This window comes from Chenopodium album, chromosome 18, assembly GCF_948465745.1.
Source record: "Chenopodium album chromosome 18, dcCheAlbu1.1, whole genome shotgun sequence".
NCBI classification, from domain to species: domain Eukaryota; kingdom Viridiplantae; phylum Streptophyta; class Magnoliopsida; order Caryophyllales; family Amaranthaceae; genus Chenopodium; species Chenopodium album.
The window spans coordinates 590637-661857 of record NC_137851.1 but is presented as its reverse complement, the minus strand read 5'-3'; the positions used below and the strand labels follow the sequence as shown (position 1 = coordinate 661857).

Sequence of the window (71221 nt, the reverse complement as noted above, 5' to 3'; positions counted from 1 at the left end):
AGATATCCATTTTTAAAGATAGAAAGAAAACCAAGGATAATGGCAACAATTAGAAAATTTTCATTCAGCCTCGTCTGAAACCTTCGCCTTCGGGTAACTGGGTTTCAGATTGCTGACAAACTTGTCTTTTTAAAGAACTTTGGTCTTTCAGCTGAAGTTAAACTTCAGTAAGACTTGTTCTCCAAAGACATGAATCTGTGGACAAGTATGGGATATTGCCTTAACTGAGCCTTGTATCCCAGAAAGCCATGATCTGAAACATTGCCTTCAGTTGGCCTTGTGTTTCAGATATCCATTTTTAAAGATAGACAGAAACCCAACTCAGTAATCCAAAGACCTGAGTCTTCAGATTACTGAGGGGGGCAAGAAGCACTATCAGTGCAAGTTTATCTTCAGCAGAATTCTTCGAGCTGAAAGCTTTGTACTTAGAAAATTTTTGCGGATTTTCGAAGAAGATTGAAATTTTTTCTAAGTTAGAAACATCAAAGCATTCAAAGAGAAAAAGACAAAGCAATGGAAGAAATGCATCAGATTTAAAAGATAAAGGCTCAGAAAATGAGCTACAGAATTCAGAATTGTCTAAGGCATAATGAAATATCGGCAGCCGCCCACAAGCGGAAAATACAGCTGCCGAAGTACAATACAAAAACAAATGAAGCAGTTTGTACATCAAGGCAAGCTGAAGCAAAAAACAAGGCAAAAAATTTCAGAAGCGGCAAGTCTAAAGTTGAGCGCATGATGAACCGCAAGATTCTGAAGACGACTGCCCGAGTTCCTATGCTTCAGCCCGAGGATCAGACTGATCAGCAATGCTGGCTTCAGCTCCAGCAGCAGATGAAGCAGGCCGTGCACCCTGCTGAGCTTCCCTTTCTAGTTGTTCAGCTTCGAGTTCCCTCCTCTCTTCCTCTTCCTCAGCTTCTTCAGCTGCAAGAATCTCAGCTTCGGCTTGAGTAGGGAACTTCATATGGGGATCTTCTGGATCCAGGACCCACTCAGCACATTGGGACCAGTCCAGATTCGGCTCAGCATGGAGACAAAGTCTTCGGCATACTCTGAACCCGTTCTTGAATCCCATCTCATACTCTTCTTGAGTATAAATGCGGGTCTTGAGCAGGGCTTCAGCATCTGCTAGCTTCTTCTGTACCTCCTCCAAGCTTTTCTTGGATTGATTTAGCTCTTCAGTGAGCTTGGAAGAGGCACCCTTCTGCTTGTTCAGCTCTTGCTGAACCTCTGAAGCTTCAGTCTTCAGTTGATTCAGCTCGTCACTTTTGACCCTTAGCTGATCCTCAGCCTCTCGAAGCTTGGCTCTCTCAGCTTCGGCAGCAGCAGCAGCCTCTGAGAGTTGGACGTTTTGGGCTTGGAGCTGTTCTTCAGCAGCCATCCTACTGGCTTCTGAAGCTTCCAATTTCTGTTGCACCTCAGCCTGTGCAGTAGCTCCATCCCTGATTCGGCTTTCAATGACAGCCTTGAATTTGGTAACGTCCACTCCCATGTGGTCTCGGAGAAAGTTCTCCCCTTCTATTAGCGGGGGGAAAACCTCCTACTCCATAGCAGCGCAAAAGGTCTGGAGGGCTTCAGCAGCTTTCTTTTCGTATTCCTCTCCCTCCTTTTGTTTTTCTTCAGCTGAGCAAGCTTCAACTCTTCAAGAGCCACCTTCTTGGCGTGCTCAGCATCGTCCACCCTATCTTGTAGGGTGTCTATCAGCTCTACGGTGAGAGTCTGATTGTGCACAAACTGAAAGCAGAGGCACAACTCAGTTTAAAAAAAAAAAAAAAAAAAAAAAAAAAAAAAAAAAAAAACAACACAATAACTTTGAGCTGAAGAGCTGAATAGAAAAATAGAAGCAAGTGTAAGGATTTACCTGCATCATCAGCAGTTGATTCGTCCTTACAGGGTCTGGGACAGATTTGCTGGATTCACCCATCCCAGCAGTGGCCTTCAGCGACCAGACCCTTGCCCTGTCTACTTCGGACATTCCAGCAAAATTGCCGAAGTAGGCTTCTGCACCTTCTCGGTTCTGGCCCCATATGATGTCCCAGATATGATCTGGAATTGGAATTCGGGAGGCCGAGAACCCCATCTCTCCAGAGTGCAGCGTCTGGAATGAGGGGAAGGAAGACTCAGGAACTTCCTGAACCCTTTGAGGTTCAGCTTCTTCTTCTTCAGCAGTCTTCTCTTCCTTCTCAGCAGAGTCGATGATAATGACCTCTGCTTCCTCTTCGGGGTTGAGGACGAAAGCCTCAACCTCCCTAGCAATATCAGCTGAGAAACCCTCAGCAGCGGGCTTCTCAGCACTTTCAGCATTGTGCCCTTCGGCACTATCTACAATCCCCTCAGCTGGGACCCCTCCCTTGGGATCGGGAGTCTTTTGGTCCACCTCCATCTCAGGAGGTGGAGAAGGGGTCTTCGGCGGAGATTGTGGTGGTGGTGGGGGAACCCTCGGCAATTCGCCGCCTTCCTCGGGCTCCCTTATGCTGATGCCGACTGACCTCGGCCCCGTTTGGAAGTCGTGAGGGCCGATGATGGCCATCCGTCTCCTCCTTTTCCGAAGGGGCTGTTCGTCCATATCCGACTCTTCGGAGTCTTCCCGGATTTGATCTTCGGGACGAACAGGAGCTTTTCCTTCTCTCTGTTTTTTGCTCCCTTCAGACTGCAAAAAACAGGGGGGCAAGAAGAGTGTGAGTAAAAAAAAAAAAGAAGAAAAGAAATTTCAAAGCTAAAAAGTTAAGTGTAACTCACCGAGGTCTCCAGCAAAGCCTCGTCTTCTTCTTCAGCAGCTCTGGAGGACCCTTCTCCTCCTTCCAAAGCTTCAACAGCTCGTGCAACCTCTTCGGCAGTACGAGCAGCTTCAAGTTCTTCGTCCAGGAGCTGACTCCAAGGATCTCTCTTCTTCCACCAAGGCTTCTGCCGCAGATAGTGGTCTGAAGACTCAATTTGGGAGTGAGTATAGCTCAGATGGACAGCGCGATCTTTGGACGGAGTAATAGAGGGGGCTCGGTCCAAGATGGTCCTTGCTTGGTCAACGCCGAGGCGATTGTAGTCAACCTTGGCAGTGACCTCGTTCAGCACTGAACAAAGAAAATGAGCACGAGTTAGTTCAGCAACATCAAAGTGGCGAATAAAGTTTAAGTACGAAAGCGAAAAAATAAAAATAAAGGGCTTCAGCCTCAGCCAAAATAGCTTACCATCTCTGAACTTTCGGCTGAGGCCGACAGCAGCAAGCATGTGCTCCTGAAAGATGTAGTGGTTATCAGGGAGCCAAGTTGCTGGAATGGTCTTCAGACGACCTCTCCCAGCTGGGTTCTCAGCCTTCCCAAAAATTTTGGCCTACTCAAGGTTACAATCACCTCGGCCATCGTTCTCTAAGGGACCCAGGCTGAGCATTTCTGGGTCAGGGTTGGAGAGGTATCTCGGCGCGCTGAAGACGTGAGGATGGTCAGGATCTGTGGGTGCCCTAACCCAAATCCATTGGCCTCTCCACTCTTTGTCCGAAGAGTCATTCGGCCACATTGTCAGATGTCCTGGCCGAGACTCGATCCTAAACCACCCAGGACCGTGGTCCCCATGTCCACTCTGGATGTTCGGCACCAGCTTGTGGATCTTCTTAAAACAGTGCAAGTTGGGGTTATATCTCATGAACTTGCAGACCCAGAGGTATGTCATCACCCTTCGGATGCTGACAGGAGTTAGCTGACACAAGGAGACCTTGTAATGTATCAGCAAGTCTCGGACGAATAAGTCCAATGGGAACCTCAGCCCATACTGAAGCTGTCTAGTGTACACCCCCACATACCCCGGGGGTGGGCGATGAATCCTGTCCGATGCGACGGGCATTCGGCACCAATACCCATCAGCTTCCATAATGCCGTAATGCAACTCAATTTGCTTAGCAAACCGACACGTTTCGGCGCGCTTTACCCACCAAGAGTAAGGGGTATTCTTTATCATGGCCGAGGCAACCTCGGGGTCCTCCCACTCCTGATACCCAGGGAGAACAGGCCAGAGACTGGCGGGAACTCCTTCGTCCCGACCAGAAACACTGGGCCCCTCCGATCCTTCGGGAGGTGCCGATGATATTGGGACCGCCCTAATCCCCTCAGCAAGGTCAGGTCCCATTCTCTCTCCATTCCATGTTCCCGTCCCGTTCCTAGGGTCGGGAAGCTGCCTTGCCCTTCTTAGAGCACGGGCCCTACCTCTAACTCATCTCACCATTGTTGATTTTTTAAAGAAAAAAGTCGAAAAAGAGGGGGAAAGAGTTCAAATCGAAGAAAATCAAACTAAGTTCGAGATAAATTACCTTGTTCCGAAGCCGAATCTTCCGATCTACAAGATGGTAGTGACGGATTTCGGTTTCCAGGTTCAATGCTCGGGGAATTGGCGAAGTTTTGATGCGGATTTTTGAGTTCTCTCGAGAATTTTGGGCTCGTGTTTGTGAAGAAGTGAAGAGAGATAGTGCGCCTCTTTAGTTTTATTTCCAGAAATGGAATTTGAGGGGCCGCGCTTTTAATTTCTTCTTAAATACCTCACTAAGTAACCGTTAAACACACGTCCCAATGATTAACTACCTATTATCCGTCCAACTTCCACAAATTATCCATCCATCAGCCATTATCTCATTAATGGCGGTTTAAATTTAAATCTTTTGGATTAATTAAATCATTTACTTCCCTCCTTTTTCTGATTAATTAAACCCGACCTGTCATTCTTCCAAATCGGGTCTGGGGGGCAAGTTGTTTGGGTCCAATTTATTCCAATTGGGCCTAGTCATTAAATGATCCAATTAAAAGCCCAAGGTCAAGGTTCAACTCTCCAAATAATGCTAAAGTCAAGATCAGTCCACAAGGCAAGTCAATTGGGCCAAAGCCCACTTCTCCTATATACGCCAAGGTATAAAAGCCATCAATATTACATTTGTACAGGGATTCACATTCACACAAAGCCTCAAGCAATTAGTTCTCTTGCATAGCTTTCTCTCTCTACACATTGTACTAACTTTAGCATCGGAGGGGCCTTCCTCGGCAACACCCCCGAGGCTAGTTTACGTGTGCTTGCTGTGCAGGAAATCCTCGGTCCATCATCACTTGGACCGAGCCCAGTCTTCACCACCTTATTGGACCTTCGGCAAGGTCCCATTGTTTTTACCCGAAACACATGGTATTAATATCAAATTAAACAAGTGAGCCTAATGAAGCAAGTCCACAAGTTGAAGAGTACTCAATCTCCCACCACTAGTCCATTCAAATAACAAGAATCAAATCCCTCATTAAAAGGTCATGATATTTGTGTAATGTTTCCTTCGTTTACTCTTCCTTAACGCGTAATCTTCGTTTATTTTTTGGTAAAGTTAGCATATTCTCCGTATTCCTCCATCTTCCTCTTTCACGCAAAGGTATTCTCCGCACTTGTGTTCAATTTGTCCATCCTCTTTTTCTTTTTACCCCATCCCTTCTAGAACCATTCTTAGTAAACCTCTTCACCGTCAATTTTAAAAGTGTTTTTCCATTATTATATACCAGTTCAAAAAATGTCTTTTAACCATTTTTAATTATTTTTCAAATAATTTATGCCACTTTTCATTAGTCATCAAGCCTTGACCTTTAGGCTTTAAATTTACTAGTCCGTAGTCCAAAAGTCAAAAGTAAAAAAAATGCACTGAAGCCTGGTTTAAGTTAAAACAGGAACAATATTTAGAAACCGAGATTGACACTTGAGGGGTTGAGGGCTAGAGGATCCAATTTTCATCTGAAAGTCTGCCACATGTAACCAAAAAGGGTAAATTATGAAATTAATGTAAGCAGTAAAAATGGGGTCAAATAATACTGTTAAAAAATAAAAATAAAAAAAGAAAGTACCTGAAAATGGAGGCAACGTATAAAAATGACGGCGAGACCAAATCAACGACGAACAAACTGAACGGAATATACGTCGACAAACGGAATTTGCCTCCTATTTTTAACGGCGAACGTAACGGATACGTCCAACCTCAACGACTGCACACAAAACACACGCACACTCAATACGCGCCGATCAACAAAAACACAAACGAAAAGATCGATTCAAATTCAATCACCAAAAAAAAAAAAAAAAACCTCAAAATTGATCAGAACATAGAAATTCTACTTGTATTAAATCTAATTAATGCTTAAAATCGATTAATTAGATTTAAAATATCTATAGATTTTTTTTTTTTTAGGTCCACGGATTATGTACAAGCTACAATGTCCAAATTGTTCATCCAATAATCAAACATTCAAACCAAAAATCTCCAGATTTAGTCCAGAATCCGTCATCTTCCTCCATGATCACCATTAGATCTTTGCAAATTTGAGCAGAAACTCGGCAAAAATGGCGGAAAAAATCAATTTCAGATTTCAACCAACCTTTGAAACCAAATCAACGAACATCATAATCACCATTACCAGATTTCGACATGAAACGAAGACGACTAGGACGACGCTGGAAATCGAATCTCCTTTTCTGTTGATGAGACGACGGACGAATCAGAGCCGTTAAAGCACGTTTCACCCAATCACCTTCAACGGTACCGATTCTCACAAGCGAGTTTGTCATCGCAGATCGCCGAAGATTCAGTCTACTTGGCGAGCACGAAACTGAGTGAGAATCGTTTCGAGCAGCGTTTCGATGCATAGAACACCGGAACGAACCAGGATGATTTGTAGGAGAGCACATACAAGTCCTCTTTATACTCGCAGGTTTCGAAACGACTTGATCGCGTACCGAAACGCGCGAGTTCGGAGAGTGAGAGCGGTGGCTGAGTGAGATACGAAACGGCGCAGTACTCGTCGAAGAGAGATTAACTCTCGTCGGAGACGACGACCGGTGGAACAACGACGATGACAGAGGTGAGGAAGACGACGATGACGCAAAATTCGACGGTAGAGATGAAAAGGAAAACGGATCGGACGGTTGAGATGATGGCAAAGATGAATTTGAGGAATTATGAGAAAATCTACGAGGAGGTGAAAGTGAACGTTGAAAGGAAGGGAAAGTTACAGGGAGAACCGGAGCATTAGAGCGTGATTTTGAAGAAGCCGCCATTGATGAGAAGCTTGAAGAACAAGAGGAGAGAAAAAAAAATGGAGGGAAGGGTATTTTGGGAATTTTAGGGCCCCGAGGTGGGGAGATGGTTTGGCAAACTGCGTAATAAGAGATGAAAGGGTTGGTTATATAGAAAATTGGGGTAAGGGTATGATTAGGAAATTTGAGGGTTTAATAGGGGTAGATTAGTAATTAGGAGGTGGACAAAGAAGGAAGTGCGGGTGAGACAGTGGGGATCTAACGGCTAGGATTGAAGTGGGTATAAATGTGAAGAGTACGGGATTTATGGCGTTTTTTCAACGGGTTCTCGTGGCCTGCTATATTGGTCGACACGTCTCTTATTTTTTTATTTTAGGGATCTTGTTTACAAAATACACTATTCTATGCTACGTATTTCAGTGTATTGTACTCGTACTCTGTATTTCTGTATTTGTATAGTTGTATTCTTGTGTTGCTGCTCTGTTGAGAATTTATGATATGATCGACCGAATGACCGATCACTAGCATTGTTTAATGCTATTTATGATAGTTGAAGTTTATGATCGATTTATATGTTCTATCAGGATTATCACGCCTCTTGATATGAGAGTTTAAAGTGTGGATGTGACATGAGCCCCTTTCATAGTTGGAAATATTTCACGTGAAAGTAGGAATGTATGAAATTTGAACCGCTTTGTGTCATGCTGACTCTTGATACCATATTAAATGACTAACTGAACCAAAACTTAATATGATTGTTGAAACGCGGGATAGATTTATATACTTTATTAGATTGCATGGTAAGTATATTGCAATAGGGGAAGTACTTCATAATAAAGAGTGCAAAGTTCTTTTTTCAACAATTCTATCTTTATAGATCGATATTGGAAATCTTGTTTTACTTTTTTCATTTTGAGTATCTTTAAGTGTTTACCTAAATTGATAGAGTTAACACATAGTATAAATCATCGATGTGGAAAATTTTGAAGAAGGTGCGTAATGAATATGATGAGGATTCATTTTTGATAGTTTTGGAACATATTTTGCTAATTTTGATTGTTAGATTAAAGTTATTAGTCTTAATAACACAATTGCAAAAATCTACATGTCAAAATTTACGATATGGACCCGTCAACAATTCCATCGGGATAACTTCATAGTGGTAGAGTTTGTAGATGGAGTTCTTAATTTTTTGGATCAAACTTAACTAGTTTAAACTAGAAACTTCTTAAATTTTTGGTTTGGGATGCTAAGGAACTTTTGATTAAGAAGCAAGAAGTAGCTAGTTGTTCTTCACGAAATCATTAAACTTTAAATAGGAATAAAAAGCGTCGGTTATACATGACTATCACATATCAGTTAATGACAAAGTGTAGATCGAAGAGTGGATTGACAGATGAGTTTCACCATTTCATACCTATAACGTGATGATGGATGTGAACATGTCTATTGGCTTATATTATGTCTATGAATGTGACTTGAGCCAATGCACTTTAAGGGGAAGTTGAACATATGCTACGCACAAGACTTTCCTTCAATTTGAGTTGCCCAACGTTTCAAGTCACCTTGTTACATTTGAAATTGTAAGGGATTAGTATTTTCACATTTAGTTTAATTAGTGATTCAATTCCTATTGGTAAAGTCGGGTAATTAAGTTATCATATGCTTTATATATAATTTAGTCATCCAAAATTATATATACTATGCATAAACTTAAAGTAAATTTAAAATATGTGAAGTAGTGTTTACTATTATGCGATTTGGAATGACAAATTGACGACACACGTAATTATTTAGAGTAATTAAAGGGTGTAAACTGTTTTTTATATTCAAAATATGTTTAATAAGTTCTGGCAAAAATTAAATGACATATTTCAATTTGTACTCAGCACCCCAACTTTCACATACAAAAATAGTAAGAACCTATGTATATACACATCTTCTTAAACCATTGCACATCAAATTTTAACTAATGCAAATACGAAAAGTAAAGTCCGTAATGAATTAGTAAAAATCAATTTTAATTTGTAATAAGACTATACGAGTATTTTTTATTTTTTATTTTTTTTTTTTTAGGGAAGATTATACGAGTATAAATAAAGGTCAATACGTTATTAAAAGCCATTGAAGAATTAATAATTAACTAATTAAGGGCTATAATGTAATACCCGGTGATTTGTTGAGTAGTAAACCGAGAACAATTCATTAATGTCAAAGTAAGGACATGCACAAATACAGCTGTGGAAATGTTAACTTGAGGTGTTCAAACAATCAAACTCATGCTCCATGTTGACACGACCAATATAATTGACTTTTCTTACAAGATCTAACTAGTATTAAATCAATTTAAAATTTGGACAGCTTAAATATCTAAGTAGTTAGGACTATAAATTTTGAACTTGTCAGAAATCTGAGGAAGAAATTTATGTTGAACTTGTCTAAACCGTGATCAATGGCTCATGTCGTTTTATTGAAGTGATTTTTTTATTTTTTTTCCTTTTCCGTTGGTAATATACAAAGCTAGAAAAATATACCAATGACAATAATGTAAACGAAATTTTCAATTTTTTATTTATTTATTTATTTAATATAATTATATAGTTATCTTTTTATGGTGAGCAAACACTTTTATCAAATTGAATACATTGACATACAAGTTTAATTTACTTAAACTTCTTTCTTGAAGTATGAAGTGAAAAAAAGTTTAATTTACCAATAAAATTCTAGATTGCGGAAAGATAGGAAAAATAAAAACAAAAAAAAGTCATCCTAAAAAAAAATTCTTAATGGAATCCTTGGAATGTAAAATTCAATGGTCATTGCCAGATTTGCCTCAATTCCTTTACACACTTAATCTATGCAATATTCTTTTAACCTAGGAACAATTATACGCCAGATAAGTAAAGGACTACATAGCTATGACCTTCATGAGATTATTTGTTTTGTTCAATTGCTAACGATTTATGTAGCATTTAGAAGTAAAATATTTCAATCTTCTGATTAATAATTATAATTCACATATTGGGTCATTATATAACTTTCCTCTCAACTTCCTTTTAAATTCCACATAACATGAGTAAAAATACCATGCATGACTTATTTTGTTTGCATTAAAAGACACATATTATATACGGAGTATGTATTGTTCAACGGTTAAGTTTATAATAATTAACTGTATGTCTAAGCAAAGAAAGATCATATTATGGGACTGACACGTATATAGGTATATTTTACTGATTTTAAGTACATATACAACAGTTGGATGGTGTGTCTGTGCTTTGTTAAATTCCTCAATTCATCTAAACTTATACACAAAATTTTTATTTTTTTAAAAAAATTTCATCAAATCAAATTTAGATCGGATCAATAGAATAAGTGATTCAAATCCCAAGAAATTCTTTTTTAAATTGCATATGCACATGTCCATCTGTTAACTCCTTGGCAAAAACAGTCCATAATTTAAGGACTTTTTTTTTTGACACAAAGAAGTGACTAATTAATCTCATTAATTATTTCCTGACATTAGAGATCAATCATTTGGGTACATTTTGAGTAAATATCATATCCAAATGCCTCCTCTTACACGATTATGTAGTTTAAGACTTTATGTTTGTCCTCCTATTGAGGAACAGTACACATGCTGATAGAGTGATAGTAGAAGATATTTCTAATTTTTGCACGTAAACGCGATTATTATTATTATTATGCACTTCTTGTTTTATATAGAGTGATAACTAGTATCGTGTCAACATTAGGTTTCATAACACAATTATTACTGATAGAGTATAAAACTGAATATGGACTTTAAACATCAACTTAAATTTTTGGTTAAGTTAATCCTCTAACAAGCTTTTGATTATTGATGCTTGTAGGGTAAACCAAATCTACGCAAAACATAGTAATCTAAATGATGACAAAGCTAAAATTCTAAAGTTCATTAATAGCAATAGTATCAGAATTACAGAAAGAATTAGAAATCAATTTACACGTTAAGATTTCTTGTAATTACCTTCACTTAAGCGCCTTTTGGTATACAACCTGTGCTTACGTTCTCTACCATAAATCACCCAGAAAATGAGGGACAACATCACTGCAAAAGAGACCAAAACCAATCCTGCATACACCCATCTGCTATAGCGTCGAAGACCAGGGCAATGATCGGTGTATATGCTTGTGAAGGTTTCCCTGACAAAAGAGCAGTCCTGTAATGCAACAAGGTCAGGACCATAGTTGTGCAAGCCATAGCTCACATTCACCGCGGAAATCATTTGGTTATACATGGCTGGTGTTAAACGGCCTGTAGTTGTGCATATCCCAGTTGGATCAACCTGACACACATAGTTACCCAAAGCCTGCAAGAGGAAAAAATAGCCAGTGTTGTTAGCAGGGGACTGCAGGTCAATCTGAAAGTGCACTGCACTACTGACCCAAGAAACTTTCCTAGCTCGTCGAAATTTTCAAGTGTGATGTGCAAGCTTATTTCAAGAAATTCATCTCTACCAAGCTTGAGGTAATTAATTTGAGGCTAATATTTACTTTAGATGGGTGCATATAGAACCAAAATTTGATAGATTATATAAGTTGGCATAAAAGTGTTAAAACATGAATGTGGAAGGCACAAATAGTTGGAAAAAGGGTTGGTTGGTCTGTTACCTGAGTAGCATTGTTCAAATCAACTTCACCACGAGAACATAGACGGTCCATTAAATCATGTGTGAACGGGTTGCAAAGAAATGGCAACAGAGGACCAGACTGATTGTAGTAAAAAGGTTTAAATTGCACACCAAAATTGATGTTGGAGACATTGGATATGACTGAGTTAACCATGTCCACAAGCTGAGATGTAACCTCCTTGCTTCGCTTTAAGGTTTCTTGTGAAGTAGCAGGGTCGACACAAGGAAGTACTTCATCCAATGCTGTATGAGCCGTAGGGTTCAAAGACCACTGATGCATTGCCAAACATGTATCCGTGGCCACACTGGTGAGAAACAAAAAAGTAAATACAACGAATTTGGTAAGCAAGACAGATATAATAAGGTCAAACAGTATATGTAACTATATTAGAGGATACTTGCAAGCTTATGAGATGTAATAATATAAGCACTTAGAATTTTTTGAAATAACATTCGATTTACAACCAAATACTTACTTGTGGAACAGAAGGAATACGCCACACAAGATAAGAGTCCCAGTCAATATAATCCATCCAAAAACCACAAGCCTGCAGGATTTCCAGTACTCATCTTAAGTGTCATATGAATGTAAATGTGATAGTTGCAGGAGCCAAATTTAGTTAATAATTGTAAATAATGGCAATGTTTTTCAAGGTCTGCTAGTCACTTACGTGTAGACAAGAACTTGCATACCGAACATTGAGAACACTGAAACAAGAGAAGGGCACAAAACAATCAGCATGTTAAGTTGACAAGAGACAAAGAAGAAAATTTGACACCATAAAGCTAACAGCCAAAGTGATTTACAGAATCCGAGAAATGCTAGGAAAAGCATGATGGCAGCAACTATGATGAGGGCAAGCCTCCTGCAGAAACACAAACATTATCAATTCTAGCTGTAAAGTGTAAACTTGGTGGTTATTTAGTTGGTGTAGATTTTAGAACTTACACAGAATCTAATACTTCTCGTATGTCATCAGCAGTGTTAGTCGACTGGTGATCCAGGAAGCTAGAAGCAGCAGTGATTTTCATGTCTATGTCGTCAATGTCAGTTTGCACATTAGAAGGCAAGAATACATTTTGAATTCCTATCTGCTTTGCCGAAGAAAGATAACTGGACACATTGTTGAGCTTCCATTCGGTTATATCAGCTTGACTCACAAGATATTCCAAAGTTGACACAGTACTATGATGAAACTTTGCTTGTCCATTATATAAAACAAGACATCCAACACTGAAACAAAAAATTATTGACAGATTTAGAAGGTGTAGTTGTTAAACTTAGATGTTCTAGTGGTACTGTTACAAAGAAAGGTGAGAGCATACACTGCAGCAAGTGTGAAGAGTATAAGAAGTACGAGTGAAAGAATGTAAGCTATACGTGAATAGCCAATGCGCTGCTCCCTCCGACAACAGTGACAGATAGAAATAATTAACAAACACAGCCCGAAGACAAAGAACCAGACTAAGGAGATGATGAACAACGGAGCAGCAGAGTAACCAACAGACTGAAATACAACAAAATAAGGAGAATGCTGTGAGGTTCGAGCTTCAAAATAAGTTATAATGAGAAACAAAGATGCAATATAATTAGCAGTCAAATTTTGGTGATATATTAAGCTATGTTTCAAGTCTCTGAAAGCCATGCTGCAGATATTTTAGCTTTGCCTTTGCCTATCTCATATTCTCATGAGTTTGATCACAGCTCTAAAATCGACTTTACATTGAATTAAATTAGTTTTTCATGACATTGGTCGATTTGACACTCTTGGAAATAGCAAACTCATCCCAATTCAATCTCATCTACTTTCTCATTAGCTTGTTATGTACTAATGTACAAGCTACAAAATTACCTAAGAATGCAAATATAAGGAAATAAGTGTAGTCAGTTTGTAAAATAAGGTTGGTTTGTCAAAAAAAATATCATCATTTAGTGCACTCTTGCAAAATAATTGCAAAGGACACAAAAGGTGATGCTAAAAAGAGTAGCCTTATTGTTTAGTACAATGCTAAACTCATGCACGTACTCTATCTGAAATTAGCTATCACATTACTAGTTCAAATTTCACCCGTTCACCATCAACGTTACAACTTACAACCAGCAATTCATTTGCGCTATAGGGCCCGGGCCTTTGGAGGGTACTTTAACGAATCAAACATGACATGAACTTGGTGACAAAGTTCTTCAAATGATCAGTGTACTAATTTTAGGATCTGTTCAAAACTCTCCAATTTCCCTAAAGTATGCCACAAATTTTGTGACAGGTTGTATTCAACCAGTAGTTTCAGTCAAATTTCTGGCCCCACCATTAATCCTTTTCCCCTCTTTTCCTCTCCCTAATCAATGTATTGTATTATGTATTATCTTCACTAAATAAAATATGATTAATGAAGATGGTGTGATTAAATTAATGTTTAGCTGGAAATTATGAAGATATTTTTAGGAGTTATGCACAATACCTAAAGTATGCAGCATTGGGGCCAAATCCATAAAGATAGAGACCCATTTCGATCAAAAAGTTCAAAGTAATAAGTGCATTTCTAATTTACAATCATAATTTGGCCACTAGGAATAGCAATGTACACATTTTGAGACCATGTTAGCAGCTTAGGTACTATTGTAGACGTGTAGCACTACCTCAAAAACCTTGCAATATTTATGAAGTCATCACCCCTAGTTTTATTCTCACCTTGTAAAAGGGCCCATTAGGCATTGCATGCATTTGTTGCTCAAGTCCTTAGATTTCTCGGATATGGAGTTATTGTTTAACAGTTAGACAACTAATAAAAGATAAAAAAGTAAAATTTGACAATTTAATCATGGCTTTACCTTGCGTCCTCTATCCTTAAGGATATATTGGTTCATTAAGGGCATACTGGTATTTTGCCTAATGTAGTAATGTTACATACCCAAAACTTAGTACTCAATTGGTACATCTTTGCCTAATGGTACATTGTTGAATGCCTAACTCTTTATGCAAAGAAACCTTTTCTACTACGAAGTAAATATTATTCACGAGTTAATCAACTTGTCGTTCATTTCCATATCACAATCATTAATCAGTAAAGAAACCCTGTTTAACATACTTTCACACGTAGTTTCGAGTATGCAACTAGCTAATTTAGTCACCTAATATAAAACTCAAAGGACAAAAATATCCTTGATTTCTCTTTATTTTACCTTCATGCTAACCAATTTATCATTCCTAAATCCTAATTCATACGTTTAATTGTTTCTTTTACCCTCCAATAAAAATCCAAAATAAACACATGAATAATAAAATGGATAAAAACAAGAAAAAGAAGATAAGAAGTAAGAACTTACAGCCCAGTAATGACGGTCAGAAATATTCCAACCACCAGTGTAATACTTAAAACCATCTAAAGGATCCTTTCTATGAGTTCTTCTTGGTGCCAATGTCATCAACGAACTCTCTCCTCCGTAACCACCATACCCTTCTCCCACTACTCCTCCACCAATATTCGGCCCCTCCGAAATTCCCCTTTCACCCCCATTATTTGTATTATTTCCTTCACTTTCCCACCCTGAAAATTCAAACAACAAAATTTTATTGTAAAGGGGTAAAATGGTAAAAGCAATAACTAATTACAAGTCTTGTATTAGACGGTCTGACCAAACTTGTATTAGAAACACGAAGAGAAAGACATTATTGTACGTGGTTGGATTGTGAGACTGTCTAATACAAGAATTTATGAGATGATACCTGGAGAAGGAGGAAGTGAAGCAGGAGTAGCAACTACAACTACAAGTGCTAAAGTGAACAAGTACAAGTATAGTAATGTAGGTAGGAGATGAATTGAAGGGCCTACTTTACTACTATTACTACTTCTACTTGTGCAGTGGTTTAGCATTATGAATATTTTTCGAGCAGAGAAATGGTGAGAGGAGAAACAATGGGGATTGGAGGAAAAGGATTGTAGAGTAGAGAAGTGTGAAGTGTGAAGTGTGAAGTGTGAAGTGTGGAGTGATAGTGACTAGATAGTGTCAAGGTTAGGACTAGAGGGTGAGGAACTGAGGATTGAGGAAACATCTACCCCACCACCAAGAAAGAATTTTTGGTTTTACTCAAATGCCCTTTTTCGATTTTATTTGTGCTATCAAAGTGGTTTCGAGGGTGTGCTCTCCTCAATTTATCACGTATTTTACGTAAAAAAAAAAAAAAAAATAAAGTTAGATAAGTATAAACAAAATTTGTTTTGTAAGTTTAATTGTTTAAATAAGTAAAAGCAAACTAAGTTCACGTTTTCTTAAATAAATTGAAAATTATCTAATAATTTGTTGATGATTGTTAACCGATAAAATATGATGAAATTAGAATTGTTTAACCGCCTTCTTAAACTATTAACTATATAATATATATGTGTTTGAAGCTTACAAGTTGGGGGCACTAGTTATTTACAAGAATGTTTTGCTGATTAATACAATAATATTCATATAAATATACACTTGTAAAGCTATTCTTCATAATTGATTTTGGGAAAGTGATAATAACTTTCGTTTATACTAACCCTTTAGTCCCTTTTACATTCGATTATGTAAAAACAAAATAACTAAACTAATGGGTTTATTCACAATTGGTTATATTCTTGATACATGCATTCCATTCAATAAAATAACACTTTGAATCTTGATATATGCATTTCATTCAATAAATTAACACCTTGATAAATGCATTATTCACAATCCAATTAATTATAAACAAGGGCATTTCTTTCATTTGTAGCCAAAAAAATTGAAAACTGGACCTCAGAAGAATTGTGGGGTGGGCATGGATACACCTACCCACTGGATAGTTTACCCGGTTGATGTGGAACTGACGTGGCAATGATGTGGCAATGAAGTGTAATTTTTTTTATAAAAAAACTGTTTATTTGACCCACTTTTAACACCATAAAATCATTAATGCAATTTAATTTTCCAATAAGCATAATACAGAGAACTAGACAACATATTTAATGCATTCCAATTTTCTATATCTAAATCATTAAAACTGAAATTTTAATGTACTGTACAACCCAAAATATTTTTTTTTTTTATTTTGTTTTAAAAAAAAGACCATTTGCATTCTTCATGAGTACAACAAGAAGGTGCTAACTATTCTTCTTTATTGACAAAGTCTTGCATATTTTTCCTTATCAAAAAAGTATACTCCATAATTATCCAAGCTTTAATCAAAACAGTATTCTGTAATTTGGCTTCAAGTGATGATGTCCTTTCGATAACAATAGTAAAGGAGTTTATCACAGGTTAGTAAACTATTTTTTATGTCATAATCTATCAATTTGCTGTGGTATGAAATAATCTTCTTGAAAGCAGATATAGTTTATATTTAATCATATACCTATGTGATAACTTAAATTATTAAGAACGATTTTTTTATAGTCAATATTTTAATTATAATCAAAATAATACTAGTTTAAAAAATCGGATATTTGATAGTTATTCTATAACATTTTATTTATGATATTTGAAAACATTGTAAACGATTTTTTTTTAACACGATATATTCATGTGAAACGATTTTTTTTAATCAAACAATAAAAAAAAAATTACAAAATTGGATTTTTTATAAAAAAACATATAGCTATATTATTGAACAAGATAATTGGAAACAAATTCTTAAAATATCTACATGATAAAAGCAAATAATAGGAGATAAGTCTTATCATGAAAACTAACTATTATAAGAATAACTTTCAATTCCCTTGTCTCATACGTCAAACCCCCTGCTTAGACTTTTAGGTTGTTTTATTTTGTTTTCTTTTATTTGTGGATGTATTCCTCATTTGCCAAAAAAAAAAAAAAAAAAGAATAATAACGTGTAACTTAGAATTTTTTACCAAAAAGAAAAGCCTTTGACTGTTGAAATATTATTCAAGTAAACAGAATCATTATTTTAAAAAAAATATAAGAAAAAAAAATTATCAATTTCTCCCTTTAATTAATAATGATTGACTTATTATAATATATTGTATGCAAAAATTTGAAAATGGATGAGAGTCGTATTGCTAAAGTAGTACCATCAACAATAGATCTTAATATGGAGTATCAAGTTGAAGACAGTGAATACGATAGTTCCGATATGGACTTTGATATTAATTCGGAACCGGATATTATTTGTGACGAAGTGAATGAAAATGTTGATGTGTTGAGAGATGATGATGATACAAATGGAACTAATGAAAGTCATCCTATCCTAGAAAAGCTTGCTCCTCCAAATGTAGGGATGATTTTTGCATCTTATGAAGATGTCATTGGGTATTATCATGAATTTGGAAAACAAAATGGGTTCCAAATGAAAATCAGAAGTAGAGAAAATGTCAAAGGTACTGAATGTGGTAATAAGTATGATTGCACAAGGTTGAGGCTAGTATGTAAGAAAGAAGGAAAGTTTGTTCCTAGGGGGAAGGATCCATCAAAGCCTACACGAAGTGAAGTTACTGGTTGTAAAGCTAAAATTACAGCTACATTTGACAAAAGTAGCGGGGAATGGAAACTCACTACGGTAGTGTTAGAGCATAACCATCCCATAGACCCTTCAAATTCTAAATTTATGCGAAATTATAGATTCATTAGTCCACATAACAAGGATATTATACTAACTAATGAAAAGGCAGGAGTACCTATTGGAAGAAATTTTGCTACATTTGCAGTACGATATGGAGGATTTGGTGCAGTTCCCTTCTCTGAGAAAGATTGTAGAAATTTGGTTTCTAAGCATAGACGTTTGTGTCTTGAAGAAGGAGACTTTTCTGCTATGGAGAAGCATTTCATGGATATGTCTACCAAAGACAAAAAATTTTTCTACAAGTATGACACGAGCGATGGTACACTTAAAAATGTATTTTGGGCGGATGGGAGATGTAGAGCTGCATATCGTGATTTTGGAGATGTGGTATCATTTGATACGACATACTTAAGAAATAGGTATAGGATGCCTTTTTGTCCTTTTATAGGAGTGAATCATCATGGTCAATCGATATTGCTTGGGTGTGCTCTAATTTCGGGTGAGGACACGAAAAATTATATTTGGTTGTTTAAGACCTGGCTAGCTTGTATGTCGGGAAAAGCTCCAAATGGTATTGTCACAGATCAATGCATGGCTATAGGTAAACTTCCTACCACTTTATAAATAACTTGCATAACTTTTTCATTTATATATTTGCATGCATGGATTAATAATGTGTACAGTAAATAAGTTGTTGTGCATATATATTTGCATCCATGGATTAATAATTTGTACAGTAAATAGTTTGTTTATTTTGATAAGCTTTTATTTGGTTTTGTTGTGTGTAGTAAATGATTAAGTTTTAATATATATATCTCCTTTTTCTGTATTTGCATGGTGATAGGCATAATATTATACTAATTAATCTTGCTTTATTTTATAATAAATTATATACGTGGTGTTTGTTGGTAATTAGTAGCTAGAGTTTGTCTGCATTAGTGATAGTATCTACCTTGATGTTGTTTTAAAATAATTAAATGTTATATTTACCTCAGGGAGTGCTATTAGGGAGGTATTTCCAAACACAAAACATAGATGGCGCATTTGGCATATTATGAGAAATGCAAAAAAACACTTGAATTTTCATGAAGATAGAGATATAATCCGTAGAGAGTTGCGTCGGGCTCTCCATGATTCTCTTCATGTTGAAGAGTTTGAGAAAAAATGGAAGGATGTTATTGAAAAGCATAAGTTACAACAAATTAATTGGTTTCACGAGATGTTTAATCTAAGACATCGGTGGGTTCCCATATATTTCAAAAATGACTTTTGGGTTGGAATGTCTAGTACACAACGTAGTGAGAGCATGAATTTTTTTTTCAAAGCATTTGTGAACCTTAATACTACCTTGAAAGAATTTGTTGAGCAATATTTTCTTGCATTAGGAAAACGAGCCAATGAGGAGGAAAATGAAACATTTCGTTCAATGAATAAGCCAACCCTATGCTTCACCGAATTTGTGAGCGAGAGTGTATTTCAACGTCTTTATACCTCAAAAAAATTTGAAGAGTTTCAAGAACAAGTGCGTATGGTTACATATACAAGTGCAACTAAATCCCATGATAATGGAAGTGTTTGTGTTTATGATGTAGTGACCAAGAAGGCTAAATGGCCATGCATACAAAAATTTAAAGTGACCTTTGACCGTGATTCATATGATGTGAAGTGTGATTGTAGAAACTTTGAATTTAGAGGGATCATATGTTGTCATATGGTTCGTGTATATCATGAGGAGGATATCTTATGTGTTCTTGAAAAGTATATCTTAAATCGATGGAGAAAAGACTTGGTTAGGGACTACACAAAAATTGTAGTGCCATATTTTTCACCGGACAAAAATCCACATGCAAAGAGATATTTAGCATTGCATAAGGAATTTGAGGAAATTGCCTCTATGGCAACAATTGATGATAAATCATACTCTTTTCTTTTGGAGAATTTGGTTAAATTGAGGCCACAAGTGAAAGCATTGGTTGAAGAATCTCAAGAACTACCCCGGATTGTGAGTACACTTGGTAAAGTTTATGGAAGACATCCCTCACTTGGAGGTGAAGTTGATGGAGATAATCAAAGGGAAAATGTAGATAATCAACAAAATGTAAAAGATCCAGAAGATCGTAGAGGAAAAGGAAAAAAACAAGTCATAGAAAAGGGTATGACTATGACAAACAAACTACGAAATACAAGAAGAATGCAAGTCAACAAACAAATGAACAGGTATATATTAATAACATCTTTTTCAATCTAATGTTCCATATTGGTTTTTCATATGAGTATATTTAACTTAACCATTGACCTTCCTTATCATATGTGTATACTTTTATTTTGTAATACATCGTCTTTCTATTTTAATAGGAACGATATCAATTAAGTGGGATGCCCTTTTCAATGATGTCAAACTATATGGCTAGCTCTTCACAAGTAAGTTGATTTTTAGTGAATTTTTAAGCCACTGTTTCAATATTATACTAAATGAAACTAAAATGCATTTTGGTTATCTAAACAGGATTATAATCGATATGGACATACTATGAATTACAATCCTTCTCCTCATACTATGAATTACAATCCTTCTCCTCATGTGGCTCCAGTACGTTACATTTTCTCAATTTTATTATTTATTTATTCCTTTATAAAAGGCAAGGATTATACTACATGATGTGTATAATAATTAGTTGAAGCAAAAGGTTTAATTTTTCCTTGCAGGTTGTAAGACCCAATATTGGTACATATGCAAATTTTATGACTACTAACCCTCCAATGCATACAATGCCAGTAAGTTACGGAGTATTTTGTTGAGAGATTATCATTCCTTATTTTGTTGCTATTTTAGATTCCAAAGAGTTTAACTTTTTTTTTTGTTGTTGTTGTTGTTGTATTTCATAAGTTTGCTGGACACACAACAACGAGACCAAGTGAGTGACTAAAAAAAATCTAGCTTTTCATAAATTAATTACGTTTAATTATAGATCTATATGTATTCATGTATGTTTATATTTTCTTTGACAAACATTTACAGGTTACAGCTATTTTGACCCACGAGTTGGAGAAAAAAGGTTCCAATTCAACTGACGGATAAAGTCGAGCAAACTGGACAATGGATTATTTTAAGAATGACTAGTTACGTATTTATATCATTTGAGTATTTGATTAAAAAAAAGTACAATTTTACTATTGGTTTTTTTGGATAATGTACAATTTTACTATGTCATTCATCTTACAATCCTTTGTGGTGAACGTTTTATCATATCTTTTTTATTTGTTATGCTTTCTTATTTTAATTAGCGGTTAAGCATATCCTTTTTTAATGAACAGATCACTTAACCACAATATTATGTATCTAAATATTCCTATAATTATGGCTGATATAATGCTATAACCGTAGAATATCAATTATGCAATCTTTTTATATGTTAATCATTGTAGATATTTATGCATACTTATCTAAATTAGCGGTTAAAAATTGTATTTAGTTTTAAAAAACCTTTAAAGAATATTTTATATACACTAGTATATTCCTAGAATTATGGCTAACATGATGCATTGATGCTAGCACTATAACCGTACGTAGTTTGACAGGTACATTTTTTTTTTGAAGGGTGTACATCTATAATAGAATTTTGTTGTGGATTTTTATTTTTTTGTTTTTTTTAAAGAGATGTATGTACATCTTTGTAAGGTAGACAATTATGCATACTTAAATAACATAAAGAAGATTAAGATATGTATATCTTTGTAGTTTTTCTTCATATAAAATAATAAAATAGTCACGATTTTAAAATGTCAAAAATTTTAATTTAACAACTCCTCGAGATATAAAATCAAGTTTGAAACGATTGAACAAAAAAATTGTAATTTAACTTATAAATTTTAATCTTTAAACAACCCACTCAACATGGAATTTAAATTCAACTCACGATTTAAAAAATACCTTATTTAGAGAGCACATTTTACAATTCTATTGCAATTCACTAATTTGCATATACCTTGTATTTTGTTTTATCTTGTTTCTATTAATTTTTTTTAATACAACTTCATGGAATAAACTGACGACAATAGCATTCTTGACCTACCTCATGACAATGAAAAAAAAACAACAGAAGAATGAAAACATAAATAGAAATAAAAACCATGTTAATTAAATAAAAACATAATTCTCCATTAATCTCAAAACAGATGACCATAGATAGTATAAGACTTAGTACGACATGACATTGAAATAACACATATAAATAAAAACATAAATAGAAATAAAAACATAACTGAAATAAAATCTTAAATAAGAACATAATTCTCCATGGCCATCTTAAACAAACTAAAAACCAAATCAGTCTAGATAGACAATCTCATGAATTTTGGTGGGCTGTGTAACTTCCCCGGTGGCCGTTGTAGTCTTTCCTCCCGGCGACACTATCACTCCAGTAACAAATTCTCCAATTTGTTTAGTTTTTTTGGCAGAGGGAGGGGTCTTTGAAAAAAGCTTCTTTCTCAATTTGGTAGGGGTTTTAGAATCATTTTTGACACCACACTTAGGAGTAAAACAATCCTTTTCCACAAAAATTTCAAGTAGCATACCTAGTGGTTCATCCTCCATGGATAACATATCTTCTAGAAATTGAGAACCCATGACCTTTGTGATGCGCTTGAAAAGATTTTTAACCTCATTTGTTTGTTGGGTAAGGCTAGCAGTGGATCCATCGTACAAAGACTTCAAAGCAATTGGTGAAAGTGAAACAGATTTTGAATTCTCCATATCTCACCAAAGCTTTTTGAGTAAAAGACTGATTTTGTATAGCAAGTTTGTATGGGTATGAAACTTATTGGAAGGTAGCTAATGTAATTTATAGGAAATTATCAAAGACTAGATTCAAAGTAAGAGTGGAATATGAAGTGTTTCCTCTTGTTTCAATATTTGATTTCATCTGGGAATTGTACAGAGGTGGATACCAAAAAGTTTTTTCATGTGTTCCAAAAAACTCCATTATTGCTTAGAAACGTTGGGAAGGGGTCAACCGTCTGTTTGTTTTTTTTTTTCATTTATTTATAATTTTTTTTTGAGATAAATTTTGAATAAATGGGGTATAACCGTTTTACTATAAAAAAAAATTCTGTAGTGTAATTTTGGTTTTCTTTTCTATACGGTTTGACATAATTCAATGAAGGAAGAATGGATTTTTTGTTTTTTATTTTTTTTTTAAAAAAAAGGATTTTTTTGAAATACAAGGTTTTCCTATTTTAACTACATACACCCTTTATAAAAAATTAAACAAAATACTAAATAATAACATGTACATATCGTTAAAAAAATAACATATCAAATGGGAAACAAAAATTTTATCAGTGCGTTTAAATTTGTTCAAAATGGAAAATGAAACCAATAAAAATGGGGGAAAAAAATATTACGCACATGAAATGGGAAAAAAAAAATTCACATTTCATATTAAGGTAAAGTGATTATTTTTTAATTGCTTTAAAAAAAAGTGATTTTTTTAAATAAATGAAAGAAAATGCTTTTACATTTTGTTCTAACTTTTTTTTTTACACATAGATTTGTTCTAACTGAAAAATGAAGAAAATAGAAATGAGAAAAAAATAAAATTTAGCATATGAACTGGGAATGTAATAGTTTATCAATACATGTTAAGTTAAAGTGATTATAACATAAATAATGAAACAAACTGCGTTTAAATTTGTTCAAACCAAAGATGAAATTAGTAGTATACCGATGAAATTCATGTATATAAAGCTGGGAAAATACATAAAGGTTAGTTTAAAATACAAAAAAATATATTTTAATACATAAAGGTTAGTTTAAAATACAAAAAAATTTTGTCAAAAAAAAAAGTAAAATGTAACATTAGAATATATAATCTAGATAACAATACGAGATATATTATGCGTTTAGGTTTGAAATCGTTCGGTTTTTATTTAGACCAATTCCAATCTTACCTGAATAATAATTGGATTTGGAAAAGTCGAGTCTAATCGGATCCTAATTTGAAAACAATTCATCTGACTTACTTCGAATTATAATCCGATTTGGATCTACTCATCAAAATTGCTAATTGTATCTGTATTTGGTTTAGATTTGTATCATACTTTTGGATTTCGGTCTTTAATTACCAAGTCAATCATATAATTGCATCCCATGACATCATTTAGATTGACATCTAACCAGGCACATGTTAAGTTCTTTGACCTAGGTTTGATTAGGATTAAATTATTCAAGCTCAAGTCAAACTTAACTGAAGCTTCAATTTGGCAATTCGAGTTTTGCATGATCTAAAATTTTGATGCTATTGAAAGTCGGATCATATATAGGTGTCATGGATTCATAAGAACCTTCGATAGAAACATTCAATTGTAACAATATTCAAATTCAAATTCTAACAAACATGATAAATTTGGATCATATGCAGCTAAACTAAACTGTTTGGAGATGAACTAAACTGAATATAGCTGAAATGAATAGTTTATGAGAAAAGGAAATTAAAATACAAGTTAAATTGAACTATACTGAACTGAACTGATTGGAGCTGAACTGAAATTAAGCTGAAGTGAACATGCCCTAAGTTCAAAAAAGTTGGAATGAAATCAATTCAGTTCAAATAAGTTCAGTTAAGTTTAGATAAATCCAGATTAGTGAAATTAAAGAACACACCCTAAATCTTGGTTAAGTTAATTGCTTGTTATATTGTCGTATTCCCTCTATTAAACTTCATCATCACGTCCCCTTCTAATTCAATTTTGTTAAATTGTACTCCCTCTGTTAAACCTAAATGCTGGTATATTTAATGTATCTAACGAAATTATGGGTCTATTCACAGTTACTTAATTTCAGTTCAGTTCAGTTAAGTTCAGCTCCAATCAATTTAGTTTAGTTCAGCTCCAATCAATCAGTTTAGTTCAGTTCAGTTCAGTTCCTAATTTCCTTCTCTCATAAAATATTTATTTTAGCTCAGTTCAGCAGTTCAGCTCTAATCAGTTCAAGTTCAACTCCAATCTGTTCAGTTCAGTTAATGTGAACATGCCCTATGTTTTAATAATTATGCATGAAACAACTTTACGTATGATGAAATATAAACAATTTTTCATATTGATAACATAAGCAATCATGACATAAAGTTTTCTTTGCTACGAAGGTTCACCCTTTTTTCCTTAAATAAGGTACGGAGTAGTAGCATACTAGTATACACCGTTTTTTTTATAATCGTCCGTTATTGGATGTTATACCTTATTTATAATGCTTGGTTATTTCGCGTAATATGCATTCGTACAATCATACTCTTATGAGTATCAAGTACTTAGTAAATTTTTAACATTTTTTTACTATTACATTTCATAACAAATTTTATTGAAAATTTCATAAGATATAATTTTAAGAATATATTATACGTTGTACTCGTATCCTCTATTTTAAAAACTCCGGAGATACTCGCTATTCAAATCTTTTGAAGATGTGAAGAACCCGAAGCACCGTTCCTTAGCAAATGTATCTTCATAAGAATTAATATTAACACATGTATCTTGATAAGAATTAATATAACAAATGTTCCTCCCAAAAGCACCCGAAGGACAACTGATACAACTTCATTCTTGAATATACTTCAATTATGTATCAACTGATAATAGAAATTAATATTGTCATAAGAAACAAAGTTGATTGTATAAGAAATACCTCTCTAAGTCATGGTCATATAAAATAGAGTTGTCTCCACTAGTACGATAAAGGGCTAGGCCAAGTCTACCAATTAATCTTTCTCAAAAAAAAAAAAAAAAAAAATTATGAATGAAAATTAATGGTGCCAAGGGATTCTCAGTTATTCACCATGCAACTTGTTGAGTTAATATCAGTCATTGGAAGAGAAGTAACAACAAAAGCCACAAATACTAAAATATTCTCCTCTTTCCTCCAACAAAGCATTAATTGTGTTTTAATTCTTTTTAATGACATGTACATGCCACATATTACAAGCAATGCCACATTGTTTGCCAACTCACATGGATAGACTACCTAGTGGGTGAATTAAGTTTTCTCCTTGTGGGGTCCAAAAAGTTGAAAATCCAATAAGACAAGCTTTTTATAGGCTCAACCTTCAAGAAAATCATGATTTTGTGTCTTTGTTTGTTGACTCCAAACAAAATCCTTTTACATTTAGCAAACAACACAACAAGATTCAGGCCATTAGCCTAAAAATTAACTGGGCTTAAAATCTAAAAGCCCAAACAAATAACTGGGCTTTACATCCAAGAGCCCAAACAAATATCTGGGCTTTAAGTCCAAGAGCCCAAACAATAAACCCAAAACAGAACTAAGGATATTTCGGTAATTAAAAACAATTAGGGCTACTTCAGTCGGCTTACTATATAACTAAAATTTCTTTCATTTCCACTGCTTTCAAGCTGTATTAGTATTAGGGTTTCTGTGAGTGTGCCGTAAAGATTTTCTCTCTCCTCGGAAAGCTTCTGCAAAACCCTAACAATGGCGGAACAGGTTTTTCTCTCTCCTCTTTCTATTTCTTCATGATGCTGTGTTAAAATCAATCGAATGTTAATTTTTTATATTGTTTGTTTTGTTAGACGGAGAAGGCTTTTTTGAAGCAGCCGAAGGTGTTCCTTTCGTAAGTGATCGTCGATTTTTCTGTAATTTTCTGTTGAATTTGAGCTGCGATTTGTTTGAATTTGATTTTATTGAGGTTGAATTTGATTGAAAAATGGTGATTTGTGGAAATCTGTAGGTCGAACAAGTCTGGTAAAGGAAAGAGACCTGGAAAGGGAGGTAACAGGTTCTGGAAGAGCATTGGTTTGGGATTCAAGACTCCTCGTGATGCCATTGAAGGTTTAATCTCTGATTTTTTGATGAATTTTGGTTGTTCAAATCATCTATATTGTTGGCGTATTTTGAAGGCATTATATATTAATTGAAGTTGAAATAAGCTAGTTATGTGTATTTGTATAGTTCTGTTGATTAATGCTTTTAAATGTATGAATTGATGAACAATTATTCTCTTATTAGATTACTAGAATATAACTGTTGATGTAATGTGTGCTTTAGTTTGCTGTATATTGGTTTATTGTAATGCTGAATTAAATTTCGAGTAGATCGAATCCATCTCTGGCGGTTTTATAGTCGTAGTATCAATAGTTTGAACCTTGAAGTTTGGTATCATATGTTTTTGACACAATGTGGTTTGTTCAAATCTTTTGATATATTTTGAAGTTTGCAATTTTCGATGATACTATGTGCTATGGTATTTGAATAAGGTGTTGATTGATTGAATATGTGCTATGGTATCTGTTTTTTATTTGAAAGTGTTGCAAGGATTTCAGTTTCAAATAGGAATACCTAACATTTGTAAAATTCTGATTCTGATTTCTGTTTATAGTTATTTGTATTGCTTGATTGATCATTGTCCAGATATTTTGTGAGTCTAAATAGCAGACTATGCCTTGACCATGTCCTGCTGATTTGATGTCTCCGTCTTGAAGTGAACGTTCAGCTGAATAATTGTATAATGAGGACGTTAAATGCTTAAGTCAATAACGAACTATATTTAAGGCCAATGCTCATTCTTTTTTTCCTTAACATGCTGTTTCTAAATGTAAAATTGTAAAATGAGGACGTTAAATGTCCCAAGTCTATAACGAACTATATTTAATTCTTTTTTTTTCCTATAACATGCTGTTTCTAAAGGCATAACTCTTTGTAGAGTCAAGTATCGACTCCTTACTATATTATGGAATACAGGGTTCATTGCAGCTCACATTCTTTACCTTTGTTTAGGAACATACATCGACAAGAAATGCCCATTTACAGGCAACATTTCTATCAGAGGTCGTATCCTTGCTGGTACTTGCCATAGTGCCAAGATGCAGAGAACCATAATTGTTCGTCGCAACTATCTTCATTATATCAAGAAGTACCAAAGGTTGGTCATAGTTAGCTTCTTTATCTTTGAATATTCTTTTTCAAATTTTCACTGATTAAGCTTTATATATCCCTAGATATGAGAAGAGGCATTCCAACATCCCTGCCCATGTTTCGCCTTGTTTTCGTGTGAGGGAAGGTGACCATGTGATCATTGGCCAGTGCAGGTCTGTTCATCCTTTTTCTCTGAACATTGTCAATTTTTGCTGTGTGTGAATTATAAGATGTGTTGTTTTAATTTGATTACATTGAGTTGTATTGAATGTATCTCTTCTATTGTTGTACCTTGCAGGCCTATCTCAAAGACAGTGAGATTTAATGTCTTGAAGGTCATCCCCGCTGGTGCAGCTACTGGTGGCAAGAAGGCTTTCGCTGGACTGTAAACCAAATTTTGATCACATTCTACTCTTTAGAAGTTGAGAAAGCAGTCAGAAGAAACCTTGTTCATGTATTATCTTATGCTCGTAGAAGTGTTTCTATGATTGATTTTAGAGTATGTTTTTATCAACTCAGTTCCTTAAATCTGATTTTGTCAGCTAATTTGTTTTCACATGGTTTATAAATTATTGGCACCCTTTTTTGCTTGGGCTTTCTCATCGTACTTAAATTTCAATTGATTCCATGCTAAAAATTCTGGCCGATAGATCTTTAGCTGGTATAAGGATAAAGGATAAGGCAGGGGCGGAACCAGGATATAAACAAGGCGGGGACCAAAGAAGAACAAATACTAATAATACCGAAATCATATTATAATTACAACCAATATTCTCAAAAAGTTTCCACACTTAAACTTCTAAGAAATTATAGCAAAATTAAAGGAATATACTTAACAATAGGCAGCATACTTAGCAAGTTTAGGTTGATATGGCCCAAAATCAATGTATGCTCTCCTAATTAAATCCTTTTCATCAGAATCATAAGTTTCAATTTGTTTACGCAAATCAGGATCACGCATTAAAAAATCAACTCCAACACCCTCTTCACTAGGTGGTTGTTCATTAGCAGTGCAATCAACATTAGGTTCAACAATTGGCTCATCTTTATCACTAACCTCAATTGGTTCAGCATTGTCTGAATCTTCAACAATTCTCTCTCTTTTTTTGGGAGCAAAATAAGATGTAATAGTCCTCTTTGTTACCATTCTTCAAATCTAAATGAAAGAAAATTACAATAATTCAGTAAATAAGCAAAATCAAATTTCTTGCAATTTTTAATAAAAATTAAAACCTAGAATTTCAACTCTTAAAATTAACATAACCTCAATATATATGATTATAATTGTGCAATTAACATTAAATTCAACATCAGAAATAAGGGGAAAAAAAAAGTTCACAATCAATTTACCTGAAATAGCTTGAATAATGTTGAAATTGAACAATTGAAGAGAAGAGGAAGAGTGGCCGCAAGTAGATGAACTGATGAAGGCCTAATTGAAACTTTTGGGTTTTTTTGTTTTACATTAGAAAAGCGATTTCTGTTTTCCACCCTTTGTTTTGTTTTTTTTTTTTTTTTTTAATTATTATTATGTTTAGCTTATACAAGAAGCTACTTGTAGTTGGATATCTCGTATAATGAGATTAGGAAAGGTAGTAGTCAACTTTCTTTATTTTTATTATTTTATTTTATTAATTTTATTAATTGGACAACAAAAGGCCGCACTACATTTCATATACAAGTAGTAGTACACGGTGTCTTTTAGGAAACTTTAGTTTAATCAATTTTTTTTTTAAATTGTTGAGGGAGATCACACATACATATCCTACTATAATATACTGTACTTTCTAATGTGTAGCATTATAGTTGAGGGGGATCACACATACATATCCTACTATAATATACTGTACTTTCTAATGTGTAGCATTATAGTTGAGGGGGACCAAGGCCCCCTTTGGCCCCCATGATGTTCCGCCACTTAATAAGGTGTATGAATATTCTGTTCGTGTCTGGTAGCTGTTGGTTGACGTAACATTCCCACCTTAACCAATTTGGGTGCATTTACATTTTGAGGCATTCTCTCTATATATATCTTTGGGTTGTAATGTTTTGAATTTGTGATTCGAATAAGCAGTGGTAAATATATGGTTAATATCTTAATTTTATTCATCCTTTGACTCCTATCAAATCAAAAATATGTTAAAAACAGGATCTGAAACCACATTTCTTGTTAAATGTAAACTAATTCTATTCAAATACGGAATGCCATTTTTTTTAGTTCCTTCAGTTTTATATTTCAATTTAGATGCAAATGCATATTGCACATTAGTTAGCGACAAAAACTCAATTAAAATTATTGTCATACAAATGAATGATACAATAAGGCTCTGAAGTCTAAACCGCTCAACAACAAAACGTATAGTCACAAACTTTACGAGTAGCAGATAAATCTAGAATAGCGTAAATACATGGTAATTTGGAATAAAATCGTCTCAATCATATGTATTACCAGTGTCCTTGAGTGAGCCCAACCATGCTGGTGGAATCATCCCAGTTTGTTCCTGAACTGTCTTGAACAATGGTGGCAAAGTTCGATAGATATTTGCGACCTCTGCCATTGCTGTACCACCGGCTGTCTTATCATTCGATCCCTCACCACCATTTGTCCACACACTAATCTTAGGTTGCAAGCCCTTGATACCCTCAGCATTAATTTTAGCAATGTCTTGAAACATGCCATTGTTAATCATCATATAGTCCCTTAGAGCTGCGTAATTACCCCCAAGTGCCTCTAATAAGGTACGTAAATAGGTGCCTTGTGCAGTTGTGCTTGGGCAAGTGCTAGTATTCCTTCTGCTTCCTTTTGCTTTGCATAAAGGTCGGCATCAGCTGCTTGTTGACGAGAGTAAAATGCTGCTTGAGCAAGTGCCTTTTGTGCTTCTGCCTCCTTTTCTTTCTTGAATAGAGTTGCCTCCGCTGCCTTTTGTTGTTGGTATAGCTCCCAATTCGCTTCTTGTACCTTTTTTAATTCACAATTTGACAATAGTTTTAGTTTGTGTTAGTGGACTAAAGGGGTCAATATTCTATCCAGCCTCCAATTTAAGTTGCAATTCTAACCACTATTTACTAGTACAAAGTAGTATATAGTTATATAAGCTATGTCAAAATTTCTTTTGGAGCGGTATGCAAGTGTAATATTCTGTATATTCGTCAATGTACTCGAAAGTTATTTGTATTGTATCACTATATCAATATGTATTTGTGCAATACGAGTAGTAATATGTTCTTGTGCAATGTTAGGCATATACTGAGTTACATACTGATGAATTATTAGCTAATGAGATTACATAGCTACACAATAACACAAACATCCGAATATCAATTATTTTGTAATCTTGAATAAGCTAGGTTATCGTCATACTTTAACACAAACATCCCGAATATCAATCATTTTGTAATCTTGAATAAGCTAGGTTATCGTCATACATTAAAAGTTCATGAATACTCTTTTTTTTTGTCATATTATAACTAAGATAATTTGTACTTGTATAATTCAGTAATTGTAAAGGTGTGATACTAACCTTAGTTTCATACTCAACACTAGCTTTACTCAAAAACTCAGCCTTCAATTTTTCAGTTTGAGTCAAAGCGTTCATCCTCTCAACTTCTCTTTGCAACTCAGCTTCTCTAAGTTTGACTGCTTTATCAGCTTCCACCTCAGCAACCTGTGTTTCTTTAGTCCAACTAGCCTGCTTTGTTGCCAACTCAGCATTCGCTTCTGCCACCTCAGCCAACCTTTCATTCTCATATATTTGGACCTCCGCCTTCACCTTTATCTCCTCCTTCTGTGCTCCTCCGTTCCTTTGCACTGATATTATCCTCGTTTCTGCATCAATCTTTGACGCGTACTGCAACGTTTCTCCATCCCTCAACTTCGATCCTATCTCACCCTTCTTTCTTGCTTCTGCAACATCGATCTTGGCCTAGTGTACATGTTAAAATATGCATTAAAAGTTAGTACTTAATGATGTTACAAGTGTTAAATATGAAAGCGTCTATTTGTAAAATCATATTGTATACGAAGTAATACAATGATCGGCTTATAAAAAGAAAAGGGAAAAAAAAAAACATATCGAAACCTGATTGGCAGCCTCCATTTGGGTCTTTTGGCCCAAATAAGAAAAGTACTCATGGCCAGGAATATCCACCAATTGCTTGATATTTGCATTATAAATGAGCAATCCAAACTGATTAAGTTCAAGCTGCACCTTTTCAAAGACCTCCTGCTTAAACTTCTTAGCCCCAGTAAAAACCTCCTCCATGGTCATGGAGGCAGCAAGTACTCGTGTCTCACCCTCGATCACACCTTGGACAAGCTCCTCCACATGGTGGGAGTGTTTGTCATGAGGAGCAATGAGTTTGGCATACTTCATGAGGGAATCATCATCGTCGGCTCTAGGCCCTATGGTAAACACTGCTGGCAGGATGAATGGCAGCTTCTCTGAGCTCATGGCTTGCACCTCGAAGATGTAGTTGACCGGTGAAATGTCGAATTTGGTGCATGATTGCCCTGGTAGAATTCATGCCTTCTTGGCTAGCTTTATATCCGAAATTCCTGCCCCGGTTACTACTAAATATTCTGATGCACTCGCTATATAGTACAACATTTTGCCTTTCTTTTACACAATAATTAAATACTTGATATATAATGGCAAAAAAATTCAAATGCTGATCAAGGTGCAACAATTTGGACTAACTTGTGATTAATTATATGGTACATGAATCAAGATCAAACTTTTGTACAATCCTAAGAACGCAGAATGATTTATGATTGGTAATAAGAATTATTTTTTTGATAAGAGATGTATATAACAAGGAATCTTTCATAAATTGTAATTTGCAAGTGGAGATATGAAACAATTTTACATCTATTGTAGACCTTTTTTTTTTGGAATCAAAACATCAATTGTAGATTTTGACTGAATAAATGAAATTATTTGATTATTGAATAATAATAATAATAATAATAATAATAATAGTTGTCGACTTTGACTGAATAAAATTATTTATAAGTAATCGTACGGCAATTACATTGTTTGTGCATTTATTTGATCATTTCGTTTGAAGACGAAAGTCTAAAGGTAACTTCTATGTAAGCACTAAGCAGCTACTTGCCTACTTGTATACTAGTATAATATACTTAGGGCTTGTTCACATTTACTTAATTTCAGTTCAGTTCAGTTCAGTTCAGTTCCAATCAGTTCAGTTCAGTTCAGTTCAGTTCAGTTCCAATCAGTTCAGTTCAGTTCAGTTCAGTTCAGCTCTTAATTTCCCTCTCACATAAAATATTCATTTCAGCTCAATTCAGTTTAGTTCAGTTCAGTTCAGTTCAGTTCCAATCAGTTCAGTTCAGTTCAGTTCAGTTCCAATCAGTTCAGTTCAGTTCAGTTCAGCTCAATTCAGTAAATATGAACATGCCCTTAGTCAGCAATATAAAATATAAAATCTTCATTGCAACTCATTTCTAATTATTGTTGAACGTTAGATATTGTTTCGAATTTCATTATTTAACTTCTTTAAAATCTTCATGTATAACAAGTTATAATATACTACCTCCGTTTCTTTTTAGCTCACACGTATTCCTTTTTAGGAAGTTTTTTTTTAGTTGACACGTTTCCTTTTGGGGTAAATTTTCTACCTTGCATTTACAAGCTACCCCACTTGCTTTTTCATTCTCTCTCACCCTCTCTCCTCTCCTTAATATATGTGCCTAAATCAAACGCATCAAGTAAATAGAAACGGAGGAAGTATATGGATACTAGGTTAGGTTTCGTGCCATGCACGGTATATTTAATTTTCATTATTAAATTAGCATTATATTTGTTAAAAAAATTCTAAAACTATTGTGAACAAATTTGACTGATTATCTTAACGGTCGGTTATTAGCGACCGTTTTTTAAATCATTCTCTAATATTTCATTTTATCGACTAATTTGATGTCCGTCAGTAATATTGATCGCTGTAGTGGTCTTTGATTGTATGGGTAATTTTAAATTTTCAAAGACAAATTGATGTGTCCTTTTTATTTCTTACTATTAATCAAAGAAATATTTATAAATTATATATAAGCTTTTTTTTTCCTAATTAAGTAATTATTCTTGCCAAGTATACGAAATGAAGATTATATTCTTAAAAAAAAATTCTCAAAGATTGCGTTTTTTTTATATTTAATTATATGTTGCCAAAACACAGACTTATAGTAGTTGTATATCCATCTATAGAATGTAAAATATCTTTACTTATTTTATACGGTTACCTATGACAATTATTCTGGTATATAATAATTTCCAAAAATATAAAAGTTTCATATAAGGATTAAAAATAAAAAAAAATAAAAAATAAAAAAAATAAAAAACACACACAAAGGACATACTAGAAATTAACACTTGTCATTACTGGTGTGTCTTTTAGTACGTTATTGATGATTGATAATCAAAATTTTACAAATAGTAAAAGTTTTGGGTATTTCAATAAAGAACAAAGTCTTCCCTATAAGTACATTATGTGCAAGAGCTTAGAATTTGAGGTCATCAAAATATGTACCTTGACATACTAGTATACTACATCTTTTATACTTTTAACTTTTAATATTATTCATGGCAAGAATGATCATTAGAAAAGCGTGATAGAGGCAATGAAAAACTAATCTAATGCCAATGAGGTTTTGGAGTAACGAAAAAAAATAAAGTTGTTACACATTAGGATTCGTTAATTACTTAATTTTTATTTTTATTGACTTTAATTTCTACTATCATGTTAGGATGTTTTTATGCTTAGAATATAAGATTTTTTAATGTGTTTGAAATTGTTATCGGCCTACATGTTCTGCAAAAGCATGTCAAATGACATACGAGTAAGAAAGTTTGTGATTCAGTTCATTGTACAAGTGTTATTGACTCTGGAGACACAGAACACGTTCACGATAACAGTAGGTATTACAAATACTTAAAAGTTTGGTATAGAAATCATGCTTAGAATATTATTTTAATTCCTAGTATCATGTTTAGAATAAAGCTTTGATCTTTGCTTTGAGAATTTTATTATGGTGATTGTTGTGTCAAAAAATACATAAAGTTTTACGTAATTTGTTAATTTACAAATAATTTATATATGACTTGTAAATATGTCTTTTTCCTCTTATATGTTGCTTAATTATTCATGATTTATTGTTATTGTTTGATCACGCAATATGCATCAGCAATCATTCTACAGAATTAGAAAACTCTTGTTTTTTAACCTTGTGATTTTTTTGTCTTGTGGCCTTTTCGATTCTTGCCTCTCGCCAAAATGACGGATTCAACTTCCGCTTCATTGCATTTCACACATTTGTTTTTGTTAGCATTTGATGAAGAGCAGTCCCTAAAAATCAAAAAAATCAAATCAGAGAGAAATCTGCATTAAGTACTTGAAATTCAAATTACACTAAGACTACAAAGCACACAAATGTCAAAAGAAACTGACAGACAATAACAACAAATTATCAAAACAATCAATTTCATGACAAAAAAACCTGATGTTCAGCCGCATACAAATAATCAAGAAATTAAACGAGAGAGAAATCTGCATTAATTAACAAACAAACAAAGGCAACTTACAAATTTGTAACAATCAATACAAAAGCAAGAAGTAAGACGACTCTTAGGAAGAGATTGCTAGTTGTAGAAGATGAAGATGACCGCTCAGGGTAGAAAATTGCAGGGAAATTTGGCCACCATGTTTCGGTTACAGCAACCGGAATATTCTGTAATACCCCATATTTTTAAACCCGTTTTATGAACTATTAATTATGTTTTGATTTGAATACGTCATAGTTTATTAATAATACATACTAGATGTAAGCCCGTGCGATGCACAGATTTTTATCAAATATTTTTCTATATTTCTATTGATTTGTTAAATTTTTCCTTTTCTATATCTTATAAATAGCTACCTTTAATTTAAAAATTATAATAAAAAATCATATCTTTTTAAGATAAATTTTATCATTCTTTTTTAATCTAATCTCAATTTAAAAAAAAAAAAAACATTATCTATAAGGATTATGTTTTTCTAATTGTGACTTAATGTACTTTAGATATTAATGATAACAATTATCATAGATAATATAAAAGGACTATTTTTTTTAAATTGTGATTTTCTTTTAAATCATAATAATTTTATTATGATTATTTTCTCAATTTAAATTTTTATTCAATATATTTTTAAATTGTCGGTAGGATAACATGTTTTAATAATATTTTATTAACTTATGATACAATATATTCATAAGATTAATTAATGATTTGAATTCTCAACTACTATAATTTAATTTCATAAATCTCATTCTTCAATCAATTTTGGAAGAAAGTGTTGAACAAAGTTGACTATAATTGAGGCATAAACGTAATCACCCAGTAATTAAAAATAAGAAATAAAGTTAATTTAATATATCCATAAAATTAATTAATTAAAAACTAAAGAGGCTTATAAAAAAAAATTTAATAAATGTAAACAAATTATAAAAATAACTCCTCATTAAATAGCACCATATCCAAACTTTATAAACTATCTAATCTGCGGAATTTTAGTATGACAAACAGGCAAGAAATTCGTACTTTGATTTTCCAATCATTTTTGCTTAGATCTGCATGTAAAAACAAAATTCAGTAAACAAAACATAAGCATATAATCGTTAAGTATCCGCAAAAAATAAAATTTAAATAATGACGATTACAAACATAAATTTAAAAGGATTTTTAAAATTAAAATAAGAATTACCTAGCCATTGATTACCTAAAACGACACAGAATTACTTATACAAAATTCTCTTGTGGTTTTGTATTGATATGAAATTTTGTTGGTGTCATATGATGCGTCAATTTATAATGGTAGGTATGACAAATTTTAATTTAATTATGATTAATGAACAATTTTTAGTTCTTATCATAAATTATATCAAAATTTATCTTTAATGGTAATTTATCATTTAAATTTAATATTATTATTTATGATATAATATATATATATATATATATATATATATATATATATATATATATATATATATATATATATATATTATAAATTATCATATAAGCTATTTTTCCTAAATTATCATGTTTTAAATTTATAATTACACGATAAAAATCTTTCCCATATAATCATACTTTTTTTTTAATTTTTGTAAATTATCATATATTGTTTTTTTTTTTTTTTTTAAGTTGTCATATACTTTTTCTTTTTTGTAAATTATCATATACGGAGTACATTTTTTTTTTTTTGTAAATTTTGATTTTGTAAATTTTGATATTCAAATTTGAATATCTAAAGTTAATCTTTACTTCTTAAAAAAAGATATTTTTTTTTAGTTTTTTTTTTAATAATTTAGATCCTAAAGTGATTCGTTGTTTTTATCTACGTGTCAAAATTATTAAATCTCATTTTTTTTTATAAATTATCATATAAGTTATTTTTTCTAAATCATCATGTATTAAATTTTTAATTACACGATAAAAATCTTTCCCATATAATCATACATTTTTTTTTTGTAAATTATCATATACGTTTTTTTTTCTGTAAATTATTATATGCATTTTTTTTTTTTTTGTAAATTTTGATATTCAAATTTGAATATCTAAAGATAATCTTTACTTCTTAAAAAAAGATAATTTTTAGTTTTTTAAATAATTTAGATCCTAAAAAGCACTATTCGTTGTTTTCATCTATATGTCAAAATTATTAAATCTCATTCGCTACTTTTGCTTAGATGGCGTATGAAATTTTTAATTCTAAAATAAAATACAAATCTGATTTTTAATTGGTCGAAATAATACCTATACTGATGTGGCGTGCCAAATGTTCCCGAAAAATGCCTACTTTATTTATATATATTAGATTATTATGTTTTAAAGTGACTCAAAAGAATTTTATTTAGTTTTATTTACGAAAATCATTTGGTTAGAATTATGTTTTATAAAAGATTTTGATATGCAAGCCGGGAATTTAGTAGCTGAAAATAAGATTTTTCTACTTTGAATATTTCTTTGCTCCAAGTCAAAGGACACAAGTGCATCTCTTACTCCTAAAGTATGACCAAAGTCACAAACTTCCTTTACAAGGTTGAATACTTGACCTCCAAGTTATTGACATCATACATGATGTCAATAGCACGACCTCATAAATTTCCTCTGTAAGCTTGAATACTTGACCCCCAAGTTCTCAAACTCTATAAATAGAACCAAATTTCAGTCATTTTAATTAAAAAGTCTCTTGCTCTTAAAGCTCCATCCTTCTTTTCTTCTTTCTTCCTCCCATTTTCGTACTACTTCATCCCGTATATGTTCCAGACCATTTTTTAACCACTTCTGATCATTTTTAGCCTTTTCTGTTTGAGACAAAGTTGTTCCTCTCGAAAAATCCTTGAGGTTAGGATCAAGAATCACTCAATTCGGAGTTATATACTATGAGATATGGCTTCTGCAAGATCTGACTCCTTCTTTTCAACGTGAACCTTCCCGTGAGATTTGCTACTTCATATTGTTTTGCGGTTAGTCTTTTAAAATTAATATCTATTTTCAATTTATGATTTTTATAAGGTTTCATATTTGATGCTTATTTAAAATACTCCATATAATGTTTATTTAGGAGATAGTTCGTGGTTGTAAATCTGGGTGGAATAGTTGAGATCAAGGTACGTACTCGTGGCTAGATCTTTAAATATGTGATTTTATACAAATGTGTTTTGTGTTTTGAATGATGAAATATGTTTGAATGTTGAACAAGGATTTATGAATGTTTATGAAATAAATATTGTGAAATGTTTTACTATTTGATCTTTGGAAATAATTTTAATGTTCTAAAAAGTTGTTTATACACATACTTGAATTCAAAATTCATTTTAAGGAACAAATGTTGTTGAAATTCCATACATGGGAATTGAAAGGTTGATTTATCAAAGATATATATTAGCTTTTTATGACTCCCACTATGCGGAGATAAAATTGAAGACTATGGGCTATGTATGATCTAGTCTCTCCCCTTGATAGCACTATGTAAGGAGTTACTAGCTTGGGGGGTGTGCACACTTAGGTGGAAAAATGATTTACGAAAACATTGATCTTTCATTTCTATTGGAATCTATTTTGGGAAAGTCGCTGGTTTTGGAAATGTTGATAATATTTGGAATGTTTCTAAACGCTTCTAAATGTGAAATTTCTATTTATAGAAGGTTTGAATAATTGTTATTTATAAATGTTAAATCTTACGAAAGCATGTTTAATTAAATAACTTGATTTTACGTATCTAGCATTGGTATGTACTTAGCGTTTTTGCTAATACGTATTTCTCTTTTGTTTTGGCTTGGCCCTACTTATCATTGTGATAAGTAGATAGGTGATGATGACTCGACGTGATCTAAATGTGGCATTGGGGATGAAGGGCGATAATCATGTAGTTTAGGTTTCATGGTTGACGTTTTGTATGAAGAGTTCTCATATGGTTCAATTTTGAAAGCTATTATTACTATTATTATCAATATATAAAAGTTAAGTATGCATTTTCTCCGTTGTAAGTCTCTGTTTTGAAAAGCCTTACGTAATCACGTGGCGGTAATGCTCCTAAATTACCCTCTTAATCAGGTTTTGTAATAATTATTATTGAAGAGTAATTTGGGGGTGTTACATATTCCCATGACCGGCGACTGCCATTGCTGAAAGAACCGCATCCACCATGGTATCAGAAACAATCTGGTACCTTACTCCGGTGGTCTGACCATCCAAAAAACTGTACGGGACGTCTTAAAACATAGCATACCCAAGAACAATCTCATGGTTCAAGCGGTAATGATTATACGGGTAAATACTCATCGAGAAAGAGGAGTTCGTCTCTTCCAAGGAATTAAGAAGCGGACGGATAATGGCTAGCGGTTCGCCGAACTCAACAGAAGAAGAGGGGAAAGCAGAGGTGATAAGAGGGATGAGAAAGAAAGTGTTTGAAACAGAGATTTGATGAATACCCAGCTCGTGAAGAGCATTGTGAATGTTGTCAATGGCAGGGAGAAGAGCGTCGGCGAGGTCGTCGGAAGAGGAGTAGACGTCGGAGCTGACGAAAATGGCCGTAATATTGGCCCGACGGTAGTAAGGGAGTACGTGGGTTTGAACCCAGACGGCGGCGTTAGACCGATTACCGGCGAGATAGTGGAAGAGGGTGTTGGGGATGGAGAGGAAGAGTGAAACAGAGGAGTATGAGAAGGCTCGAATGAGGCTTGGGTCTGGGTCGATGAGTCGAACGAAGCCAATTCTATGGTGGTTGATGGCGGCGGCAATGTGTACAGGGGTGGCGGAAGATGGGTGGTGTTGGATTGTTACGCCAATAGTTGGGGTTGAGGTGTTGAGAGAGAAGGAAGTGATGGTGGTTAGGAGGAAGAGGAGAGAGAATTTCAGGGGGGGAACGCCATTGTTGTGAGCTTGAGCAGAGAATATTGCAGAATTGTGAAAATGGTGTTTGAGAGAGAGAAGGAAAGTTCTAGAGGAGTAAGAAAATGGGTGATTGTGGGTTTATATAATGGAGTTGCAGAGGGAGAGAGAAGAGTTTGTTACAGAGGAGGGAAGAGTGAGGAGAGAGAAAGGAAGGAAAGTGTGTTTGAGTTTTGGCGGTTATTTGAGTTTGTTTTAACGAGAGGGTTTTGATTGGTTACGGTGAGGGTGTATGGTATTACGGAATAAATGAGTTGTATGATTTCGAGTTTTATTTTTTGGGTTCGTTTGGATTTTTTTTTTTAATGCCGTACGTTTGGCTTTATTATTATGGTTGAGAAACTGGGAGGGGAAAGCCATTATTGTGAGCTTGAGAAGAAATAAGGAATATTGTAACTGAAAATGGGTATTTGTGGGTTTATAAACTCTCAAGTGTGGAGAGGGAGGGAGGTAGAGGTGTTTATTACAGGGGGGCATGGAAAAGAGAGTGAGGAGAGAGAAAGGAAAGAAAAAGACAAAATCAATATTTAAGTTTGGTGGGGTAATGAAAAGGTAAAATAGGGTGTATGGTAGCATACAATGAGCATGCTTTTCCAATTTTCTTTTTCCTTTTTTTTTTCTTTTTTTTTTTGCTGGTTATTTTTTTTAAGGATTTTTTATTTTCAAACTTTTTTTTGTTATTTTTTTTCAAACTTATATTTTCAAACCTAAAGGGAGTATCTAAACCTTCTAAAATGAAAAACACAAAATTTAAGCAAAACGAATAGCTATTTTGTCAAAATTTAAGCAAAATGATATTGGGATATTATGAGATATTAGGAGATAATAGTGAATATATTTTGTTATACAATAATATTGTAGGGAATATTTGGGTATATCTTGACCTTGCCCTCCAAGTATACCTAGATTATATATATTGTATGTGGCCGTTCATATTGAAATACAGAAATATATTCTTGAGATTAATTTAACATGGTATTAAGAGCTTAGGTTTGTTCCAAAAAAATTTTTTCTCCCTTTTTTGGCGGCGAATCAATCACCCATCATTTACATAATTTCGTGTAATCGTGAAGAGTGTGAGAGTTCACATTAATTTTTATTTAAAAAAAAAATCGAAAAGTGTTTAGCGTCAATTGTGAGGGTTTGCTTTTACAACAATTGGGAGTTGGGAGCGTGATTTTTGTGAGTTTTTGGAGGGTTCACAAAATTAATCCAATTTTTATTCCTTTGTTGTGAGGAATTGTGAGGAACTTTTCTTGACAGTGAGTTTCTTTATTTTGCGAGACAGAGTGTGAGATTTTAGCACTCAAATATATTCAGCGATTTCCATTGCTAAGTGATGGCCGGTGATAAATATTTGGCTCAGACCACTCATGCTGATGTGGGTGGTCTTGCGGGGGTGACGTCAGTCCAAGTTCAGCAACTGTTGGACTATTTGAATTCCATTCAACCCAAGCTCCATGATAAGCACGATTTGGGTTGGATAATAGATACGGAAGCTTCAAATCATGTAACATGTGATTTGTCTCTTTTGATTAATGTGACCAATGTGAGTCATTGTCCGGTGGGATTACCGGATGGTAATAATGCGAATGCATCAAAAATTGGATCGGTGATATTGCAAGGGGGTTTAAAAATTGACAATGTTCTTTATGTACCCCAATTAAATTGCAATTTAATATCGGTAACTCAATTGAGTGATGAATCAAATTGTGTAATGGAATTTACTGATAAACTTTGTGTTATACAGGACCTAACAACGAGGAAGGTGATCGGAGCGGGTGAATGAGTGGATGGACTATATTATTTCCGAGGTGTTTCGGGTGTGAAGGCTTTGAAGATAGATAGTGATCGTTCGACAGAGTTGTGGCATCAACAATTGGGGCACCCCTCGGGAAAAGTTCTGCAATTTCTTCCTCATGTGAGTACTTCTAATAGGAGTCTTAAACATAAATCATGTGATATTTGTCCTCGGGCAAAACAACATAGAAGTAGTTTTCCCAATAGCAAGAATAAAGCTGGTCGTATTTTTGAACTTATTCATGTTGATTTATGGGGGCCTTACAAGACTGCATCGACTTGTGGTTCTTATTATTTCTTTACTATAGTAGATGATTTTTCACGAGGAGTTTGGACGTATTTATTGCGTAATAAAACTGGGTTGAATTGATGTTCCTTAACTTTGTTGCTTTGGTGAAAAGACACTTTGAGCATGAGATTAAAATTGTCCGTAGTGATAATGGCACGGAATTTAATTCCTTGCGTGACTATTTCTTTGCTAATGGGATTATATTTGAGAATTCTTGTGTGGGGACGCCTCAACAAAATGGGCGTGTTGAGCGTAAACATCAACATATACTTAATGTGGCACGTGCTTTGAGATTTCAAGCAAATTTACCTCTTCGATTTTGGGGGGAATGTGTGCAAGCGGCTTGCCATTTGATAAACCGTACTCCATCTAGATTACTTGAGTTTAAGACTCCATATGAGATTTTGTTTGGTAAACAACCTTCGTATGATTATATTAAGGTGTTTGGGTGCCTGTGTTATGCTCATAACCAACGAAGTAAAGGTGACAAGTTTGCTAGTAGGAGCCGGAAGTGCGTTTTTTTGGGTTATCCTTTTGGAAAGAAAGGATGAAGAGTTTTTTACATAGAGACTTAGGAGCATTTTGTGTCACGTGATGTGCAATTTGTTGAGAATGAATTTCCTTTTCATACTCTAGATGTTGATAATCTACGGAGTACCACACATGTGCAAACTTCGGAGGTTGTGGAGAGTGATGATGAATGGGGCCGTGAATTGATTAATGTGAGTGAAGGAGAGCCCCGGGTAGTTGAGACCGCAGGCAGCCCGCGGTGTGAAGAGCCGAACGGCAACCACCCTATGGATGGGTTTGCCAACGACCATCCAGCGGGCGATGGTGCTGCTACCTGTGATACGGCCAGCCCTTTTGGTCGGAGTGCTGGAAATCCAGCGACCGATGGGTCCCCAGTCAGCAGCGACGAACAGACAGCAGTACATGGGGCTGTTCAGGCCACCTCAAATGAGGTTGAGGTGTTTGAAAATGCAGAAAATAGCGAGGCTATGGGTAAAGGCAAGCGTCAAAAATTTCCTTCCGTCAAATTTCGTGATTATGTGACTCATACTATCCGAAATAATAGTCCATCGACACAGCGTTCACTCGTGACATCCTCATCTTCCTCAGGTTATCGTTTATTCTACCACACATTGTATTGATACTCACCGATTTTCTGCAAAACATAGAAAATATATTGCAGCGATCACAGGAGGAAATGAGCCGAAGAGTTTTAAAGAAGCCATGAAGCATGAGGGTTGAAGAAAAGCTATGGCCGAGGAGATAGCAGCTCTTGAAGCACAAGGGACTTGGGTCCTTGAAAAATTACCACCAGGGAAGAAGGCACTAGGAAGTAAGTGGGTATACAAGGAGAAATATGATGAGCATGGTAATCTGCAACGATTAAAAGCTAGATTGGTAATTTTTGGCAATCATCAGGTTGAAGGCTTGGACTATAATGAGACTTTGACACCTGGGCAAAGATGGTGACAGTGCGAACATTTCTTGCCGTAGCTGCAGTGAAAAATTGGGAAGTGCATCAGATGGACGTCCACAATGCATTTCTACATGGTGACTTGGAGGAAGAGGTATACATGAAAATTCCCTCTGGTTTTGATAAAAACAACTCTGAAAAAGTTTGCAGGATGAAGAAATCTCTATATAGTCTCAAACAGGCTCCCCGATGTTGGTTTGCAAAGCTAGCCACAGCTTTGAAATCTTATGGCTTTAAACAATCATATTATGATTATTCTCTATTACTCTGACAAAGGAAAAGATGCAGCTCAATGTGTTAGTATATGTCGATGATTTAATTATTGCAGGGAATGATAAATCTGCTATGATTAATTTTAAGTCATACTTGGAAAATTACTTTAAGATGAAAGATCTTGGAGTGTTGAAATACTTTTTGGGGCTAGAGGTAGCCCGGAATACACAGGGAATATTTATTTGTCAGAGGAAATATGCGATTGACATTATTACTGAGGCCGGTTTACTAGATGTTAAACCTGCAAGGTTCCCTATGGAACAAAATCACAAGTTAGCTTTGGCTCAAGGAGAGTTTTTTCATGATGTGGAGAAATATTGTCGTCTCATAGGCCGATTGATTTATTTGTCTGTTACGAGACCGGATTTAGCATATTCTGTTCATATTTTATCACAGTTTATGCAAAATCCAGGATTGATCATTGGGAAGGAGCTCTGCGAGTTGTTAGATATTTGAAGAAGAGTCCGGGACATGGAATTTTATTGAGATCTGATAGTGCTTTACAGTTGGAAGGTTGGTGTGATTCAGATTAGGCAGGTTGTCCCCTTTCCAGACGATCCTTGAGTGGTTGGTTTGTGCTTCTTGGTTTGTCCCCAGTGTCATGGAAAACCAAGAAGCAACCTATTGTTGCTCTTTCTTCATCGGAAGCAGAATATCGTTGTATGAATGCAACGACTTGTGAATTAAAGTGGTTGAAACGACTTCTTGGCGACTTAGGTGTTAAACATGAGAATAGGATGCACCTTTATTGTGATAGTCAGTCAGCGTTATATATTGCGCAGAATCCAGTATTTCATGAACGAACAAAACATATTGAATCAGATTGCCATTTTGTTCGGGATGCAATTACAAACGGGACGATTATACCTTCGTATGTTCCTACGACGATACAGTTGGCTGACATTTTTACAAAGGCTTTGGGAAAAGCTAAGTTCGAGTTTCTTCTTCGCAAGTTGGGCATTTGTGACCCGTATGCTCCAACTTGAGGGGGGTATTGGGATATTATGAGATATTAGGAGATAATAGTGAATATATTTTGTTATACGATAATATTGTAGAGAATATTTGGGTATATCTTGACCTTGCCCTCCAAGTATACCTAGGTTATATATATTGTATGTGGCCGTTCATATTGAATGAGAAATACATAAATATATTCTTGAGATTAATTTAACAAATGAATACCACAATCGTGTATACTACGTAGCATTTTTCATTCATAAATGGTTGTAATTTCTTACTTTGTTACATGTTTCCAACACCACATTACGTTAACCATTTAAAACATAATCAATGCAATAACATTTACTCGTGCTAACATTTTTGTCAAAAACTCGGTTCTCCCATATAGCACGCGTAAAGAACCATTAAACTTATTGTATAGTAAATTTGCTTATAAGTTGAACACAAAAAATAAAAAGAGCATGTTAGGATGTGGAGGAAATAAAGAGTAAGCAAAATTTTTTGTGAACATTCTAATTATTAGGGTCTTGGAAAACCATGTGTGAGAAAGATATAATTAAAGGTGAGACAACAAAGAATGCAATGGACATATGAGGAGATTATAATGATGGTAATATAACAAGCTAATCTAAATTTGTTTAGAAGTTGAATATTACGGAGTAAAAAATAAATCGCGTTACAATGGGGAAGAAATTAGTGAGCAAAAATTATTGTGAAAATTTTAATTATTAAGGTCTTGGAACCATGAGTATGAGAGAATAATTAAAGTTTAAACCTGTAAAGAATCTAACATACTTGTTCATCTTATCAAAAAAATAAAATAAAAATTGGACATGTGAGGAGATTATAATAATGCTAGTATAACAAGCTAATCTAAATTTGTTTATAAGTGTACGATGTGGAGGAAATTAGTAAGCAAAAATTATTGTGAATATTATAAGACTCATGTCTAACCCCTCCCCCCCCCCCCCCCCCCCCTAAGAACTCGGGTCTAACCTAATATAGCATCATAACCCAAATTTTGACCATGCAATCATAATAATCTCAAATTTTGTAAGGTTAGGCTTTGATAGACGGATAACCTAGATCATGAAGTTCTAGCATCCTTCAAGATCTTCATATGCGTATGCGGGGATAAGCCAAAACTAATTGTCCATTCCAAACACCTAGTGAGGACTAGACATTAACTCAAATTTTACAAAAGCCTAGAATTCCTTATATAGTAGTAGAAGATTCATTTTGTTTAACAATATTCCTAATATGGTATCAGAAGGTATCATTCTGTTTTATATGAAGCATTAACTAACATGAAACCTATATTGAAGGAGTACATATTTTACACATATATTTACTAATTATAATTAATTATTATATTCATATTATTATCAATTCATATTTTAATAAATAATCCAGTAAAAAAAAGTCCTTTTATTTGAAGACATTTCTCTTCAATTCAAAAGAACGGGCCTAACAATTACAAATGCAATTGTATCTATTTTTACTGATGACATAGGGCTATATTTTTGACTCAATTCATATAATGGGGGGCACGATATGAGGAATTTTAATAGGAAAGACATGGAGTTTGAGACGTTTTATGATGAAGATGATGCACATTCTAATGTATGCACACTCATATATTTTATACTAATGTTAGCTACGCAAAGGGATGGATTAATCAAAGAGCACCAACCGTTTTGACATGCACTCAGTGGCGGATCTTGAAACTTTTTTTATCAGGGGCCAAAAAATTTTAACATGATAAATCATGCATGACAATATTAATAATAGAGTTAGTATTATATAAACTTGGATCATGATACTCCATACTAATAATGATTGAGTTATTTTGCCTAAACCTTATCTTATTTTGCTTAAATAATCTTCTATTATTTTACTAAAATAATATGTTATTTACTTATTTAGTTTAACAAAAAAAATAGCATACAAATATAAAATAACATGTTTTTATTTAAGAATAACATATATATAAATTGAAATATTAAGAAATTCATATCAGATAACATAGATTTTATAAACCTAGAGTACATTGTGCATGGTACTCCAGGAGTAAGATAGAAATCGCTCAATAGTAAATAGCACAATTAATTTATGTTTTTTTTACTACCTCCGTTTTATATTTTTTGCAACTTTGGAGTATTATTTGAGAGATATAAAATATTTCAAAGTTGCAAAAAAAATATGAAATAGATGTAATATCTTTTTTATATGGTGCGTTAAAATATGAATTATAGAGTTTGATACAAGTGAATAAATTAATTAAGAAAAAAAAATCATATTATAAATAACAAAAGAATAGACGTATTGCTAATTTGGGCTTAAATGGCAATGTAGCATATTTGAGCTTTAAGTTATACACCTCAATTTATTTACAAAAACCTTTCAGGGGCCAAGCCCTTATGAGCCTTCACAAAGGTCCGCCCCTGCACGCACTTATTGTCTAATAAAAGTTGGCCATAGCCAAAAATTCACAAGTTACGTTATTATGCTTGTGCCCATGAGTTTTATATGTTATGGAGTTCTCATTTAAAATAGTATCTACTAATATTTCCAAAACAAAATTGATGATAAAAAAAAATATATATATATATTTAGTAACATATAATAGTATCCTGACCTATCAAATGAGTCAAAAAAGGACCATATTTAATTGGCAAAAAAGCTAATGAGTGCCCCCGGAGCGTTAGATAAGATAATTATAAGTGAAAATATTAGAGTAAAATTAACATTAATTACACCGAATTACGCGTGATTTTGTCATGCATTCCTAACTTAATACCATTCAACCAATATAATTATTCCTTATCTAACGCCCCGGGACGCTCGTTAGTAAGATCCTATTTAATTTAGCAACACTAATAAAAAAAATGAGTAAATAATAATAGTGCGTTGGAATAATATATAGGATGTAGAAAAAGAAGAAGAAAAATAAATAAATAAATAAATAAACACCTCGAATTCCTCTTCCTTCTGTTCACTCCCATGTTCCTTTTTTCTCTCTCCTCTGTCTTTCCTTACTCTCACTCTAGCTGAGAAGCATAGTTGATGACAAGAACAATTGCAATATCCAGAAAAAAAAAGGTATTGTTCTTCTTTATTATTCTTTTTCTCCTGCTTTTGTTTATTATTCACTAAGCTTCAATTTATACTCAGCTTTTTAATTTGTTTATTGAATAATTAGTTTTGAGAGTTATAAAATGCCAGAAAGTTCAATTTATTAGTTTAATTTTATAACCTATAGTCTGTAAATGTTTGTTTTGATTGTAAATGTTCTAATTTTTATGTGTTTCTCTGCATTTTCAGGATGCTCTCAGTTTAATTTGTATTCTGGAATTTGATGGTGGAAATTGAATAATTGATCAGTAATTTTGGGGTGGTTTTTTTTTTTTTTTTTTTTTTTTTTGGGGGGGGTGGTGGTGGTGGTGGTGGTGGCGGCGTGTGGAAGTTGGTGGCGGTGACGGCGGCGAAGGCGGTGGTGGCTTGAGTTATGGAAAATGTTTGGCAGATGAAATGTGGTATGCAATCACCAAGTTTGGGTTTGGGTTCGGGTTCGAGTTTGAGGGTTGCTTCTTCCTCGGAGCAAATTCAGCTCCAGCAGGAAGCTAGGAATCAGGTAACTGTAAATTGTAATTAAGATATGTGATTTGCAATTTGTGAATTTTTTGGTCTTGCATGTTCTTTATAAGTTGGAAGTATATCATGAATGACATTGAGCTGATAATTGGCAAGAACATTTTTGTGTTTTTGCATTGATTAATATATTTTATGTACATTGTAATGTGTTTGATTAAGCGTACATTATCGATGTTGGTCGGCCGAATTCTCAGTCATTAAATGTATGTTTGATATACAGTGAACTTATGAACATGTATAAATACATCGATATGTATAAGAGATGGCATGTGTAGAGGGAGTGCTGTTGTATTGAGTTGTTCTTTGGCCATGACATGGTTGACATTCTTGTCTTTGTCGACCTTTTTTGAGCCCCAGTGATTCCGAAATCTAGGACACCTATAGAAGAGCATAACATAAAATGGACTGATCAAAATGTATAGTGTATGGATTGTTTAAGGTTGATGGGGAAACAACTATTCAAAATCCACATGCAGCTAAAATTTGTTGATATAATTGAGCATAGAAACCAATTCCGGAAAGAAGACTTGCAATAAGCAATGACCACTATTTCATTCTATGTAGGACTATGTATGTCAAATAATGATAAAAGTAATGCTACTCAAACCAAAACCTTTTGTCACCCTCAATGTAGTGTGGCATCATGGTTACATTTATGTTCTTTTCTTTGGATCAAAGCGAGGCACATGGTAAATGTTGGGGTTCAAAGCTTCAAATGTTGTGTCCATCTTATGTTGGAGCATAGGACCTGACATGTAAATCTTATGCGTATTTTAATAATGTGAATCTTATCTAGAAATATGGTGCTCACTTATGTTGTCTTTCCATTTTTCTACTGGTTCATGTTGCATGCAATCTTTGCATGTTTAACACAACTGTAGCTGCTGAAATCCAACAACTATGATGATTTGAATTACCTGGTCTGCAGTTGAATACAAACATGAGCCACTGTATTCTTCCCCATGATATGCGAGAACAAGGACCACTGTCTTCTCAAATGAAACAGGCACCCACTTCCAATATATTGAATTTTGGTTCATGCAAGCCAACCCAGCTTGAAACCGGAAGTTCATTTTGCTCTCTGTTATCAGCCCCATCTTCTCTCTTGCAATATGATTTACAGCGACAGTTGAATGTGCATTCTTCCAGTGGAGGGTGCATTCTAGATACTCCCGCTCAGGGAAATATTGGTACAATGAAAAATTGGCAATTGTTGCAGAATAGCGCAAACTACAATGCAAGAGCTGTAGTAGATATACGCCCTGTTTTTCCCTTGAGGTCTATTATGAATGCAAATGACGGTAGTAGTCATGGCCTAAGTGACGACCTTAGTGCCCCGAGGGCATCCATCACTCATCCTGGCTCTCAGACTGAAAATGGGATTAATATTTTGCAAAAATGGGTAACTTGTGCTCCTTTAAGAAGCAGTAATTTTCCAGATGCATCTTTGCAAGCTTCAACTTCTGTCCATAAGAAACAGAATTCAGTTGTGAGTGGGTATCCTCGTGTCTTCTGCATGGGTGCATGTGAGTTTATTTCTTCCTTTCACAATCCTCATATTAACCAGTGTTTTGGTTGAAAATCTGATTTGCCTGCATGATTGGTTGAAAAGGTGGAGATCTACTTCTCGGCAATACAGGTCTTTTTGGAGTTTTATGCTCATGCCATGGTATGCGAATGTCAGTGTCTAAATTTTGCGAGGTAATTGTAATCAAAAGTTGATATCTGTGTAGCTTCCTTGTGGCTTTCTGCTGTCTTGTCTACGTTATATCTATTTGCAGACTTCTGAAAGCACATTCTGCTTCATTCTAATGCAGCATTCAGGTTTATCTGATGTTAATCCTGGGTATGCTGTTCGCATGGATAGCGGTGATAGCATTGCTCAATGGCGTAAAATGTACCTTCAGAAGTTCGGGGTATGATGTAAATTAAATTCATTTAAAAATGTATTCTTGTAGCTGACTTCTATAATCTGTAGAGTATTTGTTTAGTTTTTTCTTTGCACGCACTATTTTTTTGCCACTTATCATCAACATAATTATGCCCCATATGCCTTCTTTTCTTTGCACCCAGTTATATAATGAGTCTGTGCCAACGTGCCGTTCATGCTTATCTGTATAGCAAATTATGAAATTACTGTCACTAGAAAATTCAGCATTTTATGATTATTTTAATTAGACACAATTCTGTCACCCTTCTGGCATTGTCCATTTTCCATATGTTATTTTGGTTTAATGGTAATAGGAATATCATGGTGTTGGAATTGCACCACTGTAAGTTTCCTCTGCAAAATACATCAATTGATGCAAGAAACTTACTCTCATGATGCCCCACGGCTAAACTCATCATGAACTCTAATGGGTTTGTTTACTGTTCTCTTGGCCCCATCATTCTTACTTTTCCTGCAGTAAATTGATGTCTACCTTCTAACTTGTATCCAATCAATCTAACATAATAATATCTGCTACCTATGACTATATCTGTCTGCACACTTGAGTTCTTGCAGGTCATTGGATTTGGCTGTTTATATATTTTATTTCAAAATTCCTAGAACCTTGGTATTCTAATACTTTGCTAGGAGTTGGACATGACCTGACTTTTACAGCATTATTTACTGTAGTATAGTTGGCTATGCTATCACATAGGCTGTCGCACATTTTTGCTTGCTTGTTTTGCATTAACTCTTTAATTCTCATTGACATGTATTTTAATCATGGAGATGAGGGGTGATATTTTTATAATGATTTAGATTAGGGCTCCAGGGGATCATAGAGGATGGGACTGGCCGGAAGGATTGTTAGCAACTTCTGGCTTGACAAATAGCAGCATGGCTGTTGCTGACAAGAGGAAGGTTTTTGACATGTCTAGTCTGTTTAATCCATCTGCAGAGTCTTCTATGCAGCCTCGGAATAATGTGTCCCCTAGTAGACCTCGAGCAATCCAGGATTTTCCTAATCAAATAATTAAAAATGCCCAAATAGCTTGCACTTCAAGAAATTTAAGTCCGACATTGCTGAGTGATAAAGATGGACCAGGGGATGGTTGTCTCTCAAGGTCCTTCCACTTTACCTCTTGTGAGAATTCGTCTAGTTCTGCTTTACTGAACTTGCAGAGCATTGGCTCCAAAGCCAACAATAATTCAAAGGATGAAGTTGTTTGGCAGAGAGGTCCTATTTCTTCCAGTGTTGAGTTGAAGCTTGGGCAGCCATCTCAGCTGAGTTGGGGTTCAGGAACTGTTTCTCTACCAGCTATGAGACATCACACTAGTGGAGTCCAGATAACTACTGCCCAGGATATGCTGAATCAAAACTGTGCGTTAAGAGAACTCTCCAAGTCTATTATCTATGCAAATTATCTACTATTTTTTTTTTAATTATTATTTACATGTTGTAATGCCTTTTCATGCAGTGACAAATGCAAAGGTCTCGGAGCACATTTTTCACCATTCCCCTGATTCCTGCAGAGAAAAAAAAACATTTGTGTCAGGTCCTCTGAATAATGCTCTAACTTCATTCCTGGCAGGCCCTCTTAATAGTGCACTGATTTCTACAAATGGTGCTGCTCATGCGGAACATTTAAAAGATGGGCTGCATAATAATTGTACAAATTCAGTGAAAGCCCCCTCTTTTAATTCTACAGCTCGACGGAATTTGTATCCTAAGGAAATCAATAGAAGGATTAAAGACAGCCATCCTCTCAGTCCTTGGACAGTTCATTGCCAACCTCACATAGACAGGTCTGTACTGATAGACTTTTCATGTAATGGAGATCCACCAATCAGGCCTTTAGACATCAGTAAAACAGCTTTACCAAATAAGATGAGCAAAGCCATGGATGCTACATGTGGGAATGAAGGATCCAATGTTGGGAGTGGATCAAGCTCTGGTTTTGCTAGAAATGGGGAACCTTGTAATCCTAATAGTACTGTATTGCCTGCTGCGAAGTTTAGCATATATGGGATGGCGAATATGTCGTCAGATGTCTCTGGAGCTTCAAACTATGTAAGGAATGCGTGTAACCTGGCAAGCAATCTTGACCGAGATCAATTCTCCAATAAATTGAAAAATCCATCTTTGAATTCTAGAGCAAGTTCAACCTTGCAGGCAACTTCTACTGATTTCACTCCACTGTCCGCAGCGGCTACAGGTCATAGTTCTTCTTCTTTTAGTAAAGATGTTGAAGCTGTAAAATCACATACAAGAATTGAGAGCTTGAAGCTTCATGCTTTGGGGAATATAGACAAATCATCTAAGGAAAGGCCACCGGATGCTTCCCTTGCACTTGATCAGCAACCAAAGATCCATTCCAACCACATCCTACAAATTGAGAACTGTGGCATTCCTGATTTAAGAGGACAGGGTTTATTTTTTGATCAAGGGTCGTATGAAGCACAAAGACATGGGCGTCAATCTTCTGTTGGACATATTACCTCACCATCCCTCCTGCCTGATGTCGGTCATAAGAAAGGTGAGAATATTAGAAAAGGGACTGTGCAACATGCAAGGCATATCTTTTATTTTATCCAATAAGAACATAAAATAGATTGTTGTGTATATATTTAGGGCACTTCAAGTAGTGTTTTGTCTTTACAGGTACAAATTTGGGTGCTAATTCTGAAGAGATGACAATATTTTCTAAGTTAACTGGCAAGTATAATGAAAATGCTAGTAATCAACAGCCAACACAACAGTCTGAACTGAGGTTAGCTTTTATTTCATGCAAGTAGTAGTTATAATATATTGAGTAGTTAACTAGATTTTTTTTCTGCGCAGAGCCTCTGCTGATGTTATTGGCTGGTTCTTGTTAAAGACCTTCTAACTGTACAAAGCTTTAAACTTTAAAAGAGCTTCAGTGAAACTATTTAAACAATACTTGCAAACCCTTAAGTGAATTCTGGAAGTTACTGCAATAAGATTTTAAATGAATCCTGAAAGACAAAAGCAGCTACCAGCTAACAACAGTGGAAGTGTCAAACCAGTCTTTAGTTTAGCATCTGTGAGATAATTTTTTGTGGGGACACTTGGAAATATGTGTGCTGCCCCTGTTCGGTTTCAATGTTAAGTAATCTGAACCCTTCTTGAATGGCCTAGCCATATGTGTCCTAGAGTTCATTAAATTTTAATCTTGAGTTTTGATACTTCCTTGATTGATGCATTTTCTTTGGCAGTGTTGGAAGACAAGAAAACATGGAATGTGATTGTAACGTGGTGCAAGGATGTACTCGAGAATCATCTTCTCATATATCATCCAGGTGCTATTACAATGTTCAGAAAGCATGTTCAAAGAGAAAGCAGGAATCCAAAGGTAGTGGCTCTATGTATGGTTTAAAGAAGCAAGAAAGCGTTGCAATTGTTGAAACCCCTACATATAGTACTTCAAAAATTTCTGATGACTGCGTCTCTATTGAAAAAGCATTCCGAATAGAGTGCAATCATAAGGAAAAGGAACATAACGTCAAACTTGATTGTGGAAATTCTCAGTGGGCAGATGTTCCTCCCAATGCAAATGCAAATTCAAAAATGAGATTTCCAGATGCAACAGCGCATATGTCGGACTCTAGGAAAGAATCTGAAACTTACTTGAAAGAGCTTACCACTAAAGGTATTTTCAAATCGAACCAGGCAGCTGTGTTGAAAGGGAAAGAATTATCGGACATTTCTTCTGATTGTTCTGCACCAGTTGTTACCCAAGCATCTAATGAGGTCGACAGGATTGATTCTGGTACTGTTGATGGCGGTCATAAAGTATGTGACAATGTCCAAATAGCAGATCAAGGATCATCTGCTGTTTCCATAAGTTCATCTAATGAAGCAATTGATAGTGTTAGAAATTTACAAGTTTCTGATGGTAACACTAGATCTACTGAAGAAAAATCTTTGTCAGCGTTGGAAAATGTAGCTCATCATAAAGAAATTTATGAATTTAGGCAAACATATTCAAATTCAAATGAATTGCAAAGTTTTTCAGTGTCTGGAGGTGATTCTGATGAAAATCCAAATAAGACTCAAAATGAGAATGTATTTAAGTGTAAAAAGAGAAAGCGTACCAATAAATGGAAGATGCTAGGAACAACATTCACCTTCTCAAATCAGTCTAATCAAAATACGTCTACAAAGCTTAATGTTAGTTCAAGCTATAATTGTCTCAAGCAGGGAAGGTCTGCCTTGTTTGCAGCCAAAATGCTTTCTCGTAAAAGAGATTGTAATGGGATGTATAACATTGTGGAGGGTGAGCCTAGTGATCAGGAACCATTGAAGGGCAATGACGACTCCGTTGAAATGCCAGAAAATGCTCTTGTCAAAAAGGCAAAACAAGTCAAGCCTACTGAAGTTGCCAAGTTTACTGAAGCTGTAAAAAGATATGCTTTGCACAAACCAATTTCTGATAGAACTTGGAAGAACAGTGCGAAGGACTGCCTAAAGATGAAGCCTGTTGCTTGTGGAAAGTACGGTATTATATGTGATCAGGAACTAGATATTGACCAATTAAAGCCACCAAAGATTGTTCCTCTGAGCCAGGTTCTAAAAGCTTCCAAAAGACTTGCTAAGTTTGAGAAAGAACCAGTGGCGCCTTCAATAAAGAAGAAGAAGAAAAAGAAAATCTGTTGCTATGTTGGTAGAGAACGCCATGATGTACCATCTAGTTCCTATCAAGGCCAAGATAGCAGAAACAATAAGGTTTGGTCAGATGCTTCTAATCAGGAGACTCAGAAAATGCACCTGAAAAATGCGCAACCTGATAATGCTGATGCGTCAGAAGGAGGTGAAATTTATCTAAATACTTCAACCTGTCACCCACCTTCTGCATCAAAGACCAAGGAACTCCGTATGCGCAGCCTCTATGAGTTATCTATGAGAGGTATCATATTAAAATTTAAGGCTTACTTGCATCTTGGATCAATGTTCCTCACTCTGGCATCTGCTTTTACATGTGCAATCTTGTAGTGACATTATAATTTCTTGTGGGTGCCAGATAAAAGAACAAAATTAATTTGAGCTTGTATGACAATTAGATTTTCTTTGTTCTTTCTCACTGTCTACTTGATTAGCTAAGAGAGTGCCTTTATATGTAAACAACTCTCTTGGATTCTGATAACATCTCTGTAATGAACTTATGAATTATGATGCTGCTCCTTTCCCTAGAGATGAATACATAGTGTCTAATGAAATATGACGAATAAGAGTTGTGCTGTGCCCAGGTAGACATAAGGTGCGAGAGAGGTGCTAGCTGACAGATATCTTAGTGTATTGCTTTTGTATGGTACATTACTTGCTAAATGTTTATCATATATCTTAGCCTTTTAGGATCCTGAGTTAAATGCTCTGCAGCAATGCTCTCTTTTGTTTTCTGCCTGTTCCCTCCTTGACCTGTTCGGGTTAGATATAGGGATCTTCTCTTAAGTGTTTGGTGCATATTATCACATGTACTCTAGTTTTGATAATGTATTATTTGTTATAATGCATTAGCAGAGCAATAATTGGGTTTTGCTATAGGTAACAAACTCATAGCTGCAGATATCAGTCGTTCCCAGAATGTAATGAATGCACAACCAACAGTATGTGGATTGGAAATGATCACACTGAAAGATGCTGAAAGATGTGATGGTGGTAAAAGCAGAGATACTGGAAGAAGGTGAGGAGAACCAGGAGATCATAGAGTATTTGATTCTCCTGAATAATATGCTGAAGCAATGTTTTCCAGTATAAATGCAGATTCAGTCCTGCCATGGTTTTTTCTTATCTGATTGGTTTTTGTTTCTTGATTCAGATCCTGTAGGAAACTGCATAATAGTTCTCTGATGTCAGAAGTGAATAAATTATGCTGTGTGTGTGGAATCTCAAACAAAGACAATGCTAACTGTTTGTTGGAGTGTGGACATTGCTCAATCCAAGTATGCAGTAGTGATTGGAATCTCAGCTAGTTCTTTTTTAGCCTCTTAAATATACTGTAAAAAATTTATCTCTCATAAATTTACAGATCCATCAAGCTTGCTATGGGATTTCAAGAGTGCCAAAAGGGGATTGGTATTGCAGACCATGCAAAACTAGCTCTAAGAATGTTGTAAGCTTCTATTTTCAATTTCAGATTTCTGGTTTTTTGCTTTAGTTTTTGGTGTGATTCTACAAAAGACCCTACACATTATGGATTAGTGATCTCACTAGCTGGATCAATCAGCTCCAAAATTCACATACAACTTATATTTATCTGATTCATTACTTTACGGGCCAGAGGAATGCTATCTTTCAGGGATACAATTATTTAGAATAAAATGCTTCTGACAAAGCTAGGTTTGACTTTCAGTATCAATAACATGTGGGATATTTGTATAAATATAATTGTGGAAGGTGATATATAGATTAGTTTAGGGTACATTAAGCAGATGCAAATAAATGTATTTTGTTAAGAGTATGCTAGAGAATAAAGAGGTAGTATGTCAAATAATTAGGGAGAAGCGATGGTAGGAATCAGTCTATGTAGAACACTGATAGGACTAATTGCAGATGCATATTGGTCCAATGAATTATCTCCCTTTTCCTCTCTCATCCGTCTGCTGTCACTGCTTACTGAGATTGTTCAGCTATTATTGTCACTTGTATTACTTTTTCTTTAATTAATATCCCTTTTAATAAATACATTGACTATTCAAAAATGGAAAGGACCTGCCTAATAAACTGAGCCTGACAATGGAAAGTTATATGTTTGGTAGGAAGAAGACTTGTGCAGAGACTGCAGACTGCATAATATATGACAGGGCGATTGGGAGACTACTATAACAGTCCGTAAACCTATTGAAAATTTAGATTATTTTGATTGTGAACCATATACCATTGTGCCAGTACATCTACTTATGTAATCTATGAGAAGAATGTTATACCCCCTCTGTCCCTATATACTAATTGTTTCGGGTCTGAAACCTAGGGGACCTTGTGCTATGGATGCTTGTGCCCTGCCAGGATTTGCGAAAGTCAGCTACCCTCGGGGGGTTAACCAAGGACACCCCCACCCCCCCTGGATGCCCAACAGCCTAAGTCAACTATCAGATGCGGTAGATATGTAGAGAGATAGAGAGAGAGTATTTTAGAGAGAGATAGAGAGAACAAAAAAAGGATCCATGTAATGAGGATAGATATAGAGAAAATCGTTTTTCAAATAAAGTAGTATTGCAACTTTCCAAAAAGAAATACATTGCTTACATTTATTAGAAAGAATGGAGGTATATGAATTGTTTGTGAATTTGGTGGATGATCAAACTTGAATTATTTGATCTTGTATTAAGTTCCTGGTAGTTGTGTGGTATTCAATAATTTAAGTCTTCATTGCAAATACTTATGTGTACTTCTTAAATTGGTTGATGTAGAGGTGTCGATTTCCAACCCTTTTAGAAGCAGTAAGAGTCCTATACCTTGCATCACTTGCATGGGCTTTTGCTTGGTTTAGTATAACAAGGGTTAAGCATTACTGAAATGGAGGTGCTGCATGAAATTTTTTCTTCTTTCAGTTTTAATTGTTTTTTTTTTTTTTTTTTTTTTTGGGGGGGGGGGGGGGGGGGTGTCCCCAAGGGGAGTTTGTGTGTGTGTGTGTGTACTTATTCTGTCTGATTTACATCTGTATTGGTTTTAAACGACTTATATTGATGGTCTACTTTAGGCTTGTGTCCTATGCGGTTATGGTGATGGGGCCATGACTCGTGCATTTAGCAGCCGCAATGTTGTGAAAAGTCTGTTGAAAGCATGGGATATTAGAACAGAACCTCATATTATGAGTGTGGGTTCAACTGAAGCCTTGTATGGTATGTCTATTCCCTGTGCTGTTAGTACCATTATAACAATGTCTACTAAAAACCTGTATTGTATGCAGTGTGTTGAGTATTAATTTTAGTAATAATTTCACAGTTCCAGCAAAAATGGAGTGCCTGAAAAATTTGGAAAGTGCAACTTGTCATCCCTGTCCTTCCATAAAACCAGTAGTGCATAACAGCATAATATCAGGATTGTTTGATCCAACTGTCAAGCAGTGGGTCCATATGGTATGTGGATTATGGACTCCAGGAACAAGATGTCCTAATGTGGATACCATGAGTGCCTTTGATGTTTCAGGTGTTTCCAACCTTAAAGAATACATGGTAAGCACTCTGTTCTGTAGATGGAACATTACTTTGCTTCATCTCTGCTTTTTTCATGATCAAAATTTTAAGTCTCAAACATATGACGGAACAATCTATGCAAAAATGTGACTGTTCCCCCCCCCCCCCCCCCACCTCATTCTTCCCATATTTTCATATGTTAATTTCCTTGTTCCAGGTATGCTATATATGCAAGCGCGTTGGTGGGTCGTGCATACGATGTTATGTTGAGACATGTTGTACTTACTTTCATCCATGGTGTGCTCATCAGAAGGTAATCCTATGCTTATATGGTGCTCCCAGATAAGTTAATTGATGAACCCTTTTCTTTATGGGTAATAATTGTAAAACTCAAACAGACTTCAATCAATAAGTTAATGTCTTTGTTTGCATTTTACAACATCAATCACCCCAATAGGATCCTCTTATATTGGGCATCCACATTTCCCTCTCTTGAATATAGAATTAAGCTTGGCTACCTTGTGGGCATTCACATTTTCCTCGCTTATGAGTTATGACATGGGAATATGAGTAAGTTAGCTAGAATTTAAACAATTCAATTTTATAATTTCTAAGGGATTAGAGTTCATTGATGAAACTATTACATTAAATATAATTTTCTACCTTTCAGTTTCAATTCTTGCTGGTTTTGGCTTTAAAAAGTTTTATTTAATACAAAGTGGTCATCATTCAATTTCTGCTTTAAGAATAAAATAAAATGGGAAGGATAAAGAACTAGTCAAGGTGATCATCTGCGAAATTGTCTTTTATGGCTAGTAGTGATTGCCGCTTGATTCAAGGATTGTTTTCTTGAGGTGAGGAAGGTGTTGCAGTTTTTACAGAAAATAATCTGCTTAAAGAACCAAAACCAACTCTCTACATGATCATCAACCTATCATTATTATATTGGTGATATAGAAGTTCTCAGGGCATGAGATGGAGGCCAGATGTGGTTTGGATGCTACTTTCATATCATTGATAATTTGTTCCTTCTTGCTCACTGAAGAGAAAAAAAAATAAAAAATAAATATTGGTAAGAAAGTTTCTGATGATAATCATTGATGGCATCTCAAAGTATCTTACCTTGTTGCTTGCAGGGTCTGCTGCAAAGTGAGGTAGAAGGAGTTGACAGGGATCAGATTGGTTTTTATGGAAGATGCTTGTTTCATGCAGATTTCAGAATTTGTCATTTAGAGAATGATATTGATACCAACAAGGAAAATTCTGAAACTGGTCAAGAAGAAGAGCCAACTTGCGCCAGAACAGAGGTACAAGTGTTGTTAATTCTTGGCACTTTATGGTGCAGAATATTTTAGAAAGCTTATGATGTAATTGCCTCTCAACTAGGGATATAAAGGGAAAATCCAGGGAGATGGAGGGCATTATTCTTCTTATCAGCATAGGGGTAAAGGTGGGTGCCTTGTCACTCAGGTGCAAGTAGACGCTTGGCTTTACATCAATAGACACAAGCTGAGCAGGAATAAGCTGCCTAAACCTTCAGTTTCAGATATAGACCATGATTATCGGGTATGTAAAGAGTTAAACATAATCTCTTTCTTTATAAATGCGGGATGGATATCAAACATATTTCACAATATCATTTTTCCTCTAGCAAAGTAGCAATTAAATTTGGGGAATTCAACAACTGACACAGAAATGCTCAAGGGATTATTGCTTCCTCTAGCAATTAATTTTGGGAAATTCAACAACTGACACAGAAATGCTTAAGTGATTATCACAATTGTCTTTATATATGTCTTTAATTCCTTCCTCAAAGGGTTGGATTGTCATTGCATTTAAGTTTTGAAAATCAACTAATACATGCATAACATCTTTGCAGAAAGAATATGCTCGATACAAACAAGCAAAGGGCTGGAAACATTTGGTAGTGTATAAATCTGGTATCCATGCTCTTGGTCTGTACACGTCTCAGTTTTTTCAGCGTGGTGCTATGGTAGGGTCCTTCATCCTTGACAAATATATATATATATATATATATATATATATATATATATATATATATATATATATATATATATATATATATATATATATATATATATTCTTGATGTGATTCTAATTGCAGGATAAGACATGACTTTTGTACTATGGTCTGGTTGTTATTAATTAATTGACTTTTGTATCTGCTGAAAATGGCCGAGTTCACTTTTCAGATATTGAGCAGCTATATCTGCTGAACTCTAAGTTTTACGGTTTTACTCTATTACAGAGTTTAGACTTGTTGGCTTCTTTTACTGGTATGTGACTCTTTTTACATCTGCATCTCTTAGGTTGTTGAATATGTTGGTGAGATAGTGGGGCACCGTGTTGCTGATAAACGAGAGACTGAGTATCTGTCAGGAAGAAAGCTTCAGTATAAGAGTGCATGTTACTTTTTCAGAATAGACAAGGAACAGATTATTGATGCTACCTGCAAAGGTGGAATAGCTCGGTTTGTCAACCATTCATGCCAGGTAATATGCTGTTTTGGATACTATTGCTTGCCTAAATGTTCCTCCCCATGGAAGAAAAAATATAAAGTTTCTTTTGTACATGCTTTCTTTTTTGGGGATGGTGATGTTGTTTCTGCTCAGTGATCTACTGATCTTTTAATTTAATCTCCTTATCATCCCATATATGTATGCACTTTTGTGCTGACTGGTTTTGTTCGTGCCATTTTCTGTGACCAGCCAAACTGTGTTGCCAAAGTGTTGACTGTCAGGGGTGAAAAGAAGGTAATGGAACAGATTTCTTCTATGTTCATGAGATTGCTTGATTTAAATAGTTATGCGTTTGCCGAAATATATACATGCCGAATCTGCAGCGATGAGGACGAATGATAACAAGTCAGCATAACGTATTTGAGAAACCATTCTTTTTATTTGTTACATTATAAGATGATCAGAGATTTCTCTTTTCACATGTTATTGAAATGGCAATTCAATCAGTAACATCCCTTTCTGTCTGGAGGATGACCCTGTTAAAAAATGCAGATATTCTGAGATGCTTTATATTTGCACTTACAGGTTGTGTTTTTGGCTCAAAGAGATATTTATCCTGGGGAGGAAATCACTTACAATTATCATTTCAATCGTGAGGATGAAGGTAAGAAAATTCCCTGCTTTTGCAATTCGAAAAACTGCAGGCGTTATTTGAACTAGACAAAGCCGTAAATTCAATGGGCAACAATGTATTTTTCCAGTTATCAAAATCTTGTTTGTCGTACGAATTGCAATGTCAAAATCTTGATGTAATTACAAGGGTGATGGCGCCTTGTGTTAATATGGTTGTAAATTTTCATGATATACTAGTTAATGTTATCGCCAATCTGACATCTGAGTTGGGACAGTTTTCTGACGAGAATTTGACATACTTGATAACATCCAAGGAATTGATAAGTCAAAGTCCTGAAACAGATCAACCCAGGAAGAACTAGATTGGAGATCTGATCTATATTGCTTGGATAGGTCTACCCAAGCATTGGTCAGTTTATTGATCAGTTGAACCAGAAGGTCCTAATCTAAGTCAGGATCTGATCTAAATTTCTTGGATAGGTCTACCCAAGCATGGCCTGGTGCACTCTGGCCTTTCTCTTAGTTGTTCATTGTACCTGTGGATTCTCGATCCTATTTCCACTGTTTTGGAGCCAAAACTTCTAGCAATGGTTGATAATTTTTTACATAGGTCATGCTGAGAAGGGCTTTTCAACAGAATTACCATAATGGAAGACTTACTTTCAACTTAAATAAGGATATTTTTTTTTATTATTATTATTATTTTATTTTTTTGACAACATAAGTCGAGGAGAATTAGTGCACAAGAGTTGACATTTAATTTGCTTATACGAGTACTTCATTGTAGGAGTTGGATGTACTACATAAAAATAAAAATATAACAAAATTAGTGAAAATTTAAATGTTTTCAAACTTTGTTCACAAAGTTCATCAAGTTTAGATAAGGACTATCATATTCATATTACAACCAAATACAGTTTGAAGTTAGATACTGAATTTCAAAATGATGATTCATACTTTGTGAAATGTCAGGCGTAGCCTTCCATGCACTTGGGACAATGTACTTTCACTGGCAGTGGTAGATCAGTACATACACGGATACACCATTCGTCTAGTCAAAATTGAAGTTCAGATAGTAACATTTAAAGATGATGGTTGAAGAAAAAAACAATTGGATTGATTTACCGTAAATTGCACAAGAAATTCACTATATTAACAAACTTTTCTGAGGAATTTCAGCTTTTTACAACTCACCTATGCACTATTACCTAAGGTGCAAAATCTTTTTGTACTTCGGCAATACAAAATATGGGTTGGCACCGTGGCAGTAATTGAAAGGAATGGAAAAAAAGAAACCTCTACTATCAAAGGATGATCTATGATTTTGTATAGTTGGATCTATCTTGCATCAACAAAGCCACATTACCGAAAGCAAGACAACATTACGAGTATCACAGTATTGTAATCCATCACGTATCATTATGACTACCAGTTAGGTATGTTTGATGTTGCCTCGTTCACCATTTTAACAAGCATCACCTGTAATAGAAAAAACAAAACACTTAGAATATCACAGGTAGATTTAAACTGCTAAGAAGCTGATCATTTCAAGTCTACTGTGCAGTTGAAGATCTGAATGGAGTTTTTAACAACCCTGCAATGGTTATACAGTTAGCAGCATACGGCTTGGACATTACACGAGTACATGCTAGTTATAAGTCTTATCAACTAGTCATTAATGTAAATTAAAAACTTTCTAGCAGGTTACTATCAAGATAGAAGGTGAAGTCTCTGCTCTCTACTGGGTAAGTTTTTCTTTTTACACAGTAGATATACTCATTCATCACATATAATATTCTTAGTCACAAACTCACAATATAAACATCAAAAGGAATGGCTAATTTGATATGAATCGCAATGATGACATACAGAAATTTCAGGAAGTTTAACCTCATTAACTTTCTGCGTAAAAAGTCACCTAATAACATCCGTCTGGTAATAAATGTACCTCATGTTCTCAACTGTGCCTTATCTTTATAATCTAATTCTAGCACTAGCTTCCTATTATTAGTCCAGATATGGTTTTCCTCTGTTATGACAAAACAATGCTCCTTCAACTTGAAAAACAATCATAATCTTTGTACTTATATATATGACCTTTCATAGCTCCAAACATAGTCACATTTCCTTGCCAAGTATCTAATTTATAAGACAAGGACACGAAACTTGATAAACTAAAACCAATTTCACCAAAGCCTCAAGAGACAAATACATGGCTCCAATGCACGAATGAGTTAGTTCAAAGAAGAGTGGCTTGCAAAAGGAAGTCAGCCATAAAGGTGCAGCCAAATGAAAACAATTGCAATGCTACAAATTGAGAAAAACATACCACACTTTCAGGAACACCGGGTGGTGGCAGCGTTAAGTTTTTTGGAGGTTTAACCTTGTCATAGGATCTCTTGTCAAATCGCCATTCTCCAATCTTTCCATATGTTAGCTTGCCCTGCATTTTAGGATCTAAAAATTTCAAAGGCAATTCAAGAATGCTTTTGAGATACGAAAAAAGGCATGCACACAAGTGAAGGCATGCAAATAGTGGGAAGCAGACAGCTTAGGGGAGGATGGGGTAGGGGTATATACCTTCATATCATAGTCACACCCGTAAGTGTAATGTATGATATACTTTTCTCCCACTTCTGTGTCCCATGGAGGCTGGTTTACATCACAACAGAAAATAATAAGTGTAATGATTTCAATAGATTTTTTCTCATAAAGGAAAAACCATAATGATTTAATCAGAATACATAATCAACTTCATCCTCCTAAATGAGAGCATGCTCGTTGCCAGCAAGCTTTTTTCTTGTCAAAATATAGACAAGAATAGATATGTACAAATCAGCAATTTGAAGATTTGAACCAAAACCTCAAAATTCTGCTTACACGTTAAATAAGAAGCTTAATTAGTTCTAATGAGCAAATCACTAATTTGAAGTAAACCCGTTATAATCCAATGCCCAAAAGTAGTGAATATGTCGGCTACATAAAAAATGAACTGCAATGATGGACTCTAATTTAATCAAAGGTTTTATATAAACCTTGAATAATACTCCCTCCATCCCCGATTGATAGTCACTTTTGAAGAAAAATCACAGGAATTAAGGAGAATTAAAGAAAGTACATTGAAAAAGTAAATTTACATTTGGTATGCAAAAAAGTAGAGAGAGAAAGTAATTAAAGTATATGGGAAAGTAAAATTTACATTGGAAAGTTAAATTTGCACAAATATTTTTGCAAATGTTAGAGAATTTTGGTAAAAAAATAATATTAATGGTACTTGAAAAATACAAATGTGACTAACATTTTGGGTGCCCAAAAATGGCATAAGTGACTATCAATCGGGGACGGAGGGAGTAGGTTGATAAAGGCCCATCATCAAATGAAATATGTAACTTCAGAAGCAAACAGTCAATGTAAATCAGAAACTCTATGGTCTGACCAAGAAGCATTATACTTCGTACATTTATTGAAAGTTAGGGTCTGGAAAAAATGTAGAATCTGACTACCCTTGCAAGTGATAAGATGCATACCGATGAATGGTGTTTAAATATATTCAATGAAACACTCGAGCTTCATTGAGATATTATGTGATAATCCAACCAAAAAAATTAGTATTTTATAACATGTAATCATGTATTATTATCTCTCAAACAAGTAATGTTGTAAGCGAGCAAAACATAGGGAAAGATGGACAAGAATTAGATAAAAGCTATACAACATTAAAATAAAAGATATAAATGTTAAGGCAATAGACTAAACCTGAATCATGAAATCCTTATACAAGATGTTCTTTACACCATGCAGGGCAGACGCGACAGCATAGGCATACCTGCAGATTCATAGGGAGTGAGGCTACAAGACATGCTTTATTATAGATTTATAGTAAACAAATTTATCAACCTACTTTGAAGAAGCTTACATCTCAAGAACCCAACCAAATGCTTTGTCAGTTTCAGGATCTTTCTTCATTCCCAACGAAACATTCATCCATGTGGGAGCTATCTTCTTTAGAGATTCCTGTAAAGAATAGCAAGAGCCAAAAGAAAAGGATGATACTGATCACAATTATATAGACGTATATTTATTGTAACAAAATGAAAAGAACTAGTTACCTTTGCAATAATTACAGGAGAATTTCCAATGGGATCAATTTGTGTTATTGGTCCCTTGTTCTCAGGAAAAAACTTCCGGAGTGAAGCCTCATACTTCTTAGGTTCAATATAAAAGAATGGAAAAGCAGCTCCATATCCATTACGAGATAAATTAGGTATAGGCTTCACAATAATGTGATCTGGCTCTGCCATTAGTATGTAACTGCATTACAGTGAGAAACTGCTAATTAATTATAGAAAGAAATGATAACAGAATCCCCCCTTCCCAAAACTTTTTAGTTCTCCATACGGAGGGGAAGAGGTGGGGGGGGGGGGGGGGGGGGGGGGTATAAGGGATGTGAAAGGACCAAGGAATTTATAATTATCAGATTTCATACTCTTCTTTGATGTCTGCTTGTTCAAGCCATTGTACAAATGCCCAAGGTCTGTTAAGAACAATGTAGCCCTACAAGTTCAAAAGGAGGTCATAAACAAGGACAAATGAGATTGGTAGGACTGCCAAAGCCAGAATTTCAAGTACAATATGAGCAGTATTACACATCACACAACATTGATGAACAAATTAAGCGCAAAAAAAAAAAAAAAAAAAAAAAGTATTTTAAAAAAAGTCTTAGCAGGTGTACATGGGCTTTTACACCACATAAAGAAGAATGACTTCCTCTTTTTATCATTCAGTTCGATTACATGTCAATAATGGGGCTCCTCAGCTCAAACTTCTCACAGGCAACCATTACCTAGTTACTTGAATGCATGTGCTTTCATATTCCAAACTAACATCAAACCAGCTTATTGAATTGAACATAAGAAGCATTCACTGCACCTGCATTTAGATAGCATCACCAGAATTATTCAAGCCTACAGTCACAATTTACTGGGATACAGCTACATGCACAATCGCACATCTTCCAGTATTTTCACATACAAAGTAGCATCTTATACAGACATGAAGTGCCTAAACCTGTATCAACTTAGGTTTTGACTTCCTAAAAAACCTTCAGAAAAATAGGCCAACAATTATCTACACAGCCATCCAAGTAGACTGTACCGATTTCTACACAGACTCAACTTCAATAACTTCAGACTCTCACACTGATCAACAGTTTCAGCACATGCATAATGGTGAAGGCCCTTCATTATCCTACAGATTTGAACTTGCAAGTTAATATATCCTGATGGAATTCTATAACATTTTTTTACCAATCACATCTATTGTTTATTTCAATATAAAACAGACGTTTACTGTGCTCGGGTGATTAGCCTAACTAGTCTATCATACTGTTTAACTTCCACAAGTTTAGGCACCGCATCCATGATTCAACAAAATGAAAGCAAGTATATAGTACAATTAAATCATACAATCATCACTTATCAAAGGACCACAACCATTCCATCTTCTGCCAACTTCCCCAACCACCACTAGACTTTCTTATGTCCAAAATTTTCTATTTTTTTTTTTTTTTTTTTGGATGTCCGAGTTTTCTATCTTTTCAACTATTCAAGATCAAAATTGCTTTTACTTGTAGCCAATTAACTCCACAAACTTCAACCTCAGCAACCTAAATCACAAACTCCACTCTGCAATCAGAAACTTACATAGGTTCTATAAAACCCCCTTCTCCAAACTGTGCAAAGTTCCAATACACATTTGCTACCCACCAAGGATCAAGCAATCGTCGATTTGTCAAAACAGAATCCAAATTCACCCCAAAATGAGCTAAATCAACATTATTTCGTAGTATATTTAACATTTCAAATATGGTACTTTGATTCACCTAATATGGAATTTATGGATTCAACTTCAAATCAGTAAAATGAAACCAACAACATTTCTAATTCAAAACAAAATCCATCAAAAATCAACCATAAACTTCAAAATCTACCTAACAAAAACAAGATTAATTCCTAAAATTGATCAAAACTCAACAAATAAAAAGCAATCACCTGATCCACCCCAGAAGGAAGAGGCTGAGCAACAAAAGTAGGGATCTCATCCATATAATTATCCCGGAGACCCGAATGCAAAATCCGGGTAAACCCACCCATCTCAGAATTGGGTTGATTCTGAAACTTCTTAAACCAATAATACATGACTCTACATTGCCAAGTATTGTACACGGAATCCGAGGCAGTAACAGCAGTATGAAAGAGCCTTTTTTGAGACGAACCCAGTTTCAATTTGCGATCAATAGGGAGTTTGATAACCGGGTCAAGTGAAGAAGGGTTATCGGGTCCTGGGAAATCAAGCTTTAAGGGTGCATTTGCAGAGATTATGACATTGTAGGTGATTAGAGCTGCTGAAAATGTAATTAGAAGGGTTTTGAAGAATGCCCCAAAACCCATTCTCGTTATTGTTTTCTTCTTCTGAGTTCTTCACTCTGTAAATGATGAAATTTGGGGAAGAGGAGAGAGAAGAGAGGTTGACGATGACTCTTTCTTTCCAAACTTCGTTTCTATTACGGAGTTGTACTATTTACAAGTATATGTGCATTCAATACTTCGTATTTTTGTAGGCGTTGAATAATGTTACTTAAGTTCAATTAATAGACCTTTTTTTTTTTTTTTTTTTTTTTTTTTGAGAAGATTAATAGACCATTTTAATATGGGTAATGATATACTCGTACTCCCTCCGTCCCTAAATTACATTCCTCTTTGGAAATTTACACGGGAATTAAGGAGGGAAGAATAAGACAAATAACAATAATTAGATAATGCAATGGGAAGTACAAAGATAGATTAGTTATTACTCATGACAAGTCATCAATCCTTTGCAAAAAAAAAAAAGGACCAATCACATGCTCCTAATTAAAAAATTTTAACCAATCATATTCATTGTAATTTGGCATAAGGATTATGAGTAAGATTAGGTAAGCATGAGTGAGAAAGCATTAAATATAAAACAGAAAAAGAGAGTTGATTTACTAAAAAACTTACCAAAAATAGAAAGGGGGAATGTAATTTTGGAATACCAAAAATAGAAAGGAGGAATGTAATTTAGGGACGGAGGGAGTATCATATATGTATTCCTAACTTCCTTTTTTAATACTTCCTCCGTTCCCTTTTGATAGTCTCTTAGAGGCATTTTTCACGTGAATTAATAAACACAAATAAGAATAATAAAAGTACATTGAAAAAGTAAATTGACATTGGGTATGCAAAAAAGTAGAGAGAGAAAATAATAAAAGTACATGGGAAAACAAAATTTACATGGAAAAGTTAAATTTGCACAAATATTGTTGCAAATTGGAGGGAATTGTGGTAAAAAAATTAATATTAATGGTTGTTGGAAAAAGCAAATGGGGTGAACATTTAGGGACTAAAATTTGCCCATAAGGGACTATTATTTGGGGATGGAGGGAGTATTAATTTGGGAATTTATTGACAATTTACGAGTAAATCGGTGTAATAAATTTGACTATGATATTCAGCGTGATGATTATAAGATTGCGGTGATAATCCTAGGAGGGAAGAGAGACATGCTGACTTCTAGTTTGAAGGCGAATTCATGGAAGATAATTCCTTCTAAACATGAATAACCTATCCAAAAAAGAAACCATGTAACATGTCAATATGATATTGTATATGGAAATGGTATGCTACATTGTATTTTCCGATGGGAAAATGAAAACTCTCAAGTATGTTTTCAAATCAAACGTTTTAATCTCTCTTCAGAAGATTGGGAGGATGACTTGAGTTTTCCAAATACTAATCTTCCTACCTAATATGCTCATTCAACATTTATAGATGGACGTTTTTGCATATGTCTTAAAACTAAGGGTTGTTATATTGATGTATGGAGCATGAAAGAATATAGGATCAAAGAATCATGGACAAAAGTGTCACGTGTTTCAAATTTCTACGCAGTATCTAATAAAATGACATGATTTGATCCTATTGCTTATTCGAGAAGAAGATCTCCAGGAGTTTTAATCTTCTACAAGTCTACAACAATAAATGTGTCGATACTAAACATGGTAACTATGTTAGTTTGGTTGGATATTCTAGTCTTCTTTGGTATAATCCGAAATATGAAATTGTGGAGTCGAATGAACTTGCCATCGCAAGCTATGTTGATGGCAGTGTATATCTTTGTGTAGAAAGCCTTATTTCTATTCCAGGGAGCTCCCAAATGAGGAGCAAGCTCGAGCCACCAATAAATGTTTTACGAAGACGTAGTATTATTAACGGAATTGCACACTATGGACTAAGGTGTAGTATTTTCTTCTATTAGTTTGACGGAATATAATCAAGTTATAGTGTGCGATATTTATATATCTCTAACTTTCTTTCATCTAGACTTGGATTAATTGGATATGTATTTATGTATACATGGACGAGCATAGTATCGAGTAAGTTGTATGGTAATATATAGGCTATTAGCTATGTAATTCTTGTCGTGCATTGTTTTTTTGGTATGTACTTCTTGAATAATTTCACTCTCAACCTCTAAAGTGAGCCTATATTTGGATATAAAGAAATTGGTCTATCAAAATTGGGGAGACGGTCGAAATTATAACTTGTTGGCAGTATAATATGAAAAACCCTACTTAGAAAATTAGAATTTGATAAATTAAGAATATTATCATTTAAAAAAAGAAAAATGCTATACATAACCCTTAAGAATACATATAAACATTAAATTTATATTTGAAAATTGTAATAAAAATTATAAAAATATAAACACTAATTACACTGATTTACGCGTGTTAGTTACTCATGATATATTTTGTAAAAAAATCTCTTTTCATAACTATAGTTTCTCTGAGCTAGTTACTCAAGATGAAAAATCAAATTTCTTTTACTATATTTTATTGTTTTTTATTAATGGAAAGTATAATGTC

The 71221-nt window shown here is 34.6% G+C and overlaps 5 protein-coding genes, 1 long non-coding RNA gene and 1 pseudogene across 10 annotated transcripts; 4 read left to right on the top strand and 3 right to left on the bottom strand.

The window, feature by feature from the left end:
• Nucleotides 1-10954: 10954 nt before the first annotated feature.
• Nucleotides 10955-15677, bottom strand: LOC145592554 (uncharacterized). Its single transcript, XM_081649053.1, has 9 exons — nt 15437-15677; nt 15037-15257; nt 13038-13219; nt 12661-12945; nt 12519-12577; nt 12383-12419; nt 12188-12259; nt 11692-12016; nt 10955-11390 (listed from the first exon to the last, which is right to left on the bottom strand). Exons 1-9 carry the CDS (start codon nt 15582-15584, stop codon nt 11028-11030), a joined length of 1692 nt encoding a protein of 563 aa, XP_081505179.1. The 5' UTR covers nt 15585-15677; the 3' UTR covers nt 10955-11027.
• Nucleotides 15678-17722: 2045 nt separating this feature from the next.
• Nucleotides 17723-21320, top strand: LOC145590637 (protein FAR1-RELATED SEQUENCE 5-like). Its single transcript, XM_081647056.1, has 6 exons — nt 17723-18842; nt 19237-20381; nt 20597-20662; nt 20748-20831; nt 20948-21016; nt 21261-21320. The coding sequence occupies exons 1-6, from the start codon at nt 17723-17725 to the stop codon at nt 21318-21320; spliced, it is 2544 nt and encodes an 847-aa protein (XP_081503182.1).
• A 5302-nt stretch (nt 21321-26622) lies between these two features.
• On the top strand, nt 26623-28719 carry LOC145591088 (small ribosomal subunit protein uS17-like). Its single transcript, XM_081647480.1, has 6 exons — nt 26623-26735; nt 26822-26862; nt 26980-27080; nt 28026-28170; nt 28247-28336; nt 28462-28719. Exons 1-6 carry the CDS (start codon nt 26724-26726, stop codon nt 28550-28552), a joined length of 480 nt encoding a protein of 159 aa, XP_081503606.1. The 5' UTR covers nt 26623-26723; the 3' UTR covers nt 28553-28719.
• A 1876-nt stretch (nt 28720-30595) lies between these two features.
• Nucleotides 30596-32770, bottom strand: LOC145590636 (flotillin-like protein 4 pseudogene; annotated as a pseudogene). The gene is made up of 3 exons (XR_014102121.1): nt 32243-32770; nt 31685-32086; nt 30596-31122 (listed from the first exon to the last, which is right to left on the bottom strand). The product of XR_014102121.1 is annotated as a flotillin-like protein 4 pseudogene (transcript).
• Nucleotides 32771-38468: 5698 nt separating this feature from the next.
• LOC145590704 (uncharacterized) lies at nt 38469-39702 on the top strand. Its single transcript, XR_014102129.1, has 3 exons — nt 38469-38688; nt 38787-38832; nt 39530-39702. It is a non-coding gene; the product is annotated as an uncharacterized LOC145590704 (long non-coding RNA).
• A 9183-nt stretch (nt 39703-48885) lies between these two features.
• On the top strand, nt 48886-62983 carry LOC145591087 (uncharacterized). 4 transcript variants are annotated; one of them, XM_081647475.1, is made up of 20 exons: nt 48886-49057; nt 50006-50603; nt 50690-50778; nt 50895-50993; nt 51827-52388; nt 52486-53544; nt 53670-53778; nt 54245-55935; nt 56571-56709; nt 56845-56968; nt 57055-57138; nt 58726-58867; nt 58971-59200; nt 59379-59474; nt 60298-60468; nt 60548-60727; nt 61041-61154; nt 61492-61674; nt 61891-61935; nt 62227-62983. In XM_081647475.1, exons 1-20 carry the CDS (start codon nt 48932-48934, stop codon nt 62359-62361), a joined length of 5976 nt encoding a protein of 1991 aa, XP_081503601.1. In that variant the 5' UTR covers nt 48886-48931; the 3' UTR covers nt 62362-62983. The 4 variants fall into 4 exon arrangements, with proteins under 4 accessions (XP_081503601.1, XP_081503603.1, XP_081503604.1 ...); XM_081647477.1 differs by having other exon boundaries at nt 48924-49057; nt 49959-50603; XM_081647478.1 differs by lacking the exon at nt 48886-49057 and having other exon boundaries at nt 50466-50603; nt 51832-52388.
• A 386-nt stretch (nt 62984-63369) lies between these two features.
• Nucleotides 63370-68854, bottom strand: LOC145592553 (hydroxyproline O-arabinosyltransferase 1-like). Its single transcript, XM_081649052.1, has 8 exons — nt 68325-68854; nt 66761-66828; nt 66384-66585; nt 66191-66288; nt 66031-66100; nt 64855-64926; nt 64604-64717; nt 63370-63753 (listed from the first exon to the last, which is right to left on the bottom strand). Exons 1-8 carry the CDS (start codon nt 68721-68723, stop codon nt 63700-63702), a joined length of 1077 nt encoding a protein of 358 aa, XP_081505178.1. The 5' UTR covers nt 68724-68854; the 3' UTR covers nt 63370-63699.
• Nucleotides 68855-71221: the final 2367 nt, after the last annotated feature.

What these genes read in the sequence shown, in the direction of transcription:
- LOC145592554 (XM_081649053.1), bottom strand. Translation starts at nt 15,584, where the DNA reads ATGCTAAACCACTGCACAAGTAGAAGTAGTAATAGTAGTAAAGTAGGC. An exon ending in CTGACCGTCATTACTGGGCT is followed by an intron (nt 13,220 to 15,036) that starts GTAAGTTCTTAC and finishes GTTGTATTTCAG; the next exon opens with TCTGTTGGTTACTCTGCTGC. An exon ending in ATTTGAACAATGCTACTCAG is followed by an intron (nt 11,391 to 11,691) that starts GTAACAGACCAA and finishes TTCCTCTTGCAG; the next exon opens with GCTTTGGGTAACTATGTGTG.
- LOC145590637 (XM_081647056.1), top strand. Translation starts at nt 17,723, where the DNA reads ATGGATGAGAGTCGTATTGCTAAAGTAGTACCATCAACAATAGATCTT. An exon ending in AGATCAATGCATGGCTATAG is followed by an intron (nt 18,843 to 19,236) that starts GTAAACTTCCTA and finishes TATTTACCTCAG; the next exon opens with GGAGTGCTATTAGGGAGGTA. An exon ending in GAGGAAAAGGAAAAAAACAA is followed by an intron (nt 20,382 to 20,596) that starts GTCATAGAAAAG and finishes CTATTTTAATAG; the next exon opens with GAACGATATCAATTAAGTGG.
- LOC145591088 (XM_081647480.1), top strand. An exon ending in CAGCCGAAGGTGTTCCTTTC is followed by an intron (nt 26,863 to 26,979) that starts GTAAGTGATCGT and finishes GGAAATCTGTAG; the next exon opens with GTCGAACAAGTCTGGTAAAG. An exon ending in TCCTCGTGATGCCATTGAAG is followed by an intron (nt 27,081 to 28,025) that starts GTTTAATCTCTG and finishes ACCTTTGTTTAG; the next exon opens with GAACATACATCGACAAGAAA.
- LOC145591087 (XM_081647475.1), top strand. Translation starts at nt 48,932, where the DNA reads ATGGAAAATGTTTGGCAGATGAAATGTGGTATGCAATCACCAAGTTTG. An exon ending in CTATGAGTTATCTATGAGAG is followed by an intron (nt 55,936 to 56,570) that starts GTATCATATTAA and finishes GTTTTGCTATAG; the next exon opens with GTAACAAACTCATAGCTGCA. An exon ending in CTGTCAGGGGTGAAAAGAAG is followed by an intron (nt 61,936 to 62,226) that starts GTAATGGAACAG and finishes TTGCACTTACAG; the next exon opens with GTTGTGTTTTTGGCTCAAAG.
- LOC145592553 (XM_081649052.1), bottom strand. Translation starts at nt 68,723, where the DNA reads ATGGGTTTTGGGGCATTCTTCAAAACCCTTCTAATTACATTTTCAGCA. An exon ending in CTCCTGTAATTATTGCAAAG is followed by an intron (nt 66,289 to 66,383) that starts GTAACTAGTTCT and finishes TATTCTTTACAG; the next exon opens with GAATCTCTAAAGAAGATAGC. An exon ending in GGTGTGACTATGATATGAAG is followed by an intron (nt 64,718 to 64,854) that starts GTATATACCCCT and finishes CCTAAAATGCAG; the next exon opens with GGCAAGCTAACATATGGAAA.